This window comes from Bidens hawaiensis, unplaced genomic scaffold (assembly GCF_021521415.1).
Source record: "Bidens hawaiensis isolate Kalapana, Puna unplaced genomic scaffold, B.hawaiensis_p1.1 tig00066698_1, whole genome shotgun sequence".
In the NCBI taxonomy this organism is placed as follows: Eukaryota; Viridiplantae; Streptophyta; class Magnoliopsida; order Asterales; family Asteraceae; genus Bidens; species Bidens hawaiensis.
The window spans coordinates 16,874-80,005 of NW_027501858.1; the positions used below are offsets into that span (position 1 = coordinate 16,874).

Genomic DNA, 63,132 nt, shown 5'->3' on the forward strand with positions numbered 1-63,132 from the left:
TACCTCTTCAATCTTAGCCATACATGTAAAGGATTCGGTTTGTTCAGGTACTGAAAGATCCGAATCATTTTCTGAATCAGAGGTGTCACTTTCTTTAGATAGATTATCACCACTTGCATTTTCAAACTTTTCAACTAGTTCAAACAAAGCTAGGTTGGCTTGATTTCCCAAAAGTTGTTGAGACCAGTCCACACCATCATTGGAAACAAGAGCTTGAGAGTTGGTCGGCTTATTCTGGTCACCATCTGATGAACTTTTCTTATTCTGATCATTTCCAGATGAATTCTTTCCCGAAGTTCTCTCAAAATTACGTGGACTCGAATATTCCTTTCTCGGTTTGTCACACTCTTTTGCGAAATGACCGAAATCTACACAATTATAACACTTGACCTTTAGTTTGTCCAACCCAACTCGCTTGTTCAAAGTCGGCAGATCTTTTCCTGTCCATTGTATGAATCTTTTCACTTTCCTAACAATCATTGCCATGTTCCACTTAAGATCCATCAACTCAAGATCATCTGGATCAATTTGGTCATACTCTTCATTAGTCAATTCACTTGTAGCAATCTTACTCCCAACGAGTTGTTCGTAAGATGTCATGAACGCACAAACAAAAGCGAATTGCTGCTCAGCTTCTTGAAGATTTACATTAGGCAACGAACTTGAAGAACTTGCACTTGACCCAGAATTAGCACCCGATGCCATGAAGCATACTTTAAGAGAACCGTTACCATTATTACCATTAGCAGACTCTTCTGGCGATGTCTGTGTGAAGAATGCAGTGGACAGAGCTTGAAGAATTATTAGCAGGTAATGAACCACCATATATAGAAGGGTTTTAATTCTGATTATCCTTCAATAATGTTTGACACTTCAAGTAAAATTGTCTTTCTTCAATCTTGTTAATGAATTGCTCAGTAGTGAGTTGATCATTTCTAAAATAACCATTTTCCTTTAACACCAATAAAAAAGTAGAATGCGAAGGTGGTAATGCATTCTTCAAGGTGTCAATCTTATCTTTCTCAGTCGGTTCAAGATTCACAGTAGTCATCTCCACAACCAGATGACAAAAGCGACTTATCATCTCTTCCATCGCCTCGTTTTTCAGCAAAGTAAAATTTCAAAACTGAAATTTTACTAGAGTCTTTTTATTCTTGAGTGTATTTCCCAAGCTTCTAGTCTTCAAAGTTGCAAATGGTGACGCACAAGTCTTGATAATGCTATACTAGTGAAAGATTTGCACGGGCAATGCCATCCTGAGAGTAGAATAAGCTTTGGTCTCACTTTCATAGTCTTTAATTTCCTGAGCTCCATAATTCTTATGATCCTTCGGAGTCCAACCAAGTGTATCACTACCTACAAGATGTGCCTTGTAGACTTCATCAAGAAAACGAGCACTGCTTGGATGTACCGAACCCAAATGAGCACGAAACCTCAGTTCCCAACGGGCAAACTCAGACAGTTTCAGAAGTTTCGGACATTTGTTGTGAGTACCAATTTCGTTGTCCAATGTTAGCATCTGTTGCATTAACGCATTCTGGGATGCTAACGCATAATACGTGTATCACAAATTTGAAAAGTCAATGACTAAACTTGTCAAATTTTAAAGATTATGGTTACTATTCAAATAAGGTAGCGTATGTGATTGGTCTAACGAATGGGAACTAGTAACGAATGTGAAATATTAACAAATCACTCCATCACTAACGAATGTGAATACTGTTTAGTGAATGAAGGTATATAACGAATGTGAGAAAGGGAATAGCGAATGGATGGTTAAAAAATAGCGATTGTGAAGAACGAATGTGACTTAAGCGAATGTGACGATGAATTTAGTTTTAACGAATGATTAGTTGAAAATTAACGAATGATAGGTTAATGAATCAATCTTCAACCAGTTAACGAATCAGCCTTCATATCTTCAAACATTCAAATCTTCGTCCAGACTTGTCCGAAATCAACAAAACATATATCAATCTGCTCATAATCCAAATCCGAACCTGACTATACTCGTCCGTAATCACAAACTTCCAATTAATCAATCAGTTAACCAGTTCGTAACACTACGTTTACCGCCATTAACATCCAATTCAAATCGTATCAATTCACAATCCAATTCTACTTCAAATACACCTCAAACCTCCATAACCAGTTCCAATTACCTTAAGAACACACCTAATTACAATTATCTCAGTCCAATTACTATTAATCAGAAACTTTGTTTCACTTGAGCTTAACCGAACATCAATTCATAGTGAAATTGACTCAATACATGATGAATTCATACAATTAAACACTGAAACAACACGAAGATCATATCAAATGGCTCTGATAGCCCTTGAGAGAGCCTGAAAACGGATCTAGATCTAGGATGACATCGTGTTGTTAGTTGATTAGGTATACAATTAGGTTGATTATAGTTAGTGTGTGTACTATGTGTGTTGAGAGAGGAATCGAGCAGAGTAACGACTCAGGAGGATAAAATAACAGACTCAATTACTTTAGAGATAATCTTACAAATATCTATAGGGGATGACCACATTCGTTAAGTTATCCTTAACGAACGTGTCATTCGTTACATTAACCTAACGAATGAACACGCTCATTCGTTAATACATGAATCTAAGCGAATGGCCCCACATTTGTTATCTCATTCGTTAAACTTGGTTAACGAATGAGCTTACATTAATACGAATGTGATACATTCATTACGGGGTAACGAATGTATCTTACAATAGAGCAAATGGCATATTTACACAAATAGCCCTTACATTATAACAGTAAACTAATAAAGACCGAGACGTCCAAAACGTGCATCAACAGTTAGAATCCTTGATATCACCAATAACCAAGCCTAGAATAGGTCTATAGGCTCTGATACCAATTGTAAGTCCCGAGAAAGGATATTTCAATGTGATATCAAATAACTCAATGATTAGGCAGAAACTAATCACCAAGCCGGTTCTATAATACCAACACAACAGCAAAGCAAACACAATAAATAAGCTTCAAAACACACGTATATTAATACGTCGGGTGCTTAAGCCCTTAATACACTTACACGGGTGTCGATATACGTCAAACGAACAACCCTACAATAGTAAAAACAAATCCTATATATAGACTACCAACTAGGCCCAATACAACTAAAGCCCACCGAGATCAAATGATCTCAGTTTACATATGTTAGCCCAACTAAACTCAAAACTACAAGCATAAACCACAAAATGCGGCCCAACATAAATTCCTCAATGGTTTACACAGTGTGCGTGTCTATTGTCTTTAAATGCATGCCAAAAACAAGTTGTGCTTTGCAATAACCACCCGGATCATTTAATTTCCCCAAAAACATGAGTAAAAACTACTTACGAGGCTAACTAACAGAAACCGGGGGAATGGGTGTCACACCAACCTAAGGCGGAAATGTCGGGGCCTGATCCGATTGCTCACAGCTCGAAGATACTATCATAATACAAATGTGACAATATCTAATTAATTATTTGATTTCAATTACACACACAATATCCAAATACAATAAACAATTTAAATATACAAACATAAGCTCAAATAAAGGTTAACTTGATTATATCCTAAAGTCTTGTCTACGTATCCAAACTTCAATCTTCAATACAAACAACCTGCATATACGTATAAAATGGAGCTTTGTCAACATAAAGTTAAGTGAGAATATCACCAGTTTTGACACAACAATATAAATAAGCATGACGTGATATTTGCGATGAATATAATCAAAACACAAACAAGTATGTAGACCGTTTCCAAGCGAATCGGGAGTTGGTCACCAGCAGGAACACCCGCTATATGATTGATTGAATAGTAATCCCAATATACGATTGATTGAATGGTAACACAAGTAAGCAAGTAGCACGTATGTTTGATTAAATCACTCACAATAACACGTATGCATTTGTTTGAATATATATATATATATATATATAGTATGAAATATGGATACATACGCATATGTCACCAAAACGATTAGAAAAGTTGCAAAATAGGGGAATAATAAACTCACCTTAGATTAATGACGAACGAATATAAATATGAATAAGCGAGCTAACGAATAAGCGAGTCATCCGCTACATGTCTAACGATATAACCAATTCAGAATCTGGGATTTTAGGATATGATAATATAAGTAAAAACGAACTCGTTGCCACTAGAATCACTCAAAACAGATGATTAGAAATTAAGTTATGTTTGTCTTAAGCGAGCTGGTACTGACCAGAATCTGAACAATGAGTCGGAAGTTGGGTTTTGGTCAATAGCCTTAAAATTACATTACGAGAATAAAAGTCTTCTTGACCAAACGTTGAATCCCACCAGAAGTATGAGGAAATGGATAGTCAAACTTGACTATTTCGCACTTTAACGAGTTTTAAACGATTTGACCAGTCAACACCCTTCAACCAACGAAATTTATTGAGGTTTATTGAATAGGGAATGTATATGAATGATTTTACAGTTTACAACTTACCCGTAAAAGGAAAGAATCAACAGATACGATGAGTAAAAGATCCATACGCATGCAAAGTCAAACGAACAAGCGTTGTATCTTCAACGAATAAGCAAAAACCGAAGGGTTTGGTGATGGTCAGAGGTAGGTGACGGCTAGGAGGTCTCTCTAGGGTTAGGATACAGGTTTGTGGCAGAGAATTATGATGTGTTTATATAGAGATTACAAAAACGAACCATATTTGAAAGATTTACTCGTTTAAGTAACAGAATACGATTTTAATGAGAATACCGATGTAATAAATCAAATATTTCGTGATTTATCAGTAATTTAAGAGTATGGACTTATATTTTTGTTGTAATCCTTTTCTTGGACCTTAGTTTACCCGATTTATGCCAAAAATAAGCGATTTGGATGCTAAAAACAAATTAGGAAACAAAATAAAATATTTAATGAGAAAATCTAGTACAATAACTAACAAAATTTGGCTTTGACACCAAGAAAACGAAATTGGACCAGCTTTAACATTTCTTGGAGTTTAAGTTTCGTTAATTTAATCGAAAATAGTAAAGAATTGGCAAAACTAGTCTTTTGTTCCCGAAAATGCGATTTTTAGCCGTTTTAAGCGATTTTAAAGGTTTCTAAGGGCTTTGGCATAATTGAAAGTTATGAAATTATAAAATAAGTTAAACCAAGTTAAATACCAATAAATATAAGTTTTAAATAGTTCGGAAGATCCAAATTACATTCCCGAATATATTTAAACTTAAACGAATACAAATACGAAAATTCGAGATGTTACAGTCTCCCTACTTTAGGGAATTTCGTCCCGAAATTAAGGAAAACCAAAACATAATCTTTTTGAAAATAATCGAACTTTTTAAAATAATATCATAACCTAGAACTTCTAATAACCGAAGCAACGCTTCAAATGACAATCCGATAAGGGCACTTATATATAGGATATACAAGCGGCGTATCCACCATGTCCTTATCATCTCTCCTTTGTACCGTTACCCAAGCTACCTTAGGTTCTAAATCATGACACATAATTTTACATATTATGATTTCCATGCGAGGACTTTGGTAAGTACGTGTCGACCCATAATTACTTAGATCGTCGGATGGTCTGCATAACTCGTTCCATCATGTGGGTTATAAAATATTTAAAGCCATCATTTTGAAAGAAAACAAATGCTTTGATAATTTATAAATATAAATTCAAAAGATAATTAATACATGTTCGAGTTAAATTTGTTAAAACCGTGAAATTTCTAAACACCTTTTATAGCAAAGTTACAAATTTTAGAGTTTGGAATGGATTTCGTGATACAGACATTTGAAGTGAATTATGATGATCGAGAATAAGCTAAAAGTAGAATATGAAGTTAAACGTGATAGATAAAAGAACTTGTTTCATGAGATGATATGCGCAAAAGTTTAAATTATAAAATTTCTTAAGATAGTTAATAACATGTGGAATCTTTAAAGATCGTATTTATTAGATTGAAATTCTTAAGATCGAGAGTATAAGTTTAAATGAAGATTTTAGTGAGTCGAGTTTGATTAGTTTGAGAACTTATGGGATTTAAAGAGAAGTTAATATAAAGTTATAGCTTTTCAAGTTGGTAATTTTAAGATTAGATTAATTCGATTAAGATATTCTAAAATATTATAATAGTTAGTAATTAATAATTTAAATATTAATGATAATGCGAAAATATACATATTTGAATTAAATTGTTAATAGATTAAACTGGGAAGCGGATATTCCCGAATAACCGAGATAGTCCTATTCCAATTAAATATTTAAAATTAGATAAAATATAAAGTAGGTAATTAAAGATATTAAATTAAATTAAATTAGGAATTCGTGAATTTTTCTTTTTTTCTTTTTTAAACCACTATAAATATTAGGAAATAAGTAAAATGAATTATCGATAATGGAAATTCAAGTAAATAACAAAATTTTAAATTAATTGTGATACCAAAAATAAGATGTGGAGTATATAGTAAAATAAGATAAATGCGAGGCTAGAAATACATGAACCATCATGACTATTCTAACAACTACGAATTTATCATTTAAAACGTTCAAAATTTTCAAGGGGTATTAAAATCAAAGTGGGGAGTTGAAATATTTATAAACCAACTTTCAGTTTCAACTAAATAACAATCTTAATCAATAAATAAAGTGAGTGATGGGTTTTAATGGAGATTAAACCAAAAAGTAAATTTTTAATGGTAAAAATTTAATTAATGAAAAATTTAATTTAATAATGAGAATTAAATTTGGATGATGAAAATTTTAGTTTAATATAGATAAAATTTGCAATATTTGAATTTTAATAATAAAGACTTATGGAAAGTAAGTTGTGAAAAGTAACATGAGGAAAAACAAGATATAATAAAATATTTATAGTTTAAAGTTGAGGATAAGGATTTAAATGCACTTTGAAATTTATAGTTAGAGAATATGGATATAAATAAGAAAAGGTAATTTAAATAATATTTTAACGGATATGAGTTAGTATAAGATTTCTTGTTCGGTGTATTTTAGTTTTGTCGATATTGGCGATCGTTTAGTTAACGGAATACATCAGCAAACTCCTTGTCAGTCCTAGTAGTCGAACAGCAATCACGAGAAGCAGACGAACGACGTTGATTATGACGATGAGATTGAGAAGACATTCTACGAGGATCAACAACGAAAATGTGTAAGATGACAGGTGAGTTATGGGAATAAGTTGATGTGAAATAATATGTATATGTATATGTACGTATATGAATTAGTGCTAGTGAAGACTCGAGGGCGAGTCGGGATTTAAAATAATATGTATAAGTTTGAAGCATTTACGTGAATGAACATGGTGTGTCTCTAATAAACCTATAATAATGACCCTCACAACTAAGCTTTAATATTAAAACGAAAATCCTAAAACCACACACAACCGGCAAGTGTACCGATCGCAAGTAGTATAGACCTAGGAAGTCCGAGTATCGAACACGTGGACACGTCAGAACGCTAAAGATCACTAACCCTAGACAAGACCTACCTTAGAATAATAATTAATTGATTTTTGAATTCTTTTAACTTAACTGAACTAACTGGATTAACTAATAAAACTTACCAAAAATAGAAAACTTAACAGAAAACTAACTGAGTTGACTTCGGGTGGAGAAAAACGTCTACCTAGGTCTGAATCAAATTGTAGGCCTAACAAGCTAATGGATTGAATGATATCTAGACACCGGTCCCTAAAGATGACATGACTTAGGATCGCTCGGGCTCACTGGATTACCTCTCGGTCTCACTCAACAAGCCTAAACTACTCAAAATCGCCTAAAACGACCAAACCGGGAAATAATTGCTAACGTGTTCTAATGAAGGATCACCTCTCGGTCTCACCAACACTCGACCCTAATGGCAATGAATACTACACAACCAAGGATAGAGGAACAATTCAACTTAAACCAAAATAGATCAACTAGTCGCTCAAAACACCTAAACCTGACAAGAAACGAACTCGCTCTCGCGCAATCCTTATTCTAGCATGCAAAGGCAATGAGACAACCCTAACTTCCTATCACCTCTCGGTCTCAAGGAAGGTGTTTAACCGCTGTACTTATTCCAATAAATCATGCAACAAAACCCTACGGTTGTTCCTACCGCAAACAAACCCTAAACACCAAGTCTAGAATCAAACAATGCACCGATCAATCAATACAAAACTAATCAATCAACACACGGGGTTTATGTAATAATTCACCAAAATTTCCAGCAACTAAAAACAACCTATTTCATGTCTAAATCAAACTTTACAATAGCAATTCAAGTCTATTAATCAAACAATCCATAAAACCTATCAAACACTAACAATAATCATCATTCCTAGATAGAACTAACAAGATTAGCCGAGCATATTATTTGGACAACAGCTATCATTCAATAAAAACACCATAAAACTCATACCAATCATCTCAAAAATCATTCAACAATCAATCCTACTCATAAACACTTCAATCTTTCAATCAATCGCAAAACTAGTAATCAATTGAACAAGTATAAAAAGATGATGAACAATGTTATGACAAGAAAGGATATGGATGAATTCCGGGTTATTCTTGGCTGCTACAACTGATGAGAAACGTCCCCGAGACTTGGTTCTTGTGTCTTCTTCCCTCCCTAGCCGTCACACGATCAAACCCTAAGCCGAAAAAAACTTTTTCTTCTTTCTCCCTTGCTGTCCCTGTTGCGATCGGCCAGTAGCCAGCCCCCTAGGGTTTTTTTTCTTTTTTATTTTATGTTATAATATGAGGCTTGGGCTTTTCCATGATGTAACGGACCGGGCCTTGAGTTTTTACTTGAAACCGTATGCGTAAAAGGCTCGTAAACTACTCCAAAAGCTCGGTTTCTTCCTTTCTTTTACCCAAAACCTACAAGATTAATAAATGTATGTAAAACCTATCTAAAACGAGTTAAAACATATAAAATATAATATAATACGTGGATAAACAGTGCGGAAAATACGAGTGTTTTACAAAACATCAGAATAATGTTTATAAAATTTTCCAAGAATAAAATAATCAAGCATATCAAACTAGTTGACCTCCAATGAGCTTTCCATAGCAATTTGAATGGCCCAACTAGATAAAACAACATAAAGTTTGTGAATTGGGCTTCCCATGAGCGTTCCATGGCAATTTATTGGCCCCATTAAAATAACGAGTAACAAAAAATTGAGTTGGTCAGTCCATGAGCGTGTACATGGCATTTAACTGACCCAACTAATTAACGAATTATCAAATCAATGGAGCTGGTCGAATCATGAGCGTTACATGGCATTTAACCGACCCAACTAAATATCAAATCAATGAATCAAATATATTTAGAATAACTATAAACACAATTTGGAAGTATAACCGTTTAGCTGGTTATGTTTACCACGCAACCGTTTAGCCGATTAGTGGTACCACTTAAAGTTATGGTTGTACGACATTGGTCATACTCCCATGCTTCAAGGTGAAGAAACAAAACAAAACACAGGAATTCTTAAGAAATTTCCCAAAATGAAAGGCAATCCACTAAAACAAAATATTTAGAAAAATATTTTGAATGTGAGGCATAGCCTCGGAATTTGTGTGTGTGTGCAATAAACGAATAAGATAAATACAATTAAATAATTAATCTAAGCAAGTCGTAAACAATTTATCAAGTAGCACATAAGGCAGTTTAGATAAGCACGTATGGGGTTCCTAACATATGTCTAGGACAATTTCTAACGACTTATCTTATAACCTTCGGCTCTGATACCAATATGTCACACCCCAACCTAAAGCGGAAATGTCGAGGCGTGATTCGATTGCTCACAGCTCGAAGATACTATCATAATACAAATGTGACAATATCTAATTAATTATTTGATTTCAATTACACACACAATATCCAAATACAATACACAATTTAAATATACAAACATAAGCTCAAATAAAGGTTAACTTGATTATATCCTAAAGTCTTGTCTACGTGTCCAAACTTCAATATTCAATAGAAATAACCTGCATATGCGTATAAAATGGAGTTTTGTCAACATAAAGTTGAGTGAGAATATCACCAGTTTTGACACAACAATATAAATAAGCATGACGTGATAATTGCTGTAAATATAATCAAAACACAAACAAGTATGTAGACCGTTGCCAAGCGAATCGGGCGTTGGTCACCAGCAGGAACACCAGCTATATGATTTATTGAATAGTAATCCCAATATACAATTGATTGAATGGTAACACAAGTAAGCAAGTAGCACGTATGTTTGATTAAATCACTCACAATAACACGTATGCATTTGTTTTAATATATATATATATAGTATGAAATACGGATACGTACGCATATCTCCCCAAAACGATTAGAAAAGTTGTAAAATAGGGGAATGAGAAACTCACCTTAGATTAATGAAGAACGAATATAAATATGAATAAGCGAGCTAACGAATAAGCGAGTCATCCATTGCATGTCAAACGATATAACCAATTCCAAATCTGGGATTTTAGGATATGATAATATAAGTAAAAAAGAACTCGTTTCCACTAGAATCACTCTAAACGGACGATTAGAACTCAAGTTATGTTTGTTTTAAGATTTAAGCGAGCTGGTACTGACCAGAATCTGAACAACGAGTTGGAAGTCAGGTTTTGGTCAGTAGCCTTAAAATTACGTTACGAGAATAAGAGTCATCTAGACCGAACGTTGAATCCGACCAGAAGTATGAGAAAACGGATAGTCAAACTTGTTGACTATTTTGCCCTTTAACGAGTTTTAAATGATTTGACCAGATAACACCCTTCAACCACCAAAATTGATTGAAGGTTATTGAATAGGGAATGTATTTGAATGATTTTACAGTTTACAACTTACCCGGAAAATGAAAGAATCAACAGATATGATGAGTAAAAGATCCGTACGCATGTAAAGTCAAACGAACAAGCATTGTATCTTCAACGAATAAGCAAAAACCAAAGGGTTTGGTGATGGTCAGAGAGAGGTGATGGCTAGGAGGTCTCTCTAGGGTTAGGATACAGGTTTGTGGCAGAGAATTATGATGTGTTTTTATAGAAATTACAAAAACGAACTATATTTGGATGATTTACTCGTTTAAGTAACAAAATACGATTTTTAATGAAAATACCGATGTAATAAATCAAATATTTCGTGATTTATCAGTAATTTAAGAGTATGGACTTGTATTTTAGTTATAATCCTTTTGTTGGACCTTAATTTACCTGATTTATGCCAAAAATAAGCGATTTGGATGTTAAAAACAAATTAGGAAACAAAATAAGCTATTTAGTGAGAAAATCTAGTACAATAACTAACAGAATTTGGCTTGAACACCAAGAAAACGAAATTGGACCAGCTATAAAATTTCTTGGAGTTTAAGTTTCGTTAATTTAATCAAAAATAGGAAAAAAATTGGCAAAACTAGTCCCTGTAGTTCCCGAAAATACGATTTTTAGTCGTTTTAAGCGTTTTTTAAGGTTTCTAAGGGCTATTTGGCATAATTGAAAGTTATGAAATTATAAAATAAGTTAAACCAAGTTAAATACCAATAAATACAAGTTTTAAATAGTTCGAAAGATCCAAATTACGTTCCCGAATCTATTTAAACTTAAACGAATACAAATACGAAAAATTCGAGATGTTACAATGGGTAATCTTTGCAAAGTAAGTATGTGAATCTTTTTGCTTGTCATGTTTATACGAGTCAAGCTTATGTTTACCTACCCAAGTTAACCAAGGTCAATATTTTTTCTAACAATAGGAGCAGGAAGTGCTGTAGGGATTAGCCTAGCACTTGATACTGTACTTGAAACAAAAGTGTGCAAGGTAGAGAAAGGTATAACAACCAGAGCTGGAAGTACTGCAGGGATTAGCCTAGCACTTGATATTATACATGAAACAAGAACATGTAAGGTAGAGAATTATGGAAATTTTTCTGAGTTTGTGTCACTTTGCCTGAACAATTTTACATGTATTACTTTATCAAAACACCACATTACGTACATCGTTCCTCTCACCGATCCCGTACCCGTCCTGGCACAGGCGCATCGGGTGCTTTGCAGGCTTGCAATTGCCAATGAATTGCTCTACAAGACTTCATTTTTGTACAAGATCCCACTTGAAAATCAACTCAGAATTTGTCTTTCCACTTATCTTGGACAAACTCATATTCAAAGTTTTCAACTTTCAACCACACAACTTAGAAAGTATTGATATTTCGTTCATATTAACTCAATTTTAGACACGTTTTGGTTCGTTGCGATCCTCGCACATAGAAGAGCATGAACGTAGTAAATAATAATTAAATTAGTAACAAATGAAAATAATTATTTGTTTCCAAATTTAATGAAAAACACATTTTTCACAAAATTTCCAACAACCGACGACCTGATATGCACAAAGTGGTATATAAAAATTTAACAATAAATGACCAAGTACAACGAGTAATAAAAACCTAGAATACCTTAAACCAAACTACTAGCAGCATGCAAGTGAACCTATCGGGTGTAGTATAGCTATGTGAAGACCAGGAATATCCATCCCTAGTGACACTTAGTAAATTAATGATACTAGTTCCAAAAGCTAATTAAATTAAAAATTAAGAAAATATTATTTTTAGATTTTTATTTATTTTATCTAAAAATTAATAATTAATTAAACTAATTACTTGAGTAAAAAATTAAATTATCGAATAAGACTTAGCAAATTTAAATGAGAGCAGGGGTTACTTTGGCAAGGAATTCGAATTGTGATGACTCGGGCTTTTATCGGTTACGGGAAAATGCTAATAGAACCAGCAATCTAAAAATATAAACCCTAGGAAACCTAATAGATCGCTAATCACTCTCAAGGTGTCACATAAGAGGAGATCCTAAACATCATGTAAAAACACCAGCTTATTGGCTCACCTTTTGCTTCACCAACTCTGATTAATTGCCCTAGAAGACAGCTGACCCGTGTAATTTACTATCTCAATGCACCTGAGTAAACGGGTTGGTCTAGAAGAGATCTAAAGGACGCGAGTAAACAGTGAAACTAAGGAAAACTAGGCAATCTTTCTGTCAAGCAGTTTAACTTAAAACCATAATAACAAAAACAAACCCGACATCTTATTACCCTTCGGATATCTAAGCATGTAAGAATATAAACTACTAATTGAATGCAAACAAATCAGTTTCTATGGTGTATGAACTCAATAAACCATAACAAGTTGTTAACACACATTCAACAACCTAACATGCAACCTATAATAGAAAGACATTCAATCAAGCAAGATGTGAAACATTCATTCAAGCACAAATCAAAAGTAAATGCGCATAAATAGCATCCAATAAATCTGATCAAAACTTTTAATTAATCAAAATCCAATAACCAATTCCTGAAAATTGTTAAAACCCTTCATCAATCGCAATATATCAATGAAATCATGTCTAACAATAAGAACTCAATGAAATCAGTAGCAAACATGAAAGATAACTAAGTTTAAATGAACACAAAACTCTAAACCAAACCCGGGACTTGCTTAAATCTTCAACTCAAGCTCCGGTCTTCAACCTCACAAACCAGAAGCTCCTCCTCCTTCAAAGTCACCCAAGACAGAAGCTTTGACGACAGGAAGACTAGGAATTTCGTCTAGTGTTGTAAAAATTGTATAAATAGGAGTTTCCAAAAATTTTGCCGACAAAAGGGTTCCCCGCACATTGCGGGGAACTTGGCTTATTTCCCCGCAATGCGCGGCCAAGAAAATAGTCAGAATGGGATTTTCCCCTCTTCTAGGTTCCTCGCGCATGGAGGGGAACTTGGCTTTCTTCCCCTCAATGCACGGGGGTTTATTTTCCAGATTTTTTTTTGCTTCCTGATTTTCGTACTATTCCCCGTACAATCTGATTTTCCATCATGTAGCCTCGTTTTCCACTCCTTTTATGCATGACTACCTGTAAACACTAGAAACCGTAAATACATGCCATTTTTGATATATAAACAATGTAATTAAGCATAATTTGTTAAAGAAATGAGTATTAAAACCTGATGTGTTTTGCAACAAATCAAGCATCCCCACACTTAATCTTTTTTCGTTCTCGAAAAATATATAATGCAATGGAATCATAATTCAAAATCGATCTTTAAAACATATAGGTTAATTTTTAAGCACAGGTAAACGCAAATTGCTGATATTGTTGTTGTAACGTCCGTAGTTTTCCGATAAAAAGTTTTAACCTTTTAGTGTTGTGTTCTCCTTTCGGGCTTGACCCGGCATTCTTCCGAGAGCTCCTTTCCACCCCGTAAACATATCTTGCTTAACTTTTTGTGCAAGTTCAACTCTTAATAAAGTGGAGGGGCCAAAATGTTTTATTGTTATTATATTTTATATAAAAAAAATTAAAACCTAAATCAAACCCTAGGTCCGATCGGCGCCCACCCCCACCCCCTTTCCTCCTCGTTTTACGTGCAATCAGCCACCGTCCGGCCATCCAAACTTCAATTCCAGTTCGGTATCATATGTATACAACTCTTTTTCACCTTAATTCATCCTTATGGCGCGTTTATTCATCGAAATTCGGTTGTTTTTAGGCTTGTCGGGTGGCTGTCCAAGTGGGCAGTTTCGGGGCCAATGGAGATGTTTAGGTCGGTCAATCGATTTTAGTTTGAAAACTAGGGTTTATCGGGTGTAGGATTGACAATTGTTGAGTTTGATGCGTTAAACGATCGGATGACCGGCCGAATCAGTTTGTACAGCCCGGGGGGTTTAAGGGCTGTGAGAAAATTATTTTTTGAGGCTCGGGGCTGTTTTGGTTGGTGCTTGATCAATCGAGTCGGCGGTGCGCGAATTTTCATTTAAGTGTTAAATTGAGAGTTGTAAAAAGGAACCGTCAACCCTATCAACTCGGGTGACATAATTACGAAGTAAGAAAAGGTTAAGATGGGAATTTGATCCATTTGGGGCTGATTCGTTTGACAATTGGTTTTAAGATTTATTTCGCGCGTATTCGACTCGATTTGATTACCGGCGGGCGAGTTGTGCATCATGGTTAGCCCTGGCCATAATCGTAGGGTGGATTTGGTTAGTTGAAAGGTTTTAGGGGCAGAGGTAATGTAATTGGGTTGGGTTGGGCCTTGGGCCAAGTTGCTGGGCCTTGGGCCAAGTTGATGGGCCTTGGGCCAAGTTGGTGGCCTTGGGCCAAAGTGTTGGGCTTGAGCGGCCCATTTGGCAAGTGTGACCTTGCGGTCTATTTAGTAACGCGTTGTGTATAATTTACAGGCCCTCGCTTGTGATTGTGCAATTAGGGATTTCCAAGCTCGTTGCAAGTGTTCGATTGATTCCAGGTGAGTTCATGATGCCATTTTTAATCTTTTTACGTTTTTGGCTAGCATACACACCCTATTACAAATTTTACCCGATTTTAATCGCTTAAACTATTGGATGGTATTACATGGTCTTATTCGTGATTGAGCATTTTGAAAGCTATGTTTGAATTATTTCTATGCCGTAGGATATTCTAGACTCGTTTATAGTCTTATATTCCTTAAGGTTACATATATTATTTATGGTCTAGGCTCGAGGATACTATTAAGCCTAGTATTAATTCCTATATTATCCATTATTTATGGATTGAATGTGATGATGTTGTTTGGTTGAATGTTTGAATTAGATGGTTGTACGTGAATGTGTATATGATGGTAAACTGTGACCGGGTCAAATATATTACTCGGGGAGGACCCGAGGTGAAGAGGCCCGTGTTGCATGTTTATGACGCGGCTGGGTCAAATATATTACTTGGGGAAGACCCGGGGTGAGGACGCCCATCGTTCTATGAACCGTGGTCGGGTCAAATATATTACTTGGGGAAGACCCGGGGTGAGGAGGCCCGTACCACGTGTTTGGATGTTAAACCGCGATCGAGTCAAATATGTTACTTGGGATGACCCGGGGTGAGGAGGCTCGTGTTGCGTGATTTTGTTTTATTAAACTGTGACCGAGTCAAATATATTACTTGGGGATGACCCGGGGTGAGGAGGCTCGTGTTGCAAGATTTTAACGGATTTGTTAAACCGCGGCTGGGTCAAATATATTACTCGGGGAAGACCCGGGGGAGGAGGCCCGTGCTGCGTGGAAAAGATGTTTAATGTTTTATTCTCTTATGATTTGGTTAAGAAAAGCTATTTATGATTTTATGGTCTCATGATTTTCCACTACATTCCATACTCATGGAATTTAAATTTTTAATGAATGTCGTTTACGAAAACTTGAACTCACTCAGCTCAAGCTGACTTTGTGTGTATGTTAGATTGATTTTCAGGTTAAGAAGAGGATGCTACCGCTTGGACGTGCTGGATGCTACTCGGGAGGTTGAAGGCATTTCTGGTCAAGGAATTTAAATAAAATAAATATTTTATTTACATTTGATTTTGGACACTTGTACCCGTGTTTGGGATTTTTAATTCTTAAACTTTTCCGCTGTTATTTACTCTGAACTGGTTTTAAATACACGGAATCGTTTGGTTTAAAATTTTTGTGAAATTGTGGATGTGATTACCAACTGTAGGATTCCCGGGATTCGGGGTCTTACAGTTGTCCACTTATACCCAGCCAGTAACTTATTAAGCCCCCCCCCCCCATCATATTTAACGATTAAGTTCAAATGATATCAATAAACCTATGGGTCTCACACCTAAAGAGTTATAGATCCGCTTACCCCCATCTCAAGCATAATCAAAACAATTTAAACAGGGTTGAAGCAATCTGTTTCAACCTATCACCGTAAGCTAAAACCCTTTAATGATAAGAAGAAAATGAACTTTGATGGAATATGGTGAAAGTTCAAGTAATGTCATACAAGCAATACCTAAACCTAAATGATATTAGCGGATTTCGGCCTAGTATTATTTCACCCAAGCTGCAACCCAGCATATGACGGTCCCAGGCTTCCATCCTTAGTATTTTATAAAAATATTTATTGACTTAAAAGCCTCGAACCCCAATAGTGTATCCTCAGAGTAACCATCCCCTTGGTAACACGGGTAAGCTCTCGGCTCCGTCTAGTATGTGCCTTTTTGGCCTCTTTTTCTTTTCTTCCCTTTGTATTAGTGAATGCTTTTTTGGCGTTTGTATTACTTTCTCATTCGCTTTTACTTTCAAATTATATGCACATCTTTGATATTCGTGCAACAAAACTTTGTGCTCTTAGGCATCTTTTACCTAATTATATAACTATATTTCTAAGCTTGTATAAAAGATGGACATGGCGGGGCGCCACCACTCGTTATTTACTTACACAAAACAGACTGACGTGGAAATTTTAAGTGCATGTAATTCTCACCACCTCAAGGTAGTCAATAATAATCAAGGGAGACCTTTCAAAGCTGGTTGGGCCTACCGACACATTCCAAGTTTAGTGCGTCATCTTTTTACTTAATCTCATATATAATAGAAGTTTTAAAAGATCAATCTTAAACAATAATATCATCTCCCATTATTCGCAAAAGAAATTTCAGGACATTTTTTCAAAATTTTTATTTATTTTTACTTTTTGAAATTTCCACGCCCTGTTTGCGGTGCGCGCATATAATGTATATATGTGTGAACCCTTGGGTGGGCAAAAGTGAAATTGCACTAATTTTGACTTTATTTTACTAATCTCGTGAAAATAACGTTAAAAGTGACGGAAGGTTAATCAGGCATCATGTGGTGGCGTTGATAGCCGAAAGACAAAGTACATGCACCAATTTACCGGTGTGCCGATGGTTGAGTGTTATGTGCCTTATGTCCAAGGCTTTACGCAAAACTACTTTCAAGCCGGGGGTCTCACTAGAAGCAGACTCTCTATTCCTACGAGGTAGAGGTAAGGTTGTCTACATCATACCCTCCTCAGACCCTACCATAGCTCTGCTATTGGTGAGATATACTGAGTACGATGATGATGATGATGATGATGATGATGATGATGATGATGATGATGATGATGATGATGATGATGATGATGATGATTTGTTGAAATTTCCATTTTTTTATCAAAAAACGCCAATTTCCCATCCCCACACTTAAATTTCGCATTGTCCTCAATGGGAGACAGTGAAAGAACAAAAATAAAGCAGAAATAAAACAAAACAAAGCATAAAGAAAACATTTCATTACCAGGGGAACAGACTCCCCTGGTAATATGGCGGTGATCTTCGTATGCCATGTTCCGATAATGCGACCGTATAGCATTTCATTCACGGCCGCAGCTTCCAGGTACCCTCTACAATCAGATAAGCTCATAATGCCCCTCGTCCGAATGGTGATTGAGTACGGATGAGAGTATCCAAACCTGCAAAACAAAGCTCAAAGCACCCAAAGCAAACATCAAACTGACTCTAAAACTTAAAACTGACTCAAAGTACAAAAATAATAAAAGAAAACAAATAAAAACATATACAAACTCTACAGTCGGGTATTACCCAAGTCCTATCCCTATCAAGTAATCAAGGTAGGGATGTCGAGGAGAAATAGATCTTCCTCGACTGAATCAACCGGCCCACAAATATAATGCTTTAACCTATGGCCGTTAACTTCCCACGCTCTTCCCTCGTGATTAACTAACTCAACTGCACCGTGCAGGAATGTAGCCTTCACCGTGTACGAACCAACCCATCTCGATCTAAGCTTACCGAAAACAACTTCAGATGAGAATTATAAATCAACACCTGATCCCCACACTTAAACTCTTTCACCTTCTTCAACTTCCGATCATGCAATGCCTTTGTACGCACTTTATAACTCCATTATCTCACGTATGCCTCGTCTCGTAGCTCCTCCACCTCATTAATTTGGAGATAATGGTTTTGCGCAGCTTGGATCAGGTCAAGATTAACGGATCTCAATGCCCAATTTGCTCTATGCTCTAACTCAACCTGTAGATGGCGCACTTTCCCATAAACCATCCATAAGGGTTTGGTCCTAATAGGCGTTTTAAACACTGTGCGGAAAGTCCAAAGCGCGTCATCCAACTTTTCGGACCAGTCCTTTCGGTTCTTGCTGACAGTTTTCATAAAATACGCTTAACACCTCAGTTTGCATTCTCCACTTGCTCTCTCGTCTATGGGTTATAGGTGGTGGACAACCGATGGGTGACCACATACGATGCCAACACCTTCTCCATCTGGGCATTGCAAAAATGTGTTCCCCTATACAAAACAACCTTTTCATAATCCTACTACAACTCGGGCGTCGTTAGTGGGCAAGGCATGAGCCTCAACCCACTTAGAAACGTAGTCGACAGCCACGAGAATGTATCGATTCACTCTAGAAGAAGGGACAGACCCACTAAATTAATGCCCCAAACATCGAAAGCCTCACAAACGTAAATAGGGTTTTGAGGCATCTCATTACGAGATGAGATGTTTCCAGTGCACAGGCATGCGTCTCACTGTCTGACAAACTCGTGTAAGTCTTTAAAAATCGATGGCCAATGGAAGCCGGAATCTAGAACTTTCCTAGCGGTGGAAGACGGACCATGGTGGCCTCCAGTTAAACCCTCATGACAATGCCTAAGAATCTCATGGCCATCTTCCCTACTCACACACCTCCTCAACACTCAATCGGTGCCTACATGAAACAAATATGGTGCATCCCAAATGTGGTGGTTGGCATCTTTAAAAAACCTCCTCCTCTGCTAATAACTCATGCCCTTGGCCACTATTCCTTCTATCAGATAATTTGCAATGTCGGAGAACCATGGTAGACCCTCCTCTTCAGCACTAACATATAAAGCTATCTCTCTCACAAGACTCGCCCTCACCATCATCAGCGACTCGTGGGAAAACTTATCCCCAATAGCGTCTTCTCTAATCTTCTCTCTCTTCGGATCCTCCAGACGTGATAAGTGATGTGCAGCAATATTCTCCGCTCCCTTTTTATCTCTGATCCCAATATCGAACTTGGAAAGTAAGAGAATACATCGTATCAGACAAGAATCCATCATATCAGTAGAGTTTTGGCATCTCTAAACAACACGAGGTATAGACGGAGTTTATCGAACGTGAAGACCACTGCTAGAAGCTCTTTCTCGAGAGTCGTTTAATTCGCCTGAGCATCAATGAGGGTCTTACTCGCGCAACAGATAGGATGGAAGTGCTTGTCCTTCCGCTAACCTAAAACAACCCTGACTGCAAAACCACTAGCATCGCATATGACTTCAAAGGGTAAGCTTCAGTCGGGTGCTAATAAAATAGGGGCATTAACAAACTGCCCCTTGATAAACTCAAAAGCCCTCAGACAATCAGCATTGATGTCCAATGCAACTTCCTTCTCTAGAAGGCGAGTTATGGGTCGGGTGATCTTAGGAAAATCTCTGATGAACCTACAATAAAAACCCACATGCCTAAGAAAACTCACACCAGTCGGTGGAGGAATTCTACTGATGGTGTCGATTTTACCTCTGTCTACCTCAATACCATCTCGTAAAATCTTGTGCCCGACCACAATGCCTTCAGTCACCAAAAAGTGGCACTTCTCCTAGTTCAGCATCAACTTCGTATCTACACACCGCTTAATCCTCCTCTCAAGATTTGAAAGACATTGATCGAAGGAGTCCCCGTATGACGAAAAATCTTTAATCAAAACCTCCATGTAACTCTCGATCATGTCCTGGAATATCTCTACCATGCAACGCTAGAAGAAGCTGGAGCATTACATAACCCGAAAGGCATGCGTTTGTACAACAAGGTACCGTATGGACATGTAAATCTGGTCATTTCCTAATCCTCATACGCGACCGATGTCTGGAAATAACCTGAAAATTCGTCAAGAAAACAGTAAAATTGTCGTCCCGACAGATGCTCCAACATCTGATTGATGAACGGAAGTGGAAAGTTAAATTTCCTAATAGCGTCATTAAGCCTCCTATAGTCGATGCAAACCCGCTAACCTGTGACGGTCCTAGTCAGAATAAGCTCGTTATGTTCGTTAGTGACAACTGTCATCCCTCCCTGCTTAGGGACGACCTGAACGGGACTCAACCATGAGGAATCGGAGATGGGATAGAGAAGGCCAGCGTCGAGGAGTTTGATAACCTTCTTCTTGACCACCTCCAGCATGTTAGAATTGAGCCTCCTCTGAGGTTGGGTTATAGACTTGTACTCGTCCTCCATGAGCATCCTGTGCCTGTAAAAGTTCGGGCTGATGCCCTAAATGTCCATGAGTTTCCATGTAATAGTTTGTTTGTATGTCTTGAGCACATCAACCAACCTCGATTTCTCATCATCCGTCAACTGAGAAGAAATGATGACGGGAAAATCGGCCTCACTGTCCAAGAAAGAATACTCCAAATGAGGAGGTAGCTCTTTAAGCTCAAGGGACGGTGGTGCCTCAATCGATGGTCACTTCTTTGGTCCCTTGGTGATATCGGAAATCATGAACACCTTGGGGTATTCAGGATGTGAGCTAGCAAGAATGCTCAGGTCATGCTCCGAGGGGGGGCATCTTCATCGTCCTCCTGATTAAGCAAATCTGCTCCAGAGATGTAGTCAAGACAGCGCTCGAACTGAGATATGAGCATATTAAGAAAGTAAACGGAATCCTCCTGACTACTGGAGTTCCTCATCAACTTGACGACATCGAAGGTGATGTTTACACGAAGTGTAATTTTGCTGTCGAAGTACGCAAGAAGGGTCATCCCAAAATGAGCAGTACATGATCGTCAGCCTCCATGTCAAGAATAATAAAATCCACGAGGAAAACGAATTTATCAACTTTAACGAGTACGTTTTCCATGATTCCCCATGGATATTTGACTGAATGATCGGCCAGGGATAAACTCATGCGCGTTGGGACCGGCTCGCCAAGGTCTAGCTTTTTATAGAGAGAATATGGCATAAGATTTATGCTAGGACCTAAATCGGCCAACGCGTAGCTCTCATTCGAGCTATCAAACAAACACAGAATCGTGAAGTGTCTCGTGTCTGCTAATTTCTCCGGCAGCTTGTTCTGGACTACCGCAGATCATCCTTCATTTAGACATACCGTCGAAAGCCCCTCGAGCTTCTTCTTGTTCGAAAGTAGATCTTTTAAGAATTTAGTATATTTGGGCACATGCTGGAGTGCTTCGAAAGACGGAAGAATGATTTTTAGTTGTTTAAATATGTCCAAGAAATATCCGTATTCCTGCACATACTTCTGCCATAGAAGACGAGTAGGATACGGAACTCGAGCAAGATCGACTTCGGGACTCTTCTTCTCTTCAATATTCTTCTTAACAATTTTCTCCACAGGAGACTCACCGTTTAACGCGGTACTTGCTGGGGCTTGCCTCTCGTGTGTCCTCACGGGGGTCTCCATCTCTATCTCCTCGTCCATTGGCTCCTCATCATCTACCGAATGCTGCTCTATATCGCCTCCTATGCCACTAGAGGTGGTCACTGCCGTTAACTACTCCTTCGGGTTAAGCTCAGTGTTGCCCTGAAATGCTCCAACCTACTTATTAGTTAGCATCTGCTTCATCATCTCATCCACCTTTCGAGACATCTCTAAGAATGATGACTGTTGGTTCCTTCAATATAGTGTCATCCTCAGCCAGTCTCTGTTGTGTGTTATTATCTCTATCTAGAAGGTAAGAAAGCATGGTAGATTTTTTAGTTAAAAGCTCCTTAAGATCCGGATCCATGCCGCTACTCTTTCCCGCACTCTAACTTCCGACTACCTCTAAGTCTAACCTGCCCCTGCTTCTGCCTCAGCTAAAAGCCCTAAGTATTACCTCCCGGCCTCCAACCATAATTGGAGTTATTTCTCCATCCTGAGTTCCCGTAGGCATTCAGTCCTTTATTCTGATTTTCCAAGTAGTCCACCTGCTCCTGCTAATCGACCGGACAATCAAATGTATCGTGCTCTCCTCGTCATATCTCGCATCTCTGATTTACCTTTTTTTAAGTCTTGGATTTTGTAAGGCCCCGAACCCGGTAACCTTACTTTAGCGTCGGATTTACTCATAAACACAGTTCTTCAAATCAGAGTTTATTAAAACTTTTCGCGGAAAGTAAAACATCAATCATTTGTTACAGAACATTAAATCTTTTCTTTGATACCATAACACAAAACTTATATTTAAAACATCTTTTCTTCTTCTTCAGATGCCAGCCGTTCAATCCATGCCATGTGCCATCCTCATGCTAACTCTATAATCAGCTCACCTGCGTGCATACTAAAAGTCAGCTACGCTGAGTGAGTTCTAGTTAATCGAACGCCATACAATACATACACATACATACATATCCGTAGATACATATCCATACTTCACTAGTTACCCTTCTGTTCTACATACATACTTGCTACCATACATGCATACATATCTACAATCACTAACCTCAGTAAACCGAGAGTACGTTCATAGTCCACCGTCTATACCTGTACTCAAGGTCGTGAACACGTACAAGGTTCGTAGTCCTTACCGATGTTCACCATTTATGGTACGTACAAGGATCGCGGTCCTTCCCTATACCATAGCACATCCACAACACGTACAAGGTTCGCAGTCCTTCCCTATGTTGCAACCTAATTCATAGCACGTACGAGGTTCGCAGTCCTCCCCTATGCTACAAATACAGCACGTATAAGGTTCACAGTCCATTCCTATGCTGTAACCTAATTCATAGCACGTACGAGGTTCGCAGTCCTCCCCTATGCTACCAATACAACACGTATAAGGTTCACAGTCCTTTCCTATGCTGTAATACATCCACAACACGTACAAGGTTCACAGTCCTTCCCTATGTTGCAACCTAATTCATAGCACGTACGAGGTTCGCAGACCTCCCCTATGCTACCAATACAGCACGTATAAGGTTCACAGTCCTTTCCTATGCTGACGCCTATCTACATTAAGCATAAGGTTCGCAGTCCTTATCTACGTCTACATATATCATCTACTTCACGTATAAGGCTCGCAGTCCTTAACTACGCCATCACCAGCCGAGTCTATGTCCGACAGAAGCTAGAGGGATTTGCCATCCTAACTTACTATGTCGAACGTAGAACTCACATGCCATTCGTGTACCTATATACACATACTTACATTATAACATAAGAACACTCTAGGCATTCTTTACCTCATTCATTTAACAACCATACCCCTTGTCGACACGTGCAATATCCGAAGATCGTTCACGCCCCGACAAGTATTCATTTTAAATATTCATACATCTTCGATATATAATATTCGTACCTTTATTTTTAACCTGACAGTACGCGCAATATCCGAAGATCGTTCGCGTACCGACAAGCAATCATTCATATCTATCACACATATCACATATGACATACACTTATCACTTAGGATAAATGTATTAACAACACATCGAGTATGCACACAGCCCCGAAAACATAACAAGGAATGGGGCTAGAAACTCACCTGAACTCTGCTTCTTTCTTCTGATAGCTGTAAATCCCTTCTTTAACTGAGCTCGGCTGACTGTACAAGTTACACGTATCAATACTCGCCTGATCTAATCTGTTGGCCTAGTAATAGCTTACTTTAACTTATCGCTTAATTTATTTTCTAATCAAACTTGGCTTTAGGCGAAGTTAACCCTCGAACGAACTTAGCTCTAGGCGAAGTTAACCTTAGGCGAACTTAGCTTTAGGCGAAGTTGCCAGCTAGGCGAACTTAGCTTTACAGCGAAGTTGCCATCAGGCGAACTTGGCTTCAGGCGAAGTTGTCATCAGGCGAACTTGGCCTCAGGCGAAGTTACCAGTCAGGCAAACTTAACTTTACAGCGAAGTTCCCATCAGGCGAACTTAGCTTACAGGCGAAGTTCATCAGGCGAACTTAGCTTGCAGGCGAAGTTCATCGCTTTGAAGGCGAAGTTGCCCAGTTGCAGGCGAAGTTGTCCAGATCAGCCGCTGTTCGGTTTCTGTCCAGCATTTTGAGCGATTTTAACACCCTTGCTATGGTTCAATATCACCCACTACGCTTCCCGACCATTTTCGGTCGCTTAAAACACTAAAAATCTTGAATCTTTAAACTTCAAAGATCAAGAATCATACCTTTTTGAGCTTGTTTGGATCTCGTTTAACTTGTTAACACACTAATCGCTCTCTCTCTCTCTCGGATCTGCCCCTTCCTCTCCTCGGCCCGGCGGCGGTGTAGATGGTGTGTGTGTTTTTGGAGTGTGTGTATAGAAAGTAAGGAAATGAAGATATTTTTGGGTTTAGGGGATATTTATATCCCTGAAATCCCATGGACCTAAGGCCCATTCTCATTTAACCCGTCTCCATTAATCCAACACTAGCCCGACTCATACCAACTCCTACTCTATTATTTATTTCCTGACAACCCGAGTAAACTTTCCCTCTATTAGCAAGTAATATAATTAATATCACTTTGAAATTTCGGGATGTTACAAGTCTTCCCTCCTTAAAGAGGTTTCGTCCCCGAAACCTAACTTATTCCCTATAAAAGGAAAACTTCTTATATTTACACACTTTATTGAATCGCCTTCGCTTTCTGAGTTATCCTTCTTACTCCCGACTTTGCAGCCATCGAATGGTGGTCATGTGTTTTAGCTATTTAAGGTAGCTTGTCCATGAGACCCTCGATGTACCAAAACTCATCTCATACCTCCAAGGGCTTCGATTAGTGCTTTTAACACTATTGTCTAAAACAACATTTCATCATAACATAATAATCATTCATAACCTACTCAATATATTACACGTCACTGATAACCATAAGTTTTAAACCTTAACACACAACAAGTCCTTAAGCAAAAGCAACTTAATAAAACCATTGCATGAACAATTATTCCTTCATCAAGCGTTCCTCTCTGCAGTTTCCCCACATCTTTATCTTTCCGCACCTCCCGCCCCTGATTCCTTGCAATCCCTAGCCATGTGGTCAGCTTTTCCGCATTTGTAGCACTTTGGACGATCAGGGCAGTCTCGTGAGTAATGCCCACCCTTTCCGCACCGATAGCACCTGTCTGTCCCAATCCTGCATTCCCCCGGGTGCACTCGCCCACACGTCTTACACGCATCCTTGTTCCCAACCTTGGCCTTCCTCTCATCAGTTGTTATCACCATCTCGCCAGACCGCTTAGCAGAGGTAGCCCATTTCTTCTCCTTCTTTTCCCCCACCACCACATCGTCCTCAGCCAGGTCAGCATAAACCACTTCTGCAAGTTCAACATCAGAGTCAAAAGTAGCAGGTTTATTTGCCCTGACCAACATGCGGACTTTTTGTGGCAATCCCCTCACATAACATTTGATTCTTTGACCTCAGTGTCAACCATATCAGGCACCAACCTAGATAGTCGGTTGAATTCAGTAGTATACTCACGATGCGTCATCATACCGGCCTTTAAATTCAGAAACTTCATCTCCGTCCTTTCAACCTCGGCATCTGCGCAGAACTTCTTCATCACCAACTCATTCAGATCGTCCCATCTCAACGCCTTGATCTCATCCCTAGTCTTTCTCTGCTCCACACCTTCCCACCAATACATAGCTTCTTCCTCAAATGACTGAGTAGCATAACCCACAGCTTGGTCGGGACGGCATTCGCTAATGCGGATAACCTTGTCCATAGTGGCTATCCATTGGAGAGTAGCGATTGCGTCTCCCAAACAAGTCAGCTTTGGCGGGTCGCATCCTTTGAAGGACTTATAGTTGCACCCACCTTGGCCTCTTCTCCTGTCATCGACTTTCACAGACTTATCCTCACTCGAGGCCCCTCTTTCTCTTTCCCCATCCTTCCTACCATCACCACCCCGCCCCTTCAGCAGTTCGTTCACGGCTTCCAGCAGATCCTTCGGGATTCAGGTTCTTCACAGCAGCAACTACAGCTTGAACAATGGCTGCTTGAACTGCAGGGCTAAGTTGAACTTCTTCGTTGTTGTTCTGGTCTCCTCCAGCGGCGCTTCCTTCATCTTCGGTGTGGGAAGCTTTTTCTACCGAGGGTTGCCGGACAAGACGAGGCCTGCCACGACGTCCAGTGCGACCCCCAGTTCCCACAAATTCTCCAGCTCCAGCCATCAGTATTCTAAAAGAGACAACACAAACATCATCACTCAAGGAACTATTTAGTACAAGGATAGCAAGGCTAACAGGTAATAACAGTGGCCAGCTGTGACTAGCTGATCACATTGCTTTCCGTGTCCTATACCCTTCCCTTTATGAGTCTCTTTGTGCTGGTTCTACTTAAGCAGTTAGTAAATCAAACCATCAATTTTTTTTTTCCTTATCATTCACATATCTTTCCTTTCTCATTAACATATATCATTTAATCATACACTTTACCTTTACTGATCTTGCTTGAGCGACACATGGCATTCTTGAACTAGCATCTTCTTTCCATTCTACTTAAATCCCATACTCTGTTCGAGTCTAAGCATGTAGGATGCTTAAATCTCTCGAACTTATGCTCTGATACGAACTTGTAAGGCCCCGAACCCGGTAACCTTACTTTAGCGTCGGATTTACTCATAAACACAGTTCTTCAAATCAGAGTTTATTAAAACTTTTCGCGGAAAGTAAAACATCAATCATTTGTTACAGAACATTAAATCTTTTCTTTGATACCATAACACAAAACTTATATTTAAAACATCTTTTCTTCTTCTTCAGATGCCAGCCGTTCAATCCATGCCATGTGCCATCCTCATGCTAACTCTATAATCAGCTCACCTGCGTGCATACTAAAAGTCAGCTACGCTGAGTGAGTTCTAGTTAATCGAACGCCATACAATACATACACATACATACATATCCGTAGATACATATCCATACTTCACTAGTTACCCTTCTGTTCTACATACATACTTGCTACCATACATGCATACATATCTACAATCACTAACCTCAGTAAACCGAGAGTACGTTCATAGTCCACCGTCTATACCTGTACTCAAGGTCGTGAACACGTACAAGGTTCGCAGTCCTTACCGATGTTCGCCATTTATGGTACGTACAAGGATCGCGGTCCTTCCCTATACCATAGCACATCCACAACACGTACAAGGTTCGCAGTCCTTCCCTATGTTGCAACCTAATTCATAGCACGTACGAGGTTCGCAGTCCTCCCCTATGCTACAAATACAGCACGTATAAGGTTCACAGTCCCTTCCTATGCTGTAACCTAATTCATAGCACGTACGAGGTTCGCAGTCCTCCCCTATGCTACCAATACAGCACGTATAAGGTTCACAGTCCTTTCCTATGCTGTAATACATCCACAACACGTACAAGGTTCACAGTCCTTCCCTATGTTGCAACCTAATTCATAGCACGTACGAGGTTCGCAGACCTCCCCTATGCTACCAATACAGCACGTATAAGGTTCACAGTCCTTTCCTATGCTGACGCCTATCTACATTACGCATAAGGTTCGCAGTCCTTATCTACGTCTACATATATCATCTACTTCACGTATAAGGCTCGCAGTCCTTAACTACGCCATCACCCAGCCGAGTCTATGTCCGACAGAAGCTAGAGGGATTTGCCATCCTAACTTACTATGTCGAACGTAGAACTCACATGCCATTCGTGTACCTATATACACATACTTACATTATAACATAAGAACACTCTAGGCATTCTTTACCTCATTCATTTAACAACCATACCCCTTGTCGACACGTGCAATATCCGAAGATCGTTCACGCCCCGACAAGTATTCATTTGAAATATTCATACATCGTCGATATATAATATTCGTACCTTTATTTTTAACCTGACAGTACGCGCAATATCCGAAGATCGTTCGCGTACCGACAAGCAATCATTCATATCTATCACACATATCACATATGACATACACTTATCACTTAGGATAAATGTATTAACAACACATCGAGTATGAACACAGCCCCGAAAACATAACAAGGAATGGGGCTAGAAACTCACCTGAACTCTGCTTCTTTCTTCTGATAGCTGTAAATCCCTTCTTTAACTGAGCTCGGCTGACTGTACAAGTTACACGTATCAATACTCGCCTGATCTAATCTGGTGGCCTAGTAATAGCTTACTTTAACTTATCGCTTAATTTATTTTCTAATCGAACTTGGCTTTAGGCGAAGTTAACCCTCGGGCGAACTTAGCTCTAGGCGAAGTTAACCTTAGGCGAACTTAGCTTTAGGCGAAGTTGCCAGCTAGGCGAACTTAGCTTTACAGCGAAGCTGCCATCAGGCGAACTTGGCTTCAGGCGAAATTTTCATCAGGCGAACTTGGCCTCAGGCGAAGTTACCAGTCAGGCGAACTTAACTTTACAGCGAAGTTGCCATCAGGCGAACTTAGCTTGCAGGCGAAGTTCATCAGGCGAACTTAGCTTGCAGGCGAAGTTCATCGCTTTGAAGGCGAAGTTGCCCAGTTGCAGGCGAAGTTGTCCAGATCAGCCGCTGTTCGGTTTCTGTCCAGCATTTTGAGCGATTTTAACACCCTTGCTATGGTTCAATATCACCCACTACGCTTCCCGACCATTTTCGGTCGCTTAAAACACTAAAAAGCTTGAATCTTTAAACTTCAAAGATCAAGAATCATACCTTTTTGAGCTTGTTTGGATCTCGTTTAACTTGTTAACACACTAATCGCTCTCTCTCTCTCTCGCAGATCTGCCCGTTCCTCTACTCGGCCCGGCGGCGGTGTAGATGGTGTGTGTGTTTTTGGAGTGTGTGTGTAGAAAGTAAAGAAATGAAGATATTTTTGGGTTTAGGGGATATTTATATCCCTGAAATCCCATGGACCTAAGGCCCATTCTCATTTAACCCGTCTCCATTAATCCAACACTAGCCCGACTCATACCAACTCCTACTCTATTATTTATTTCCTGACAACCCGAGTAAACTTTCCCTCTATTAGCAAGTAATATAATTAATATCACTTTGAAATTTCGGGATGTTACAAGTCTTCCCTCCTTAAAGAGGTTTCGTCCCCGAAACCTAACTTATTCCCTATAAAAGGAAAACTTCTTATATTTACACACTTTATTGAATCGCCTTCGCTTTCTGAGTTATCCTTCTTACTCCCGACTTTGCACCCATCGAATGGTGGTCATGTGTTTTAGCTATTTAAGGTAGCTTGTCCATGAGACCCTCGATGTACCAAAACTCATCTCATACCTCCAAGGGCTTCGATTAGTGCTTTTAACACTATTGTCTAAAACAACATTTCATCATAACATAATAATCATTCATAACCTACTCAATATATTACACGTCACTGATAACCATAAGTTTTAAACCTTAACACACAACAAGTCCTTAAGCAAAAGCAACTTAATAAAACCATTGCATGAACAATTATTCCTTCATCAAGCGTTCCTCTCTGCAGTTTCCCCACATCTTTATCTTTCCGCACCTCCCGCCCCTGATTCCTTGCAATCCCTAGCCATGTGGTCAGCTTTTCCGCATTTGTAGCACTTTGGACGATCAGGGCAGTCTCGTGAGTAATGCCCACCCTTTCCGCACCGATAGCACCTGTCTGTCCCAATCCTGCATTCCCCCGGGTGCACTCACCCACACGTCTTACACGCATCCTTGTTCCCAACCTTGGCCTTCCTCTCATCAGTTGTTGTCACCATCTCGCCAGACCGCTTAGCAGAGGTAGCCTATTTCTTCTCCTTCTTTTCCCCCACCACCACATCGTCCTCAGCCAGGTCAGCATAAACCACTTCTGCAAGTTCAACATCAGAGTCAAAAGTAGCAGGTTTATTTGCCCTGACCAACATGCGGACTTTTTGTGGCAATCCCCTCACATAACATTTGATTCTTTTGACCTCAGTGTCAACCATATCAGGCACCAACCTAGATAGTCGGTTGAATTCAGTAGTATACTCACGATGCGTCATCATACCGGCCTTTAAATTCAGAAACTTCATCTCCGTCCTTTCAACCTCGGCATCTGCGCAGAACTTCTTCATCACCAACTCATTCAGATCGTCCCATCTCAACGCCTTGATCTCATCCCTAGTCTTTCTCTGCTCCACACCTTCCCACCAATACATAGCTTCTTCCTCAAATGACTGAGTAGCATAACCCACAGCTTGGTCGGGACGGCATTCGCTAATGCGGATAACCTTGTCCATAGTGGCTATCCATTTGAGAGTAGCGATTGCGTCTCCCAAACAAGTCAGCTTTGGCGGGTCGCATCCTTTGAAGGACTTATAGTTGCACCCACCTTGGCCTCTTCTCCTGTCATCGACTTTCACAGACTTATCCTCACTCGAGGCCCCTCTTTCTCTTTCCCCATCCTTCCTACCATCACCACCCGCCCCTTCAGCAGTTCGTTCACGGCTTCCAGCAGATCCTTCGGGATTCAGGTTCTTCACAGCAGCAACTACAGCTTGAACAATGGCTGCTTGAACTGCAGGGCTAAGTTGAACTTCTTCGTTGTTGTTCTGGTCTCCTCCAGCGGCTCTTCCTTCATCTTCGGTGTGGGAAGCTTTTTCTACCGAGGGTTGCCGGACAAGACGAGGCCTGCCACGACGTCCAGTGCGACCCCCAGTTCCCACAAATTCTCCAGCTCCAGCCATCAGTATTCTAAAAGGGACAACACAAACATTATCACTCAAGGAACTATTTAGTACAAGGATAGCAAGGCTAACAGGTAATAACAGTGGCCAGCTGTGACTAGCTGATCACATTGATTTCCGTGTCCTATACACTTCCCTTTATGAGTCTCTTTGTGCTGGTTCTACTTAAGCAGTTAGTCAAATCAAACCATCAATTTTTTTTTTTCCTTATCGTTCACATATCTTTCCTTTCTCATTAACATATATCATTTAATCATACACTTTACCTTTACTGATCTTGCTTGAGCGACACATGGCATTCTTGAACTGGCATCTTCTTTCCTTTCTACTTAAATCCCATACTCTGTTCGAGTCTAAGCATGTAGGATGCTTAAATCTCTCGAACTTATGCTCTGATACCAACTTGTAAGGCCCCGAACCCGGTAACCTTACTTTAGCGTCGGATTTACTCATAAACACAGTTCTTCAAATCAGAGTTTATTAAAACTTTTCGCGGAAAGTAAAACATCAATCATTTGTTACAGAACATTAAATCTTTTCTTTGATACCATAACACAAAACTTATATTTAAAACATCTTTTCTTCTTCTTCAGATGCCAGCCGTTCAATCCATGCCATGTGCCATCCTCATGCTAACTCTATAATCAGCTCACCTGCGTGCATACTAAAAGTCAGCTACGCTGAGTGAGTTCTAGTTAATCGAACGCCATACAATACATACACATACATACATATCCGTAGATACATATCCATACTTCACTAGTTACCCTTCTGTTCTACATACATACTTGCTACCATACATGCATACATATCTACAATCACTAACCTCAGTAAACCGAGAGTACGTTCATAGTCCACCGTCTATACCTGTACTCAAGGTCGTGAACACGTACAAGGTTCGTAGTCCTTACCGATGTTCACCATTTATGGTACGTACAAGGATCGCGGTCCTTCCCTATACCATAGCACATCCACAACACGTACAAGGTTCGCAGTCCTTCCCTATGTTGCAACCTAATTCATAGCACGTACGAGGTTCGCAGTCCTCCCCTATGCTACAAATACAGCACGTATAAGGTTCACAGTCCCTTCCTATGCTGTAACCTAATTCATAGCACGTACGAGGTTCGCAGTCCTCCCCTATGCTACCAATACAGCACGTATAAGGTTCACAGTCCTTTCCTATGCTGTAATACATCCACAACACGTACAAGGTTCGCAGTCCTTCCCTGTGTTGCAACCTAATTCATAGCACGTACGAGGTTCGCAGACCTCCCTATGCTACCAATACAGCACGTATAAGGTTCACAGTCCTTTCCTATGCTGACGCCTATCTACATTACGCATAAGGTTCGCAGTCCTTATCTACGTCTACATATATCATCTACTTCACGTATAAGGCTCGCAGTCCTTAACTACGCCATCACCAGCCGAGTCTATGTCCGACAGAAGCTAGAGGGATTTGCCATCCTAACTTACTATGTCGAACGTAGAACTCACATGCCATTCGTGTACCTATATACACATACTTACATTATAACATAAGAACACTCTAGGCATTCTTTACCTCATTCATTTAACAACCATACCCCTTGTCGACACGTGCAATATCCGAAGATCGTTCACAGCCCCGACAAGTATTCATTTGAAATATTCATACATCTTCGATATATAATATTCGTACCCTTATTTTTAACCTGACAGTACGCGCAATATCCGAAGATCGTTCGCGTACCGACAAGCAATCATTCATATCTATCACACATATCACATATGACATACACTTATCACTTAGGATAAATGTATTAACAACACATCGAGTATGAACACAGCCCCGAAAACATAACAAGGAATGGGGCTAGAAACTCACCTGAACTCTGCTTCTTTCTTCTGATAGCTGTAAATCCCTTCTTTAACTGAGCTCGGCTGACTGTACAAGTTACACGTATCAATACTCGCCTGATCTAATCTGGTGGCCTAGTAATAGCTTACTTTAACTTATCGCTTAATTTATTTTCTAATCGAACTTGGCTTTAGGCGAAGTTAACCCTCGGGCGAACTTAGCTCTAGGCGAAGTTAACCTTAGGCGAACTTAGCTTTAGGCGAAGTTGCCAGCTAGGCGAACTTAGCTTTACAGCGAAGCTGCCATCAGGCGAACTTGGCTTCAGGCGAAGTTTTCATCAGGCGAACTTGGCCTCAGGCGAAGTTACCAGTCAGGCGAACTTAACTTTACAGCGAAGTTGCCATCAGGCGAACTTAGCTTGCAGGCGAAGTTCATCAGGCGAACTTAGCTTGCAGGCGAAGTTCATCGCTTTGAAGGCGAAGTTGCCCAGTTGCAGGCGAAGTTGTCCAGATCAGCCGCTGTTCGGTTTCTGTCCAGCATTTTGAGCGATTTTAACACCCTTGCTATGGTTCAATATCACCCACTACGCTTTCCGACCATTTTCGGTCGCTTAAACACTAAAAAGCTTGAATCTTTAAACTTCAAAGATCAAGAATCATACCTTTTTGAGCTTGTTTGGATCTCGTTTAACTTGTTAACACACTAATCGCTCTCTCTCTCTCTCGGATCTGCCCGTTCCTCTCCTCGGCCCGGCGGCGGTGTAGATGGTGTGTGTGTTTTTGGAGTGTGTGTGTAGAAAGTAAGGAAATGAAGATATTTTTGGGTTTAGGGGATATTTATATCCCTGAAATCCCATGGACCTAAGGCCCATTCTCATTTAACCCGTCTCCATTAATCCAACACTAGCCCGACTCATACCAACTCCTACTCTATTATTTATTTCCTGACAACCCGAGTAAACTTTCCCTCTATTAGCAAGTAATATAATTAATATCACTTTGAAATTTTGGGATGTTACAGCGATATTGAAAGCATCGTAGATACGAGTGAATTTATTCAGATGGTCAGGCGCGTCCTCGCCTTCAAGTCTGTGAAATGGGGAAGAATTAGTAATAGAATTCATGACATTGGTCGAAATATGCCAGTTATTAACATCGGGTATCGCCGAATCTGTGATAGCAGACCGTCTCCCCGAGACTCCCTCATTCATTCTTGAGTGAACTACACGCCTAGGGGGGTTGCGTCACCCATATCTAAAATGGAATCAGAAACGTGTACCTTGCTTTCACGTAGAGCACATGCAATATCCCGAAGCTCCCTAAGGTGCTCACGAAAATCTCTCTCGAGTTCAACAGAAGCTGTGAACTCTGGTGGTCCTAGCGAACGTGTACGACGCATACGCTGAAAAACAAGTAAAAGAGTCATGACCCAAGCTTATCCCTAAAGCACACAAGGCACATATAGCAATTAAGAGCAATTAAATAATAAAATAAACAAAACTTGTCACACCCCAAACTACGGCGGAAATGCCGGGGCGCGAACTGATTGTTCACAGCTCAAAAGTTACTATCATAAAATAAAATATGGAAATGTCTATTAAATTCATTTATTTCAAATTAAAGTGCACAAATATTCAAACATGGAAAAAGCAATCCAAAACAAATAAATTATCCCAAACAAAATAAAAATATAAATAGTCTTCATTATGTTTCCTAAGGTCTTTCTAAGCGATCTTCATGTTAAACATCAAGTCAACTGGTAATCTGCATATGCGTAGAAATTAAAGTAGATTTTGTCAACACTAGTTGAGTGAGAATATCACCAGTTTTCATGATACAATAATATAGGTAAATAACAAAACGAAATAAATGCGGTAAATAGCAATCAAACAGTGAGCAATTAATGTGTCAGTTGACCATTGCCATGCGAGCGGGTGTTGGCTACTATGACATTCATATGATCATACTATAATACGATTATGATGGACCTCTCCGAATGCGATAAAGTAAACACGTAGGCAAGTAACAGATAACATTTGATCGAATACACACAATTATACGTTTGCTAGTTTGTGTATGTATGTAATATGAAAATAATTATTAGTACGCATATGTCCCCAAATCATTTAAAAGTAGTAAAATAAAGTGGAATGATAAATCTCACCTTATAGCTTAGGCGACTGAGCAAAAATAAGAATAAACGATGAGAAAATAAACGAATCATCCTCTAACACAGTGTTTGAGATAAACCGTATAGACCTGAAACTTTGAGACAATTAACTACTGTTAAAACCAAAATAATTGCCGCTTGAATCATTCCAAGCGGATGTCTAGAACTCCGGTTATGAGAAATTAAACGTTTAAGTAAGCTGGTACTTACCAGAAATTGATTGAGGGTTATTGACAAGTGAGTATTAATGAACAATTCATCAGTTAACAACTCACCCGGATAATGCTTGAGTTGACGGGAAATCAAGGTCAAAGGGTAGAAAAGTGTCAAAGTCAAATTGCAGCTTGTAATCTTCGAGTAATAAATCAAAAACGAGAGTGTAAACGTCGGGTTAATGGATGTGACGACTGGGAATTCAATATTCAATAACATTCTAGGGTTTGGAATGATGGTTTGTTTATATAGTTAGTATATCAACTTGTAGAACAAGAAACCAACTCGTTTTGGTAAATGAATAACATATTGATGACGAAATCGGGTCTTGTAATCTTCGATATATCGACCAAAATATAGAGAATGAACATGGACATTATTCCCTAGCAGATTAAATAACTTGTTGCTCAAATTTCGTGATTTATGGTCGTTTAGGGAAAGATTTAGCATTAAACGAGAATCGAACCCAAATTTGGCTGGTCTGGGCATTCTTCACACCGCGCGAAGGATTAGACCTTCCTCCTTCGTGCCACGCAAAGGAGGGGCATCTACCAGATTTTGATTTTTGGTACTTTTGGTCCCTGAGGTTCCAAAAATGCATTTTTGAGTCATTTTAAACAATTTTAAAGGTTTCTAAGGGCTATTTGACACAATTGAAAGTTAGGGAATTATAAACTAAGTCAAACACAATTAATTTACTAATAATTGCATAATTTAATTGATAAGAAAGATCCGAATGCATTCCCGAATCTAGTAAACAAATAAGAATACAAATATGGAAAAACCGAAATGTTACAAAACTAATCAATTAAACTAAGATTAAAAATAAAAAAAAAAAGCAAATAGTAGGTAGTCTCCAATTACCAAGTGTCCACGCCAACGGCACCAAAAACTTGATGTGCACAAAGTGGTATATAAAAATTTAACAATAAATGACCAAGCACAATGAGTAATAAAAACCTAGAATACCCTAAACCAAACCACTAGCAGCAGGCAAGTGAACCTATCGGGTGTAGTATAGCTATGTGAAAACTGGGAATAATGATCCCTAGAGACACTTATTAAATTAACAAGACTAGTTCCAAAAGCTAATTAAATTAATAATTAAGAAAATATTATTTTTAGATTTTTATTTATTTTATCTAAAAACTAATAATTAATTAAATTAAAGTAAACTAGAAAATTAAATTACCGAATAAGACTTAGCAAATTTAAATGAGAGCAGGGGTTACATAGGCAAGGAATTCTAATTGTGATGGCTCGGGCTTTTATCAATTACCAGAAAATGCTATTGGAACCGGGAATATAAAAATATGAACCCTAGGAAACCTAATGGGTCCCTAAGCACTCTCAAGGTGTCACCTAAGAGGAGATCCTAAAAATCATATAAAAACACCGGCTTATTGCCTCACCTATCGCTTCACCAACTCAGATTAATTACCCTAAAAGACAGCTAACCCGTCGGTTTTACTATCTCAATGCATCTGAGTACACGGGGTGGTCTAGAAGAGATCTAAAGGACATGGGTAAACAGTGAAACTAAGGAAAACTAGGCAAACTTCCTATCAAACAGTTTAACCTAAAACCCTAATAACAAAGACAAACCCGACAGCTTATCTCCTGTTGGATATCTAAGCAAGTAAGAATATAAACTTCCAATTGAGTGCCAAAAATCAGTTTCTATAGTGTATGAGCTCAATAAACTATAAACAAGTTGTTAACACTCAATAAACAACCTAACATGCAACCTATAATCAAAAGACATTCAATGAAGCAACATGTGAAACATTCATTCAAACACAAATCTGAAGTAAATACGCATAAATAACATCCAATAAATCTGATCAAAACTTTTAATTAATCAAAATCCAATAACCAATTCCCGAAAATCATTAAAACCATTAATCAATCACAAAACATCAATCTAAGCCTAGATAACGTAAGATTTAGCCAACAATCATGTCTAACAGTAAGAACTTAATGAAATCAGTAGCGAACATGAAAGAAAACAAAGTTTAATGAACACAAAACTCTAAACCAAACCCGGGACTCGCTTAAATCTTCAACTCAAGCTCCGATCTTCAATCTCACGAACCAGAAGCTCCTCCTTCTTCAAAATCACCCTAGATAGAAGCTTTGACGGCTGAAAGACTTAGTATTTTCATCTAGGGTTGTAAAAATTGTTTAAATAGGAGTTTTCAAATATTTTTGCCGATACAAAGGTTCCCCGCGCAACGCTGGGATCTTGGCTTATTACCCCGCAATGCGCGGCCAACAAAATAGTCGGCCTGGGATTTTCCCATCTTCTGGGTTCCCTGCGCATGGCGGGGAACTTGGCTTACTCCTCCGCAATGCGAAGGGGGCTTCTTTTCCAAATTTTTTTTTTTTTTGCTTTCCCGATTTTCATGCTATTCCCCATACGATCTGATTTTCCATCATGTGGCCTCTTTTTCCACTCCTTTTATGCACGGCTACCTGTAAACCAGAGAAATCGTAAATACATGTCATTTTTATATATAAACAATGTAATTAAGCATGATTTATTAAAGAAACGAGTATTAAAACCAGATGTTTATTGCAACATATCAGTACCCAAGGTGAAGTTGAGTTCCAACCTAAACACCCTTACAATGTGCTCCCGTGTTTATTTAACAAAAGAAAGGAAAAGAAGCATATTCTGTCATTTCCCTTCTCTTTTCTTTTCGCTTCTCTCCCTCTCCTCTTACGTTAGGCCCTATTTTGTTGTTTAGTCTTTTTTTTTTATTTCGGTCATGTCACGATGTCTTTTATTAGCTTTCAATTCGTGTATATATGTTTGGGCCCGAAGCCATGTACGTTGAGCCCATTGGGCCGTGAATAATGAAGTATATGCATGTCATGCTTCTCCTATAAATAGGGAATCATGGACATACATCTATAACCTTCTTTGCTAAAAACATTATCTAACTTTCTCACCAACTTTCTCTACTCCCTCTCTTTCTTTCCTCTTACGAAATAAAACATTCTTAAGATCCGAGATCTCGGTTACACCCAAATGATTTCCGCTAACTTGGTGTGAGATTGATCCAAGAACATATTTGTTTGATCTGGTTTGAGGACCTACAATCGGTATATTGTAGGTCCCAACCTGAACACCCTTTCTTATTTTTATTGTCTTTTGTTTTGTTTTATGTTTCAATAAGTTGTTTTTATTTTAATATTAATTTTATATTTTTTATATTTTTACTTTTTCTTCCCTTTAAATTTTATTTAAGATTTATCAAAAGTTTACTTTATATGCTTGTTGCTTTGTGTTGAGGTCCCTATGAAAATGTTGTCAAACGTGTAGACCGATAAAAATATATCTTGTATATATTTAAGTGTTTGGGTTCGGTGTACAAATATTTTTTCGGATTTAAATCTGCAAATATTTTCTAAGTTTGAGGGTTGAGAGTGAAAATTCGTTTAAAACTTGAGAGGTTTTGACCCTATCACAAGATAGGCTGACCCTAAGGGGTCAACCCAAAATATCTTTCACTTTTTCACTTCACTTTTCAAGAAACACTCTCAACTCTCTCTCTCTCTCTCTCTCTCTCTCTCTAAACCCTCAACCGCCACCGCCTTCATACAAAATCACAAACCAATCCGTTATCTTTATCGATGGTTTCTCTCTCTTGTTCTTGTTGACGGTTCAAAATTGAACCGTCGCCAGATCTGTGAGCGTTTATGTGTTATTTTTTGACTAATCAATGATAGAACCTGGGTATCGATGTCATAATGAACCCTTGGACTTAGTTAATTAGATTTTTTATGTATATTTGTTAGACTTTTAAGTTTTTTATTTTCGCTATTTTTGGACTTTCAAGTCCGATTATGTTGTCAGCCCGTTGTTGTTTGGGTATAAAACTTGTACATAAGTTAGATTCGAGTATAGGCGATCTTGGATCTATGAGGAATTTAATTTTGGATAAACTCAATTACAAACGAATCAAAGGGGATTCCAATCAAATCACACGGAGAGATATTTTGAGACGAATCAAATCTATAGAATGAGTCGAATCGCATGGATATTTGAGAATAAATTGCATGATTTCTTTGGATCGAATCGCGTGAAATATTTGAGTCGAATAAAATTCTCACCATGCAATCCGATTGATTTTTGTCATGCGATCCGATTGTCTTTTCTCATCCGATCCGATTCGTTTAGACTTTGCTAGTTTTCTAGAATTTCAGTTTTTAATTTTTTTTACTTTCTATTCAGTTTTCTTTCATTTTTTGTTTTTCAATTATTGTTCATATCTTCTTGTTTTCCCTTTTATATATCAGTTCTAATGGTTTACTTGATGATGTCTTTGGAGCAACATAATCCTCTTAATCTCCCAAAGAAGGAGTACCGAGTGTTCATTTCAATGATAAAAGGGCTTAGAGAAACTCCCTTGATGCATGATATCACTACAAATCCCGAAATTCATACATGTTGGATTGAAGAATTCTGGACAAATGCCAAGGCTTCCAAGGACTCGAACTCCATTACAACAAAGGTGGCAGGAAAGAAACTATCTGTAACCAAAGCAACCATTAGAAGAGCTTTGAATGTCAAAGATGCTGAAGATCACTTGTTCGGAAAGATTAAGAGACCGGAGTTACAAGATTTTGTGAAGGAGATCGGGTACGACACCAAATTGAGATCCTTGGAAAAGAAACATCTACCACCCTATTGGAAATATCTGTTCCACCTCATAGCAAACTATCTGACTGACTTGAAAGGGAGGTTTGACAGCCTTAGGACAGAATGGGTGGGTGTTATGGCATGCTTGACCAACAAAGTGCAGTTCAACTTCTCCAGACTCACTTTCCTATGCATGCAAGCAAATGGCCTTACCAATAGTACTTGATGTCTGAGGTATAGAGACCTGTGTACCCTGTGAAATATGATGCAAAGGGTAATGAGTTACCTTCTGAGGAGCCTCACCATGCAAAGATGGTGAAGCAGACAGTGTTCAAAGCCATGTTAGATCCTCCAAGCCGAGGATATAAATACAAAGGAGAGGTTCCTGGAAAAAAGTTCGGTTTGTTTGCTAAAACGGAACCCAGAGATGACGAGAGTGAGGAAGAGCAGGCCCAAGATGATTCTGATGATGAGGCTAATGAGACATAACCTGAGGTTGAAGTTGAAAAGAGGAAGTATTCATGTTGTAACTCTGCCTGTTGGAGTTTCTGAAGCTGGTGGTGATAAGGAAGGTGATAAAGAAAGTGATGAGGATGATGAAGAGGAGGAGGATGATGATGATGTGATGGATAGCTTTGATAAAGAGTCGGATAGTGATGATGATGACTCGGACAATAATAATGGTGGAAATAATGGTGGTGGTGCTGGTGTTGGAGGTGGTAGTGGAGAAAACAAACAAACTGCTCCACGCGATGATATGCCACGTGATGATCCCATGACTGGTGATGCTGCTCAGAAAACAAGAGAAAGGGATGCAGGTTTGGATGATGAGTTTCGATCTATTTTTGAGGTTGATGAACTTGCAAGTACCCTATCTCCGGTTAAAGAGGGCTCTAATGATGATGGCATAAATTACTCTCTGAATCTAGACATGCCAGTCGTAATGTTAGAGCTTCGGATCAAGAGACTCCTACAGTTGTTGCTCTTCCTATTGCTAAAGCTTCTCAAGTGCCTAAGCCCGGAAAGAAAATGTGGTACAGTATCGGCAAAAATGCCAGCATCAGATGCCGAAACTACCCATACCACAATGACTCTCCCATTCTCTACTACAAATGGCACGATGACAACAAAACATTGGCTCTCATGCATGCGAATGGAGATCTTACATACATGCACTACTCGAAAATGCATTCATTGTCTCAATTTGACATGAATTACTTTCGAAGAATTGTGGGTAAAGGTGCTTATGAAGATAAATTGGAGGGTTGGTTTAAGCGATTTTTGAGCAAAGAATGGAAGGATAAATACCCCAATTTCAAGCTTAACAAGGGAGATCTTACTTACACCCAACCGAAGTTGATACGTTCACTGGCAATAGAAGAAAGGCATGGAGGTACAAGATGGCGAAAAATCTTAGGCAACCAATCAACCATGGAGAACCGTTCACGCCCAATATGCTCTATGACTTCATTGACTTGGAGTTTGACAACAGCACCGAGGAGGTCATCATTCACTGTGAGACCATGCATATGCTCCGCTTCTTTGACGAGCATGAGCTAGTGGGTCTCGGCAAGGAGGATTTGTTGTAGCTTTACAGTTCTCCTCTGTCCACAATTGAAGATATTCGAAGGGACAACACTAACAAGATAGTTGAAAAGTTCAACAAGTTCGTTCATTATCTTGTTGACAATCAACTATTTGATTATGACTCCCCCTTTGAATACGAGACCGACTGAAGATGAAAGCTTAAGATAATACTAAAGACTAGAGGGAGATTATTAGGCCCTATTTTGTTGTTTAGTCTTTTGTATTATTTAGATCATGTCACGATGTGTTTTATTAGCTTTCAGTTTGTGTATGTATGTTTGGCCCGAGGCCATGTACTTTAAGCCCATTGGGCCGTAAATAATGAAGTATATGTATGCCATGCTTCTCCTATAAATAGGGAAGCATGGACATGCGTCTATAACCTGTTTTTGTCAAAAGCATTATCTAACTTTCTCACCAACTCTCTCTACTCCCTCTCTTTCTTTCCTCTTACGGAAATAACCAAACACTCTCAAGATCCGAGATCTACGTTACACCCAAGTGATTTCCGCTAGCTTGACGTGAGATTGATCCAAGAACATTGTTGTTTGATCAAGTTTGAGGACCTACATTTATTTCCCTTCCTTCCAATTCCTTCAAGTTTGGAAGGAAACCAATTCCTCTCGATTGACTCTTCATTCTCCCCTTCTTTTTGTTCCTTTTTTTTTTCTTTTTCTTCATTTAATGAAACTCGGGAACATACTTTCATTCTTCCCATACCTTTATTTCAAATGAAATAACTCTGGAACGCACCCATTCCTTTCGTTCCCTTCCTTTCCTTAAGTGGAACTCGAGAACACACCGTTAAAGCAAAATGCACAAAAAAACAAATCACAAATTTATAAAATAGTAAGCCTACTTGTTTTGATGAGGCTTTAAACATCACATTAAAGCGCCACGTTACTATCACGTAGATAGTTTGGCTTTAACTAACACACTCTTTTAGCACCGTGTTATGGTTTAAAGCCTTGTTATTACATTAAACCCAACCATTTTCTTGTTAAAGCATTTGAGTCCCACTTTTTCCTTATTAAAGTCACATTACCACGTTATCATTTGCCCCTTAAATGCCTAGGCCTTAATGCCTGACGTGATATTAGAACCACGCTACCATGCCACATCACTTTATAACCCTTATTAAAGTCCCGCAACAACTAAAGTTGATTTGTTAAATAATTAACCGAAAGTTACTTTTTGGTTCTGGAGAAAAAAATCGAACCATTCTTTTCATACTTGTCAAACTTTTTTTAGGATATGTTTGGCAAAGAGTTTTTAGGGGCACAAAAAGCCTTATTTGGTTTAATGGGCTTAAAGCTTTTATATTATGAGAAAAAGCTTTTTTTTTTCTATAATATATGATTGTTTATTGGATTACATCGAAACAGAAGGCAAGCGGGCAACAAGCTCCGCCGCTCTTTTTTAATCACTAGAATGTTTAGTTAATCGCTTTAACTAGTTTTAAACTTGGAGAAATTAGGGTTTACTTGTTACTAATAATTAATTACCAAAAACAATCAATTTCCGATCTCCATTTGTCACAACACACAGAATGCATAGCTTGTTTAAAACACAGCAGCATTCTTATCGATTTTTTCTCAATCAATTCCAACGAAGCTTTAGCAGCGCTCTATCTGACCAATTACTCGTCAACGACACCGATTCCTTTGTGAGTTTAACTTCAATTGAGTTATTGATCACACACGTGCACTTGATTACACAACTTTTGTTATAATTTGATGGAAGTTTGGTGGTTTGACAGGTGTTAATGGAAGGCAATGCGAGCTCGAGAACCGTGATTCTCAACAGACCTTCGGTTCTCAATGCGCTCAACGCTCCTCTGGTAATTGGATTACTTGTCTTTGTGAATTACTTACTTACAATGTTATATGATGCTTGCGTTAATTGGCCGAGGATGTATTTGTTACCTGGCATATCGGTGGGTTAATATAGGCCATGTAGTCTTGCTTTAACATAATTGATGGTAAAAATAAGCAAGTTATACGGCACGCATTTAAGTAAACATGTCTAAAGTTAAGCGTTAGCTACACAATGTATCGGTGGGTTAGTATAGACCATCCTTGGTGAAATGTTATTAGTTATAATTATAATTGGAATTATAATTACATGATTTGTTTCAAATTGGATACAATAATACATAACAGAAATCTGATAAGAATTGGAACATTGGGACGGTGAATCACACATTTTGTAAAAGTTTATGGTCCCAAATTTCATGACCTGAAAACTGATTCTACACTAGGTGCACTACAGTGGCCGGATCATACTTATCTTGAAAATGAATGGCCAATCGGCTCAATGAAACATAACCGTAACGAATTTGTAACAAGTTAGAAACAGTCTAACGCGATGAAAATATGCAGATGAGCAGGTTACACAAACTATATGAGAGTTGGGAAGACAACCCTGATGTAGGTTTTGTGGTAATGAAGGTGAGTGATCGGTTCTTCATCTCAAAATTTTCATGATAGGAATGTAAATGAACCGAGCCAACCCCGGCTTGGCTTGTTTAACTTATGAGAGCCCAAGCTCGTGAGTAGTTTTTCATGCTCAAATTTGGCTCGCGATGGACTTGTTTATTATTATTGATTATTATATAAAAGCATATATTTAATAATAGTTATATAAATAATAGGCGTGTTTCGGCTCAGGATCAGGCTTACTAATTAAACAGGCTTATTTTTAGGCTTGAGCCCATTTAAGCTTGGCTCGATTTGGGCTTTTAGCAAGTGTATTTCGAGTTGCTCACGAGCAATTTGGCTCATTTGCACCCTTAGATTTACAGTATGAAGAAGGCGTTCATGGTTCTGAATTTTGTTTGTAGGGCAATGGCAATGCTTTTTGTGCTGGTGCAGATATAGTCTCCGTGCGCGATATGATCAAAAAAGGTAAAAGAAAAACAAATGTTTTTTTCAATGTGTTTACAACTCATCTGAATCTTGTGCAGGCAATATTGAGGGTAGCAAAGAAGTATTTAGGAAGGTGTATAGTTTTGCATATCTTCTGCATGCATATTTAAAACCAAATGTAAGTACTAAAGAGTTGCTAGTAACATCAAAGATTTTGGATCATGAAGTTGACTTATAATTTTGTTGTCATTTTTAGGTGGCTATTTTGGATGGTGTTACCATGGGTGGAGGGGCTGCAATTTCCATCCCGGGAACGTTTAGGATTGCAACCAATAAAACTGTAAGTATACTGTAACAACTTAACTACCACTAATGCTTTCTTTTAGTTAGATTTCAAGAATTTTGTTGCGATGTAGGTTTATGCTACCCCTGAAACATTAATCGGGCTCCATCCTGATGCCGGCGCTTCATTTCACCTTTCTCGTCTTCCTGGTTATTTAGGTATTGTATACTAAATGTTGGTACGTCCTGCTTGCGGTGCGCGCATATAATGTATATATGTGTGAACCCTAGGGGGGCCAAAAGTGAAATTGCACTAATTTTGACGTTATTTTACTAATCTCGTGAAAATAATGCTAAAAGTGGCAGAAGGTTAATCAGGCATCATGTGGTGGCGTTGATAGCCGAAAGACAAGGGTACATGCACCAATCGACCGGTGTGCCGATGCCCGATGGTTGAGTGTTATGAGTCTTATGTCCAAGGCTTGATGCAAAACTACTATTGAGCCGGGGGTCTCACCAGAAGCAACCTCTCTATTCCTACGAGGTAGAGGTAAGGCTGTCTACATCTTACCCTCCTCAGTCCCTACCATAGCTTTGCTATTGGTAGGATATACTGAGTATGATGATGATGATGATGATGATGATTAAACCGTGGTTCTTTATGCCCAAGAGAAGTGATGAAAGTGGCAATTTTGGTCAATTCACACCAAATTAGCAACAAAACTAACTGTGTTAGCTTAGTGGATTGAAATGGGAAAAATTGAAAACCCTGTTGTCCTTCATGCAAAAAAGAAAAAGTGATGAAAGTGAAAATTCTAGCCAAACCACAGGGATGAAAGCCGTACTTTACTCTTAACTAAATTGTTCACTTGGTTAACAATGGTGAAATGAAATAAAAATGCACCTGTATTTTTTTAAAGTAAGGGTACTTTGGTCAATTCACACCAAATTAACAGCAAAAGTAACAGTGTTAGCCTAGTGGATTGAAATGAGAAAAACTAATAACCACAATGTCCTGGCAAAAAAAAGTGATGAAAGTGGCAATTCTGGCCAAACCACATGGACGAAGCCGTAATTTACTCTTAAAAGATGTTCACTTGGTTAACAATGGTGTAATGAAACACACATCAACTTGTATGCAGGTGAGTATTTGGGGCTAACAGGGGACAGACTAAACGGTGTAGAAACACTTGCGTGTGGTCTTGCTACGCACTATTCACACAGCACGGTTAGTTATTTTAGACACTTTTTGTAAGCATTAACATCATATGTTTGATTTCATCAGTTCTATAATAACCTCACTCGCAGAAAGTTAAAGAAATTGAAGAATGTCTCAAGAATCTTGTAACCGATGATCCTTCTGTCATTGAAACTTCTCTTGAGAAGTACACTGACTTTGACTTTCCAGATAATAACAGTGTGTTAAAGAGGTGAACCTTATGTTCATGTTTTTTTTTCTTTTGTGTAAATATGTTTCTACTTGCGGTTTTACTTTTTACGATATGTGGTTTACCTTTCTTTATATGTTAGGAGGGAAATGGTTGATAAATGTTTCAGTCATGATAGCGTTGAAGAAATCATTGAAGCATTGGTAACATTTGAACTGTTTACGTTTAAATTTTTGGTTTTTAAAGATTTATGAATCTGAAAAAACCAACAGGAAAGTGAAGCTGCAAAAACGCATGACGGATGGTGTGAATCGGCTTTGAAGAAACTAAAATATGCTTCACCATTGAGCTTGAAGATTTCATTGAGATCAGTAAGTATGCTCAAGATGACTTTTTCAGCTCGTTAATTAAACAAGCTTGTTTGATGATTGAATGTGTTGTTTTAACTTTGTGTTTAGATAAGAGAAGGGCGGTTTCAGACCCTCGATCAGTGCTTAATTAGTGAATTTCGGTTAACGTCACGAGCAATGTCATGCAAGATATCCAGCGATTTTTGTGAGGTGTGTTCACGGCCTATTTGGATTATGTTTTGCGACTTTTTTTCTAACATGAAGACTGTGTTTTATCTAACAGGGTGTTCGGGCTCGAATGGTGGACAAAGATTTTACACCAAAGGTACCAGCATTCGCTACAGATCTATTTATTACACTTTTGCTTAGAATCTTGATCTTGCAACATTTTGGTACTTTTAGAATACAAAATGCATCAGTAAACACAATTTTAGCCTAATTTTGTTTTTGAATGCTGCTGTATTTGTTAACATGAGCTTATCCTTGCTTTCTTAACTTTACAGTGGGGCCCACCGAGCTTAGCACACGTACCACAAGACATGGTTGATCACTACTTCTCTCACCTCAGTCCGCTTGAGCCTGAACTAGATTTGCCAACAAAGCAACGAGAGGCGTTTACATAACCATCCAAGTATAAAATTTATATTTGAATTCTAAACCTCAAAAAATAATATATTTTTTTCATCTGATCATTAGATGTGAAAATCCTGTATACATATATGGACTCATTTTCTATGAAGAATTTCATTTACTAAATAAAATCTAGCTGTCGGTTGATACATGTGTAAAGACCTCTTTCATATTTCAAAATCTTTTTAGATAATGTTATGAAATTAGTCACAGAAACATCACTAGAAACCAAAGGAAAATGATACAAATATCTATATGAACATAATGTCAAAATAATCATGATTGATCAAACCATACAAGCTAGTGTCTTTTAACTTATAATAGAAACAGTTAATCACATTCGGAATGAAAATGATGATACGTAATCAGGCAGGAAGATAAGATTCAAGTAACATTCTTGATGGGGATGGTGAGTTAATCTCAACTTGCAGTTACATAAACTTCCATTGTTTATCCTCTTGGTCTTTAAACATCTCCGTAAAAACCCTACCCGCACCATGTGGGCCCCGGATATAAAACTGAACCTATAAACAAACATTCAATCATTAATCAAAAGCGTAGGCAAGTAAACTGAAAGTTAATAGTGTTTGTTAGTAAGACCGAGGGGTAAATTGGTAATTTAGCGGGTGCCGGTTGGTTATTTTTGAAAGCGGGGTTGCAAAGTGCATCCGCCTGTTCACCACAAGGGTGCAGAAAGTTCTTATTTCTAACTTACTAACCTCAACATGCTCGACACCATCATCATCTTTCCAAACTCTATTAGGGATCCGTTGACGAGCCGCTCGATTTCTACTTTCTTGACCGTACCCAGTAATCGGTGAGCCAATCCTGACACGAACCTTGATACACATTAATCATATTACAAAAAAGATTCATATCAAACACATATTTTGAACAACGAAATAACCTGACTATCATCTTGAATTCTGCGCAGGGCTTTGTTAAAAACTTTGTACCTGAAAAAAAGAACAAAAGACAGTAAATTAAGGAAAAATAAGAAAAATATATATAATACATGCCACAAAGTCTTACTCTTTTGGTTCGAAGATAAGTTCTTTGAAAACACCATAACCTGCAGCAGCAGCAATCCCGAGGCCCGCTAGGATAACAACACTATATGAAGCTCCTTCTGTAAATGTCATCGGCTTTTCGGGTATATTGTAAGTCGGTGCATCAAATGGATCTTCAACGGTGGTAACTTCTTTCCTAGTCTATAAAAGAATAGAAAAGGTTCAGACATTAAACGATTAAAAAGTGTGTTAATAAACGTATAAACTTTTTTTCAAAATAAGTGAGTTGTCGAGTTCTAACTAAAAAGGGTTGAGTTCTAAAAGCCAAATTCTTACTACTGTTTGCTAAATACACAATAAGATTCTAAAAACTATTTTAGAAGTCACTAACTTCATATTAATCTAATGTGAACTTCATATTAATCGAACGCTTGACGCTCATGTATACAGTGTTTCATTTGTTTGGTTAGCTTAGTAAAAAATATGTCAAAGAGGCGATAGAAGCCCGCAGCAACGCACTCGTAGCCATGTTCGTTTGCATACATATACTAAAAAGCTTCTTCAAAGAATCTAGCATAGCAAAAGAGTACAAAATCCAACCTCTGATGCATTCTTACTTGTTGATTGTGAAGCTTTTGATGCAAATGATCTTGCTACATAATAACTCATGTTACCGCCTGCATTGATCCTAGAAAGCTGAAATCTTGACCGTAGAGAAACTATAGAGCAAAAATCTCCTGCAAAAACATATAAAACCTGTTGGGCAATTTCGGAATTGAAAACTTGGATTATCTGAGAGTCGTTTATGCACTTTCAGATTGAAACTATTTGGTGGTTCTCCAAATAGTCAACCGGAAAAAATTCAGAAGAAACAAGATCGTAGTATGACTCGATTGTGAAACCCGTGAACCAGAGATGAAAGCGTATGCGACCTAACTGAACGGGATCAACATTTTGCAGTTTAGGGTTGGTAACTGCCTCGACCTGTGCCAGGGGCCGGACCCCACCAAGGGGGTCCCCTTGGAACCCCCATTGGATGTTATAACATCACAATAAACATCATAATAAACTCAAGTATAAGGCACCTCATGACTTATATTTAATGAATATTATGATTACATTGGTCGACAAAAATCGATCCAATAACACAAATATTTTACAAAACTGATAATAATAATAATAATAATAATAATAATAATAATAATAATAAGTATGCACCCCACACCTCCTGACTTATTTAATGTATATTCTGATTACGTTGGTTGATAAATCGATCCAATTACAATAAGATATTTTACAAAACCAATAATAATAATTATAATGATAATAAACGCAAATAAGTATGCATCCCGCACCTCCTAACTTATTTAATGTATATTCTGATTACATTGGTTGACAAGTCGATCCAAGTACATTAAAATATTTTATAAAATCGATAACGATGATACTAATAACAATAATAATAACGATTTCTTTAACAATGTGGGAACATGAATCAATTTATGGGTGATGCATACCAACTTGTCTTCTATTTCCGATGATAGCATCGTTTGTGAACCGGCGAATGGCGGTGGCGGTAATCGGCGATTGGCAGGATGGAGAAGAAGATAAGGATTTACACAAAGCAGTTAACTTGTGTAAAGAACGTGAAGAAGAAGATTGGATCATGATTTTAATTGCTCTTGAAGAAATTGATAAACCCTAAAGTTTATGTGTCAAATTGAAGGGGATGTTGCGGGTCATGACCCGATTAGTAACCGGGTATTATTATTATTATTATTATTATTATTATTATTATTATTATTATTATTATTATTATTATTATTATTTAAAATTTTAGATGTAACCCCCTTTTAAGTTTTAACTACTTATGTCATAGTTATGCCTTCAACTTTTATCCTATAACATAATTACCCCTTTAATGTAAAAACAATATAGAAAAATTTAAGATTACTTTTGGTAAACTTAAAACCTTCCCGAGTTATAGGGATCAGATATTTCCTGAATACCCGTAACTGTTCAGTACCTGTACCTATACTCGTCTATTATAAATGTATAAAAACAAAAATATAATAAAATAATTGTTTGTAAGTAAGATAAAGAAAAAATTGGTGGATGGGTTATGGAATATTTTAAAAAATGAGTATTAAATTTTAAAAAGTTTGAATTTTAATTAATTATAGGATAAAAAATTGATGAATAAAAATGTGAATGCTCACTCTTTTTTTCCTTTCACTTTCATTTTTTTCCTTTTCCTTTTTTTAATGAAACACAAAAACATGTATTTTCTTACTTTTCTTCCCTTCTTTCCTTTTCCTTTCATTTCCTTTAAAGGAAAAGGGTTGTTATGATTGTGTCATCTGTAGAGTATCTTTGATATTCTATTAGTATGTTGTTTACAACTCTTTATATACGAGACACGAAAATACGTTTGCAGCGAACATATTTAAGGGTTGTTATGATTGTGTCATCTGTTGAGTATCTTTGGTATTCTGTTAGTATGTTATAAGTTAACATTTAATTACGTTTAAATATAATGATCTTAACATTTCTGTTAATTGCACGGGTCAATGTTCAATGTTATATTCAAAGGGGTTTTAGAGATTTATGAATTGTAAAATTTTGTTTATTATTATTTATATTTTATTAATTCATAAGGTATGTTGTTATGTATATTATTAAATTTAACTTTTTATTGTATATTTAAGCCACTCGTGTATCACACGGGCTCTATCATAGTATAAAATAAATAAATAAATAACCAAAAGATTTGAAACAAAAACTTAAATGTATTAAGATTATTACAAACAAGTAAACAGCTCATTTTTTCTATCTTTAATGTGTGCCTTTTACTCATCTTTCTATGATTTGAAACTCCATATTCTTTTGTAGAGAAGATGAACTAGACTCAACCTCTTTCTCACGATGTTCAACAATAGCCTTCATTTCTTGAACGCGAGGCGGACTCATCATATTATCTCCAACGCCCTCCGGTAGGTGCAACTTCATCTCACGATGCTCTTGACATATCGCGCACCAGTGCAAGCAACAATGTACAAGACATGGGTCCCAAGGCGAATTCTATAAAAAAAACACTAAACAAAATTAAGTAACATTTCACTATTATTAGTTTGTTTCCTTTAATGAATACACACACTTTTATACAATATATACCTTTAGGTGATATTTACGTTGGAGCGATTGTCTTGCCATACCCGAATAAATACCACACATCCACCAAGCGAAGATTAGGCCCTCGGTTATGAGACATGAAGTACTTGGGTCAAATCCCGGGGTGAAAGCCGTAATGGAAGCTAAGGCCATGCCACCCTCTATGCATAACGCATGACATATGCAAGCATTGGTCATGGATATCTCGTCATATAAAGCCGCTATGTTTCGCCCAAACAACATACACGGGCAAAAAAGCCCCATCACACCTAAAAAGTTAACCGAGTATTAAACAACCCACCACAAACATAGCATATGCAACAATAATTACAACTTACAGCTTCCAGGATCATCCGCACAACTAAATATTCCGGTAGACCAGTTCTCATCGGCCGGTGGTTCATATGAGGATGGCAAGGCTTGCCCACATTCCGGGCATCTATGATCACATAACTATCAAAACAATATTATATGTTTAGAAATCTCGTGTTATACAATTCGGAGTTTATATCGGTTAATTGTAACAGATCAAATACCTGATCAACATCGACAGATTGATTGAGTTCTCCGGGTGTGACATCTTGTAGAGAAGTTTCTTGCTGTTTTGTAAGCTTAGCGTAAGATTTTTCTCCCATTTTTCTTTAATCTTTCATTTCAAACAAAAGAAAAATTGTCTACTACTCATGACTACCATAAAAAAATTGCACACAAATATGTGTTTCAACGTGTTTTATGTATGTATTCTCAATTTGTCATCCATACAATTTACTTTGTAGAGAAAATGTCTTTTGTTCGTTAATTAATATGTATGTACCGAACTTGATCTTATAAGTTCCAAATTTAGAGCTAATTTTGTCCGACCAATTTTGATCAAAACCAAAATGATACTTTAGTCGAAACCCAACCGAACCCAACCAAACCTTGTATTTTACGTTTTCCTTAATTTTATACCTCTATTTCCAAGATCAAACATTTATATGTATGCTGCAACTGACAATAACATAGCCTGAAACACGATAACCAAACTTGAAACCGTCATATTTCAGCTTCAAAACTTCATAAATGAGCTTCGAACGCCACAACCCAATCAATTCCAACTAGAACATACGAAAAAAGAAACATAAAAACTACATAGTTAACCAAACATTCGGTTATTGCTATGGTTAAAAAGTTTCAATAACCAAACCAATTCGGTTATTGCTATGGTTAAAAAGTTTTCAATAACCAAACCAATTTAAACTCAACTGTATAAAACTGGACCGAAAGTGTTGTAAGTCTGAAACTTTAAGGGCTCTATGGAAAATAATCAGTTATCAGCAAACAACCTTATCTATCATCAATCATACAGAAACCAATCTTCCATTTCCATCTTTAAACTACTACAAACTATGGGAGGAGGAGCCATAACAACACCAGCGACAACCGCCGGAAACCACCACTCACACCCCCCATGTTCTCCGACTGGTTCGCCAATCGCATATTCAAATCAAACCAGTTTTGGCCCTGTTCCTTCACAATTTGAAGTGCAAAACGCCATTTATGATCTCCAAAGGTAATTCTTTTCCTTTATTAATCTTTAAATATTTATAGTAAACCTTAGGCTTGAATAAAAATCATGAAATTCTAAAATATTGCCATGTTTCATACTACGTTAATAATTTTCTATATTATGGTGTCATTTCACTTGTTTTGTATAAAGTTTACGGACTACAGCCATCATAATGATCCATGGCGAGTCTCAGCCAAGGGCGAGCCGGACTCCCGACCTAGACATGTTTTTTTTCCGAGAGCACTTGGACCTTCTATATAAAACATTACAACCCAAAACTAATACTATGATTTTACTATGTTTATTGTTATAACGTTAAACGTCGTTTAAAAGAAACGAGTATTTTACCCGGCGCGTTGCGCCGGGACAGGTCGGTAAAACCAAGACTGAGGTAAAACAAAAGCAGGTGGTAAGTCGATGCAAACTTGTCAGTGTTGGGTATGTGCATTATGATATCGAAACTAAAACAAAACAATATAAAAACGGCGGTGGACCAGTGGGGTGCTGTCGGTTAGTAAAACTTCAGCTTTGATGAGTCTACGCAAATTTAGTCAGTCTCCGTCACATTTTTTACGGTACCGGAACTAAATCAAAAACAAAATTGGCATTTTGTTGGTTTTCGTTATGTTCATTACGGTACCAAAACTAAAACAAAACGCAATGATTCTACGCGAATTCGGTCAGTTTCACTTAACAACACAACCATCCAGCCCAAGTTAATGTTGAAAGACAGACATTCACACGTATACATAAACATGAATGAAACTTGAAAAAAAAATTACCAAAAACATAAATAACACACTTGAAAATAAATAGCCAATATTTGCACCATCAAAACATTAATAACACACTAGGTAAAAGAAATAACCGATATTGCACAAGTTGAAGATTTGATCTCTGGTTGCTAACCGATATAAGTGTTTACCTCAATCAACACGCACCATCAAACTACTCACAATATATATGCTAAATCACAAAACTATTATTATATATTAAAAAACAAAATGAATACACTTTTTATGCCACCAAACTTCTCTTTTATACTATATATATATATATATATATATAATTAGTTTAAATAATCCATTAGGGCTAAAGCAGTGGCGAGGTTTTCTTATGGTCCAGAGGTGACCCCGCCCAGTAACAAATCTATACATCAAGTGCAGGGGTAACATTCAAAAAACTTTTTTTTACCGTACTTCATACAATGTAAATGAAATAAAAATAGAAATACGATTATAAATATATTTAAACACATGGGATGCAGATTCTCCTCTTCGGTTTTTGAAAACGTGAAATCAAGCAATTACATCATCTTCTTTAACTTATTATTCTTTTATGCATTCCCTAAATTGTACTTACCAATATCCAAGTTGTTCTGATAAATCAACTTTAAAACCGCAACAAAGAGACCTTTAGAAAAAGAGTCTTCAGATTTATTATGACCACGAAATGATAAACTACTTTTTAACAAGAATCTAGAACCACGAACAGAACCCAATAATTGATATCAATTTGAAATCTTTTTTTTTCATACTACGCTTAGTGACATTCGCCCCATATGATCGCTTTTGGTTCAAGAGATCGCCACATTTTTGCACTGCCTTATTATGAACACTATTAACTTCCCCAACATGCTCTTTTAAAACACTCGGTTTACTCCAATTATAAAAGCCTCCACTTACAAAAGTCTCCCTTCCACCTTGATTGCCAATACTTTCATTACACAAGTAACAACAGAAGCAATATGTTTTTTCTTGTTTAATGCTATACTCCAACCAATGATGTTTATTAAACCATTACAATAAACGTCTTTGACCACTAGAATAGTTTGTCCATTTTAAGTCAAGACATTTTGGTTGAAAAGCCTTTTTAACAAGATACGCTCTTCTAATGTCATCTATTTAATTAGGATGCTAACTAGCAATAGGTGGTCTATTAGAGGGATCCAAAGAATGATTGTTCAAATTGATTGTATTTCATAATGAAGGACTTGAAGCCGATAAAATATTTGGGCCAATATTATCATTTTCTTGCATATCATTCTCAATTTTTGAACCTAGACTGACATCTTCATTTTTTTTTGCATATCATTAACAATACTTGAACTTGGAGTTGGAATATTTGAACTTGATTTTGGACCGATATCATCATTTTCTTTTTCATTTAAATAGATTGCTAAAGTGGCTGTTAAGTCTGTATTTGTTTAATGTTTCTTGCACAATAACAAAAGAAAAAAAAAGAGTTAATGAGAATTATTTGCTTTGGGCTTTAAAATTTGTTTGGGTTTTAATTGATTTTAACTTTTAAATTGGTTGGACTTTAAACAAATAGGGGTAACGCAATATTTTTTAGGGGTAACGAAATACGAAAACCGGCGAAAAGTTGAGGGATAGCTGAGGCTACCCCTAGTTTTGAACTAGGTCCGTCCCTCCCTTTTTTTGTTAGTAGTGTAAATTTACCCATTTCATAGCATTCGTATCCCATCCCTCATATTTTAAATGTAATGATATTTTTATATATTTGAAAGTTACTGTTCACATCCTATAATTTTTTAATATTTTTTTAAAGTGGTTGTGAGTTAAGAAGATAGAAAACGTAAAGATAAAAGTATAAAAAGTAGTATTTAATTGAAAAGAAGAAAGAAAATGTAGTGATTTGTAGTGTAATTATAGATTTGGCGACAGGGAAAAGGATATGAATGCTCTTATCCAAACTTCTTTACTGACCTAATGGTCTTTTTATTCAGCTCCTAACTCCTACAGGGCACTTGAATTCTCAAGACCGGCTGTCATAATATCCATACGTTTACCCAAAAAGTTTAATCAATTTCCCATACATATTCTCTTGTTTAAAGTCATAGTTATTACTTATTAAAAATGTGTTTGAAAAATCACAAAAATCTTTTTTATTATAGATTTTTGAAAGGATTAAAAAACAATTTTTCAAAAGACTCAAATACTATATTTTCAAAATGGCTTTTTGAAAAAGACAATAAACCAATAAGAAATTTCTAATGATGTTGTGATTCGGTTTGAAATCAGGGCAATGAATGGATTTCGTGAAATAAACGGAATCGGGGAAATTATGGAGCAGTGTAATTATGATTCTTCAACAGCATTGATGAAACCTCATGGACAAAAGAGACTTGCTGATGCATATAATCTCCTGCAAACTGATCCTTTAGTTCAGGTGTTCATTCAATGTTATCATTTTTGTAATCATCAATAACTAATATTAATAATCTGTACTTCTGTATGTGAATCGATTTTGTAGAGATTAGTGCGATCAATATCGTCGGATCCACATGTGTGGGATGCGATCTTGAAGAATGATGCTGTTCAAGATCTTCAAAGTTCATTGTCACTCACAGGTAACGAATGGTGTTTATTATTCGGTTTCAAACTGATTATAGCCAAATTTCGTCTTCGATTTTCAATCGAAAGAGAATAGGGTTTTCGATTTTCGGTTTGGGAAATATGAATCGCCGAATAAACCAAATAACAAAGGTGATTTAGATTGAGTTAGAAAAATGCTTATTGGCTTTTTCAAAAAGCCATTTTAAACAGCTAGGATTTTGGGCTTTTGAAAAATGTTTTTTAACCCTTTTAAAAAGCTAAAATAAGAAAGTTTTTTGTGATTGCCAAACACGTTTTAATTTATTGACTTTTTGAAAATACCAATAAGGCAATAAGCATTTTTCAAACTCAATACCAGACATGCTCTTTAGTTATGTTGTTTACCTCAACTCAATTTACAATCCATAACTGAACAAAATTAAAATATGGTTTTTGGTTCGTTTTGAACGGATAAAAAAAATAAATTGAAGCCAAGTAAATCAAAAACGAAACTGATGAAACCCCCTAAATCTTATAGAGAAAACGTAATATTCACTAATTCATTGATATCGATACTAATTCGTTGATGCTCGTATATGAAGAGCTAACAATTAACTACAAGTATATATATGATATTATTAAACTTGGTAAAAATGAATAAAAATGATCACTCTACGTATACGGATACATGTCCAACAAATAAACCTTATTGATATAAACATAAACAATTACAATTATAAACACAAATATAAACAAAATATAGTTCTTCTAATACGCCCCCTCTGTTCGAGGGGGATGTGACCCTCAGATTGGATATAAAACTCCATAACAGCTCTTGTACACGACCCTTTGTAAAGATTTCGGCAAATTGATACAAACCTGATTAATGTAAAACTAGATTCCTGAATAAATAAAAAGAGGATACATTAACACTCTACACAATCGTAGCCAAGTGGTTTTGGCTACTGCAATTGGCAATGCCATGATATTCCGCTTTTGTACTAGATGGAGAGATCGTTGGCTGACTTTCAAATTATTACCCAAATATACACTACTGAGAGATTGCCGATTGACGTTTTGACGACCAAGAAAGATTATGATCAATGAAGAAAAAGGAGATGACAGCTAGAGAATTTTAGGGTTTGAGGATTATGGCGTTAATACAATAAAAGTGATTTTGGTATCATTAAGCTTGATGAAAATGAATGCAAAAACTGGGTTGGGCTTAAATATGAAGTTTAATTTTCCTAAGAAGGTTAGGAAGAAGGGTATTTTAATTCACCACATATATTTCAAAAACTCACTTACTTCGCTTATCACCTACATCCAAAAACCTTAGATCTCAAAAAAATTACCAACTACCGTCGCATCCACCTCTAGCTTGCCGCACCAACCACCAACATCCACCATCTTTACCCACCTCCTGCTCACCGAAAAATCGACCTACAACAAGCTCCGGTTTGCCAGATTTGTTTTGATAGTGGTTCCACTACCGGAAAAATGTGCAGTGATGTCAGTGGCTGTGGAATATTGGGTGTGGTGGCGACTGTGGTGGTTGTGGTGGCTAGAGATTGGGTTGGGGCTGGTGATATTAAGATGAGGAATTGACCTTGAAAAACACAACGGCATTTTGAAATGCTTTTCTTAAAACACAATGGATTAAAAAGAATAACATAATAAAATTGATTAAAGCACAATAATGAAATAACACTATCTTAAAACACAATTGTGTTTTGCGTATAAAAATCACTATGTTGAAACCTAATTTGGTAAAACATAATAAATAAAGAAACACAATAACAATAACCTATAACAGAATGTATAAAAACCTGTTATTTTTTATTACAATATGATATTCATGTTAAAGATAAAAAAACGTTTGCTATTATGGTGATATTTGTTTTGAAAAAAAAAATGTCGTATAAAAAGTTTTTAACGTTTTAAAATAATAGAGAATTAACATGTGCCTTGTATGTGAAAAAGGAAAATCAACAAATGTTTTATTTAATTTATGCCTTTACCCTTATTTACCACTTGATTTTCATCATAAGCTAATATCAACCATTCAAATCTAAAATAAATAGACATGACTATTTCTTATCATTACCGAAAAAACTAAACTTCTTATTATAACCCAACCTTAAAAAAATAAACCCTCCATATGTCTAACTAACAAACCATACAAATATGGAGATAAATCAATTACTACTATTATAAACATGAATAAAAACCAAATATACTTCTAATATTAACGACCTACCAACTTTGGTAGTCAAGACTTGTTTACAATGGTACACCTTTGGTCCCTCTATCATGACAAATGACATTATTGCCTCAATCTCTTACAAGTATGCAACAAGATCAAACCCCAAAAGTGGGTAAAGGTACTAAAATCAATGTAAACTAACAGTGGTCATAACAACAGAAATAGAAGAAGAATGCACAGACTACAAGCAACAATCCAACTCAACAGTTGTTATTGTTAAGTGGATCTTTGCTGTCATGAAATCGAAAATCATTGAGTTTATCGAGAAACTAGAGGTTTTAGTGTTTGAAAGAGTATATTCTGCGACTAAAAAGACGACATCCACACTGAAAGATGATGACATTTTGGAAGAAAAAGTGCGATCTTCACTCCTACTCTCGATAGTCATGCTGGTGATAGTAATCGTGACTCGGAGCATGGAAATATAAGCAGTTAATTTATGCTATCATTAATGTTTGAAGTTCTTTTGTGTAAGTCACTAATTTCTTTGAAATAATGTTGTTTGTATTGTATATAGGTTAGGACTACAAGAACTAAATAAACGCTTTCTTGTAGTGGTTTGTACATAGATTAGATGGCTATATAATTGCCTGTAGCATCTCGGATTTTTCGTATTTGTATTCGTTTAAGTTTAAATCGATTCGATAACGTAATTTGGATCTTCCGAACTATTTAAACTTGTATTTATTAGTATTTAACTTGGTTTAACTTATTTTATAATTTCATAACTTTAAATTATGAGAAATAGCCCTTAGAAACCTTTAAAATCGCTTAAAACGGCTAAGAATCGCATTTTCGGGAACTACAGGGACTAGTTTTGTCAATTCTTTCTTATTTTCGATTAAATTAACGAAACTTAAAACTCTAAGAAATGTTATAGCTGGTCCAATTTCGTTTTCTTGGTGTCCAAGCCAAATTTTGTTAGTTATTGTACTAGATTTTCTCATTAAATAGCTTATTTTGTTTTCTAATTTGTTTTTAGCATCCAAATCGCTTATTTTTGCATAAATCGGGTAAATTAAGGTCCAAGAAAAGGATTATAACTAAAATACAAGTCCATATTCTTTAATTACAGATAAATCATGAAATCTTTGATATATTACATCGATATTCTCATTAAAATCGTATTTTGTTACTTAAACGAGTAAATCTTTCAAATATAGTTCGTTTTTGTAAGCTCTATGTAAACACATCATAATTCTCTGCCACAAACCTGTATCCTAACCCTAGAAAGACCTCCTAGCCATCACCTACCTCTGACCATCACCAAACCCTTCAGTTTTTGCTTATTCGTTGAAGATACAATGCTTGTTCGTTTGAACTTTGCATGCGTATGGACCTTTGACTAATCATATCTCTTGATTCTTTCACTTTCCGGGTTAGTTGTAACATAGGAATCATTCATATACATTCCCTAGTCAATAACCTTCAATCAATTTCGGTGGTTGAAGGGTGTTGACTGGTCAAATCGTTTAAATCTCGTTAAAAGGCAAAATAGTCAACCAGTTTGACTATCCGTTTTCCTCATACTACTAGTCGGATTCAACGTTCGGTCCAGAAGACTTTATTCTCTTAAACGTAATTTTAAGGCTACTGAACAAAACCCCGACTTCCGACTCGCTGTTCGGATTCTGGTCAGCACCAGCTCGCTTAAATCTTAAAACAAACATAACTTGAATTCTAAACGTCCGTTTGGATTGATTCCAGCGGAAACGAGTTCATTTTTACTTGTATTATCATATCCTAAAATCTCAGATTCTGATGTGTTCATATCGTTTGATGTGTAGTGGACGACTCGCTTATTCGTTAGCTCGCTTATTCATATTTTTATTCGTTTGTCGTTAATCTGAGGTGAGTTTTATCATTCCCCTATTTTATTCAATTGTCTAAACTTTTTGGGGACATATGCTTATGTATCTGTATTTTATACTATATAATATTCAAACAAATGCATACGTGTTATTGTGAGTGATTTAATCAAACATATGTGCTACTTGCTTACTTGTGTTACCATTCAATAAATCGTATATTGGGATTACTATTCAATCAATCACATAGCGTGTAACATCTTGGATTTTTCGTATTTGTATTTGTTTAAGTTTAAATTGATTTGGGAACGTAATTTGGATCTTCCGAACTATTTAAAACTTGTATTCACTGGTCTTTAACTTGGTTTAACTTATTTCTATTTTCAAAACTTTCAATCATGACAAATAGCCCTTAGAAACCTTTAAAATCGCTTAAAACGGCTAAAAATCACATTTTCGGAACTACAGGGACTAGTTTTGCCAATTCTTTCCTATTTTCGATTAAATTAACGAAACTTAAACTCCAAGAAATGTTAGTTCAATTTCGTTTTCTTGGTGTCCAAGCCAAATTTTGTTAGTTATTGTATTAGGTTTTCTCATTAAATAGATTATTTTGTTTCCTAATTTGTTTTTAGCATCCAAATCGCTTATTTTTGGCATAATCGAGTAAATTAAGGTCCAAGAAAAGGATTATAAACTAAAATAAAGGTCCATATTTCTAAATTAGTGATAAATCACGAAATCTTTGATTTATTTCATCGATATTCTCATTAAAATCGTATTTTGTTACTTAAACGAGTAAATCTTCCAAATATGGTTCGTTTGTGCTATTCTTATATAAACAAGACTCATAATCTCTGACAAAAATCATCCCTAAACCCTAGAGGAGCCTTCTCAGCCGTCACATCCTCTGTCCCTCCTCAAACTCTTCGGTTTTTGCTTATTTGGTTGAAGATACGTTCATTGCCGGTTGACTTTGCATACGTATGGACATTTGACACATCGTTTATGTTGATTCTTTCACTTTCTGGCGGACGACTCGCTTATTCGTTAGCTCGCTTATTCATATTTATATTCGTTCGTCATAAATCTAAGGTGAGTTTATCATTCCCCTATTTTACAAATTTTCTAAACGTTTTGGGGACATATGCGTACGTATTCATATTTCATACTATATATATATATTCAAACAAATGCATACGTGTTATTGTGAGTGATTTAATCAAACATACGTGCTACTTGCTTACTTGTGTTACCATTCAATCAATCGTATATTGGGATTACGATTCATCAATCATATAGCAGGTGTTCCTGCTGGTGACCAACGCCCGATTCGCTTGGCAACGGTCTACATACTGTTTATGGTTTGATTATATTTACCGCACTTATCACGTTATGCTTATTTATATTGTTGTGTCAAATTGGTGATATTCTCACTCAACTTTATGTTGACAAAACTCCATTTAATACGCATATGCAGGTTTCTTGTGTTGAAGATTGAAGTTTGGACATTTAGACAAGACCTTAGGATATGATCAAGATAAACATTATTTGAGATTATATTCATATATGTGAATTGTTTGTTATAATTGGATAATGTGTGTATTATTTGAATAAAATAATTAATTAGATATTGTCACATTTTATATGTGATAGTATCTTCGAGCTGTGAGCAATCGGATCACGCCCCAGCATTTCCGCCTTAGGTTGGGTGTGACAGATTGGTACCAGAGCCAAAGGTTATAAGATAGGTCGTTAGAAATTGTCCTAGACATATGTTAGGAACCTTATACGTGCTTATCTAAACTGCCTTATGTGCTATTTAAATTATTTACAGCTTGATTAGATTTATTATTTTATTATACTGTATCTTAACTATTTATTGCACGCACACGAATTCCAAGGCTATGCCTCACATTCAAAATATTTTTCTAAATTTTTATTTTGATAGATTATCTTTTATTGTGGGAAATTCCTTAAGAATTCTCGTGTTTTGTTTTGCTCCTTCACCTTGAAGCATGAGGGTATGAAAAATGTATTATAACCATAACTTTAAGTGGTACCCGTAGTCGGCTAAACGGTTGCATGGTAAACATAATCGGCTAAACGGTTATACTTCCAAAATTGTGTTTTTAAATTATTTTAAAATGCTTAGTTGGGTGAAAAATCCATGTGAATCCATGGGCACTCCAACTATCCATTTCTTAAACCATTTTCGATTTGATTTTTTTTGGGTTGGAACGTATCGTCCGGGGTGGTTCCGAGATACACCAACTACTTATATTTGATTCGTTGATTTGATATTTAGTTGGGTCGGGTAAATGCCATGTAACGCTCATGGTCCGACCAAATCCATTGATTTGATAATTCGTTAATTAGTTGGGTCAGTTAAACGCCATGTACACGCTCATAGGCTGACCAACTCAATTGTTATTTACTCGTTATTTGAATTGGGCCAACAAATTACCATGGAATGCTA

At 37.2% G+C, this 63,132-nt stretch overlaps 3 protein-coding genes and 1 pseudogene across 4 annotated transcripts; 2 read left to right on the forward strand and 2 right to left on the reverse strand.

The window, feature by feature from the left end:
* Positions 1-44,225: 44,225 nt before the first annotated feature.
* Positions 44,226-47,557, forward strand: LOC143604791 (3-hydroxyisobutyryl-CoA hydrolase-like protein 1, mitochondrial). The gene is made up of 12 exons (XM_077081168.1): positions 44,226-44,444; positions 44,837-44,900; positions 44,960-45,039; positions 45,118-45,201; positions 45,278-45,362; positions 46,286-46,371; positions 46,452-46,573; positions 46,674-46,734; positions 46,804-46,902; positions 46,990-47,091; positions 47,165-47,206; positions 47,385-47,557. Exons 1-12 carry the CDS (start codon positions 44,370-44,372, stop codon positions 47,502-47,504), a joined length of 1,020 nt encoding a protein of 339 aa, XP_076937283.1. The 5' UTR covers positions 44,226-44,369; the 3' UTR covers positions 47,505-47,557.
* Positions 47,558-47,876: 319 nt separating this feature from the next.
* LOC143604793 (putative mitochondrial import inner membrane translocase subunit TIM21) lies at positions 47,877-50,218 on the reverse strand (annotated as a pseudogene). The gene is made up of 6 exons (XR_013148358.1): positions 50,039-50,218; positions 49,122-49,258; positions 48,544-48,722; positions 48,419-48,467; positions 48,231-48,350; positions 47,877-48,035 (listed from the first exon to the last, which is right to left on the reverse strand). The product of XR_013148358.1 is annotated as a putative mitochondrial import inner membrane translocase subunit TIM21 (transcript).
* A 1,156-nt stretch (positions 50,219-51,374) lies between these two features.
* Positions 51,375-52,327, reverse strand: LOC143604792 (cell number regulator 6-like). The gene is made up of 4 exons (XM_077081169.1): positions 52,229-52,327; positions 52,031-52,145; positions 51,696-51,961; positions 51,375-51,602 (listed from the first exon to the last, which is right to left on the reverse strand). Exons 1-4 carry the CDS (start codon positions 52,325-52,327, stop codon positions 51,375-51,377), a joined length of 708 nt encoding a protein of 235 aa, XP_076937284.1.
* A 747-nt stretch (positions 52,328-53,074) lies between these two features.
* Positions 53,075-59,347, forward strand: LOC143604794 (uncharacterized). The gene is made up of 4 exons (XM_077081171.1): positions 53,075-53,244; positions 56,286-56,433; positions 56,518-56,626; positions 59,014-59,347. Coding segments are annotated over exons 1-4 (423 nt in total). The 5' UTR covers positions 53,075-53,080; the 3' UTR covers positions 59,016-59,347.
* Positions 59,348-63,132: the final 3,785 nt, after the last annotated feature.

What these genes read in the sequence shown, in the direction of transcription:
- LOC143604791 (XM_077081168.1), top strand. Translation starts at nt 44,370, where the DNA reads ATGCAGATGAGCAGGTTACACAAACTATATGAGAGTTGGGAAGACAAC. An exon ending in CGCACTATTCACACAGCACG is followed by an intron (nt 46,372 to 46,451) that starts GTTAGTTATTTT and finishes CCTCACTCGCAG; the next exon opens with AAAGTTAAAGAAATTGAAGA. An exon ending in AAGAAATCATTGAAGCATTG is followed by an intron (nt 46,735 to 46,803) that starts GTAACATTTGAA and finishes AAAAACCAACAG; the next exon opens with GAAAGTGAAGCTGCAAAAAC.
- LOC143604792 (XM_077081169.1), bottom strand. Translation starts at nt 52,327, where the DNA reads ATGGGAGAAAAATCTTACGCTAAGCTTACAAAACAGCAAGAAACTTCT. An exon ending in TGCGGATGATCCTGGAAGCT is followed by an intron (nt 51,962 to 52,030) that starts GTAAGTTGTAAT and finishes TTAACTTTTTAG; the next exon opens with GTGTGATGGGGCTTTTTTGC. An exon ending in AACGTAAATATCACCTAAAG is followed by an intron (nt 51,603 to 51,695) that starts GTATATATTGTA and finishes TTTTTTTTATAG; the next exon opens with AATTCGCCTTGGGACCCATG.
- LOC143604794 (XM_077081171.1), top strand. Translation starts at nt 53,081, where the DNA reads ATGGGAGGAGGAGCCATAACAACACCAGCGACAACCGCCGGAAACCAC. An exon ending in GCCATTTATGATCTCCAAAG is followed by an intron (nt 53,245 to 56,285) that starts GTAATTCTTTTC and finishes GTTTGAAATCAG; the next exon opens with GGCAATGAATGGATTTCGTG. An exon ending in AAACTGATCCTTTAGTTCAG is followed by an intron (nt 56,434 to 56,517) that starts GTGTTCATTCAA and finishes TCGATTTTGTAG; the next exon opens with AGATTAGTGCGATCAATATC.